We start from the raw sequence: 72089 nt of genomic DNA, 5'->3' as shown, positions 1-72089 counted from the left end.
CTCATCCTCCTTGATTGAACTAGCCTCGTTATCCCTAGCCTGATTCTTGCTTGCATATTTATACCTGCCTCTGGAAATTTCCACTACATGCATCTGACGAAGTGGGTATTCACCCACGAAAGCTTATGCTCCAATACGTCTGTTAGTCTATAAGGTGCCACAGGACTCTTTGCCACTTTTACAGATCCAGACTAACATGGCTACCCCTCTGATACATAAAAGTTCATGTGCAGCTGCACTTACCTTCACTCCATAGGTCCCCTACCTTCATTTAAAATCAAGCCCCCACTTAAGAATTAAAAAAGTAGGAAATTGATCTACAAAAACTTGGTTGTAAAGACGTTAGGCCTGCTAAACATATCATATACCTAACTCAAACCCACAATTTACAAGGAAATAAAAAATTAAGGCAACTAACAGTATCTACCCTCGTCTACTTCACCCACAGCACACACTTTACCATTTCCACAGCTATCCTACACCCTATACTACACACAACTAACCTTTGTGTGCCTCAGCTTCCCTGGCTGTAAAATGGAGATAACACTGATTCTGTGTATGATGGTGATAACAATTATTATTATTAAGCCTGTTTTATTTTAGTAACAATTAAAATCTATGACTATTTCTCTTGGTAGGATGGAGAAAGTTTAAGGAAATATAAATCAATTGTAATGGTCTTGAGACAAGAGTTTCTGATGTAGAGAAATCAGTATGTTTTCTTCAAGGAAAAAATAGTGAAATATAAGATTGCATCTCCACAGGTTCAGTCATTTAATATCATTCATGTTGATGGTGCATTTTCTACATGTGTAGAAAACTGAGGGGGATTTAAGATATTTAAAATTTCATTATCTACATCTCTCAATATTCCTTTGGGGCAAATTAAATCATACATTATTTCTTGAAATGTTAAAGCCAAATTCTGAAACTGTTACTTGCACTTAGTAGCATCTTACTTCACAAGAAGTTCTACTGAAGTCAATGGGACTGTCCACCAAGTAAGATGTTATTTAATTTGAGAAATGGTATCAGAATATAGCCCTTAGTACACATCTAAAAGAAATTTCAGAAATAGAAAAAAAATCTCCACATTTTGCAATATACATATATAACATAATTATTCTCTGCCTGTATTAGTTTCTCTCACAAGAGGTAACTGTGCTTCTGTTTCTGTTCACAATTCAGATCTTCCTGTTCAAAAACACAATTTGTTGATTACAGTCAGTTTTGTTCTACTTCCCCATTGGACATTCAAGCTATCTAATTTGTCTTATCAACATTCAGATTCTCTTTTAAAGGGAGGTAAAATGCATGTTTTTCTAGATATCACATAGACCAGTGATTCTCAACCAGGGGTATGAGGCCCCCTGGGGGGCCACAAGCAGGTTTCAGGGGGTCTGCCAAAATAAACCAGAAAGCAGGGTTGGCGTTTGAGGCACTGGAGCCCAGGGAAGAAAGCCGAAGCCTAAGCCCCTCTGCCTAGGGCCAAAGCTGAAGCCTGAACCCTGCTCATGGGGATGAAGCCATCTTAGCTTTGTGGAGCCCCCTGTGGCATGGGGCCTTGGACAATTGTCCTGCTTGCTATCCCCTAACGCGAGCCCTGGCTTTTAATGTACTGGATATGCAGAAAAACATTTTTTGTGGCTCAGGTGGACCACGGAGTTTTTATAGCATGCTGGGTGGGGCCTCAGAAAGAAAAAGGTTGAGAACCCCTGACATAGACTACATTTAATTGCAATACACTTATTCAATGCTAGTTACAATCTCTCCTACCCATGCTGATGCTTAGTTTCATATAATAATAATTCGTATATTTTATGACTTTGATCAGTTGATATACTTTATTGAAGGTTGCAAAGAAAAAATAGTGAAATTGGTGATGTTACTTCTAATATTTGAAAATGGACTGATTAATCTCTCAGTTGTGTTGATTAGTTTTGTCTGGACCGGCAGTTCATGTGTTATGTTTCTGTTCCTAGACTTGATGATCAGGTTTCTAGCATGAACACTCATATTTACAAATTAAAAATATGCTTGCTACAAGTATTTTCCAAAGGCTCAAATTTTGAACATCAAATATTTGCAGCAAACTTCTCACAGAAAATCTAAAGACTAAGATACACTTGCAAAAAATGTTAAGGAACAAATACAAAGTACTACAGTGATGGATGTATAAATATCTAGGGTATCTGGTTTTCTACTGGAACATCCACTCGAAAGGGGACCTGGCAGTGTCCAGTCAGCACATCCAACTGGACGCTAAATGTCTGGTTGGCCACACTAACTGGCCTTCACCACTGGGGGAGAAAAGAGCAGCAACTGGAGCCACAGGGAGGAGCTGCGCTCTGCTCAGCTGTTTATGCCTGACAGAGCAGTGGCTGGCTTTTGGACCAGGCTCCAAGACGTAGGTGCTGCTGCCTGCGGGGTGAGGAATCCTGTCCGCCCCCCTTTTTGCCACGCCTTGCCCCGACGGCCCCCTTGCCATGGGGACTGACTCCTGCTGTGCCCCAACTGAGCAGGCAGGCTCTGTGTCAGCTCCTCCCAGCCTATCTCTGCAGACCGTAGGTGAGTCCCAGGGGAGGGGGAAGTGAGTGTAGGGGGGGGTGCGGAGAGTGAGCGATGGAGGGAGGGAGGAGAGGAGTGAGCAGGGGTGGGACCTCACGGGAAGAGGCTGAGCAAGAGTGTTCTGTTTTCAGCAATTAAAAAGTTGGCAACCCTGTATCTAGAGAGCCAATAATTTCAAATAACAGATAAACTACAGAAAACGGTGATCTTTTTGTAGACAAATTTCAAACAGAAAAAGGCATAATTAATCTCCCTTCCATAACTCTAGTTTCCATAATGCCACTATTTTCAGAGTCAGAATTATAAAAATGTGTCCAGAAGTAGTGTCCACACTTCAAAAACATTTGGCCAAATTAATCATCAGTTTAACTTCATTCACTTCAATGTCTAGCCCCAATGGATGAAATGGCACTGGGACAAAAGTGCTACTATAGACCAGTTTCTGATTTATGAGTAAAGTACACATCTGTATTTCTTAAACGTAAACACTACATCAGCTTGAGCAAGAGATATCATCAGGTAAAGATGAAGGAATAGCCCTGCCAAGATAAGAGGGAAAATGCCCATATCAAGACAAGAGTAATAGCCCTATCAAGAAATGTGGTGAGAAGAGGATAGATGGGGACGTGTAGGGAATATCCATACTGAGTACACAGCTCAGTCCTTACTCAAATGTCAAGCAAAAGCACGTCTCATGTGGGAGAAACACCTAAGGGCCCAGTCCTGCAAACACTTTTCAGTGGAACTACTCACAGGAATAAAGTTACATGCTTGACTGTGTGACACACCCAGGGTACAAATCTAGACTAATGAAGGGCTGTGTCATCCCTGCCCTCTTACGCGGGGTGCCCTTTGCCTACTGCTTTGCTGCTGTAACCTGCAGTCTGGATGGCTCACAAGCAGCCTCTAGCATGTAAATCAATCCCAGCTATGTCTGTATGTGAGCTGCAGCTTGCCACTAGCCTGAATTACACTGCAGGGTGACTCCAGCACACTCCCAGTCCCAGACTTGGTCCCCAGAAATGTGTGTCTTGTACTGCCCAGTCCTGTTCTACAGTACAATACAAGCTCATAGAAAGTCTGTCATTTTATTAATAGAAAACGATATGCACAAATCCTGTTATCCAAATGGAGTTTCCCAAACACTTCAACCCAAGCACGCTGGTTTAGATAAAGCAATGAAACAAGTTTATTAACGCCAAAGAGAGGGATTTGAAGTGAACACAAGTAATGAGGCGTAAAAGTCAGAGGTGGTTACAAGAGAAATAAAGATAAAACTCAGATAATGCATAATTTAACAAAGTGTGTTAAATTCAAAGCAAAGTTTCTCTCACCACATGCTCTCAATAGTCTTACTGGCCAAACTTCTAGGCCAAGACGCCTTCTTCTGGGTAACGGCTGCTTCCTTTGTTCCATCTGGTGCAATCAATCAGGGCTGGCTCCAGGCACCAGCGTTCCCAGCAGGTGCTTGGGGCGGCAGTTAGAAAGGGGCGGCAGTTCCTCCAGCCGCAGCAGCACTTCAGCGGCAGCTTCTCCCCTTTGCCGCCGCGGTGGCAGTTTTTTTCATCGCTTGGGGTGGCAAAAACTGTAGAGCCAGCCCTGCAATCAATAGATGGATAGAGAGAGAGAGGATGAGGAAGGTTCCCATGGGGTGTTTGTCTCTGATTTTTATAGTGTCAGTCCCTCTCTTGGAAAACATTTCCAGCTGAATTCAGGAGATAAAAAGTTTACACAGGAGGATATCTTCTGCTCGTTTTCCCACATGTTGGAACTCCCTGTGTGCTTAATAACTCTGCTTACTGCTTCAATGCAAATTAAGCAGAGCACACATTCTTTTGTTTGAGACAGAGCTGTTTGCCAAATTCTGTTTGGGCAGGGCTGTGGTTTGGAACATGTGTTAATAACACTATGTAGTGGGATCTTATAACTTCACATACAATCTTGCCACACTCATTTTATCAGGACAATATTGACCAGTATATTATGATTTTTCACAAGGCATACTTTGCACAAAAATTATTACAATAGTATGCAAGAGGTGAACACAAGGTATACAGACCATCACCGAGTGTTTGCAGGATCAGGCTGTACATGAGGAACATTTCAAAATCAATAACTCGAATCACTCCCAGTACAAATCAGTACCTGGATATACAGTACACACACAAGGTTCCACAGCATTTGTTAAAGTGCAGGGGAGAAGTTGTCTTCACATTCTTGAAACTCATTTATTTAGTTAGTTTTAATAAAACCATGGTGGAAGCTAAAACTTACTGTTTTTCCTGCACAGAATTTGACTTCCTCCTTGAGTGTTGTCTTAAGTGGCATCTACCCCCTTGCAGCAACAGCCACCTATGAGCTCAACATTGTGCCTGAGGTCAGTCAATGATCCTGCTTCTACTGAACCAATTTCTAGTTGTGGAACTTAATCCCCTCAGACACCTGCTTCAGCTCATCCCTCCCCACATTAAAAAAAAAAAGCTAAAAATACTATTTCTACAGGGTTATTTCCTGTTGTAATGTTTGATCCCTGTAAATAACCCTACACATATTTTAACTGTACTATCATATGTGGCTAATGGTAGCCACCTATTTTTATATGTTTTTAATTGTATTTTATTTTAAATGGTTGTGAAGCAACCTCAGCATCTTGGCAGGAAAGCACTTTTTAAATAAAAATAACCATCCTTAATAATTCTATTGTTTAATTCGTATGTACGGAGTGATATTTGCCAGCAGCTGTGAGTGTGGAATCCTGCACTTTGGGCAGTGATCCAGTAAAGGCTAAACATCTCAAGACCACATCTTCTTTTCTGTTCTCTGATTCTGACAGGGCAAAAGTCTAAGAAAAGTGAACATATGAAAGTCATTCCACATAGGACCTGATCCAATGCCCATTGAAATCAAGGGGAGGCGTTCCATTAATTTCAATAGGAGTTTGATCAAGCCCACAGGGAAGTTCTTCTTGGACTATGTGAAGGGTAAGATGTCTCTGACCTATAGAGTGGGATGGAGGAGGGTTGAGCACTGGCTCACGTTTAGGAGATATGGGGATATGGAGTGTGGGTGGGAAGAGAGGGATATGTGATTCATGTTCAAAACATAGAGGGTGGCAAAAAGTAAATGTTCTCTACCCAGTAAGCCGGGATGTGGAGAAAAATTACAGTTAGCTGGCTCTTACCTTGCTTTTTAGTATTTAGAATGTTTAAATATATAAAATTGTATTAAACAATGTATTGTCCAGAATTTTCTTTTGTGAAACAAAAGTTTCTTCACATGTATTATTTTACACAGTTCAGAATCCATGGTCTCCTGTTGGAACCACTAGAGACACCTTTTTGACTCTGCTCTGTCCAATGGTTTGAGAAGAGTGGAAGCTGAGAAAGTGAGTTGACAACTTGGCCATCACATCTCGCTTACTGAGGCCTTGTGAAATGCTCTCCTAGGAAATGCTTTATAGTTCTGTATTTAAATAAACTAAAATAGTTTAATGTGATTTATTTTAACTGTATTTTAAATCTAAGTATAGTTGACCTTTCCAAATGATAAAAGATATGGGAAGCTTGGCCAAAGTGACAAACTGTCTGGTATCCCTTACAGAAAGATGGCACCTAGCTATCTCTGCTGGGCTCTAGATAATGTACTTTCATCTCTCCACATTCAATTGTATGCTTAGTAGGTTTCAGAGTAGCAGCCGTGTTAGTCTGTATTCGCAAAAAGAAAAGGAGTACTTGTGGCACCTTAGAGACTAACAAATTTATTAGAGCATAAGCTTTCGTGAGCTACAGCTCACTTCATCGGATGCATTTGGTGGAAAAAACAGAGGAGAGATTTATATACACACACACAGAGAACATGAAACAATGGGTTTATCATACACACTGTAAGGAGAGTGATCACTTAAGATAAGCCATCACCAACAGCAGGGGGGGGAAAGAGGAAAACCTTTCATGGTGACAAGCAGGTAGGCTAATTCCAGCAGTTAACAAGAATATCAGAGGAACAGTGGGGGGTGGGGTGGGAGGGAGAAATACCATGGGGAAATAGTTTTACTTTGTGTAATGACTCATCCATTCCCAGTCTCTATTCAAGCCTAAGTTAATTGTATCCAGTTTGCAAATTAATTCCAATTCAGCAGTCTCTCGTTGGAGTCTGTTTTTGAAGCTTTTTTGTTGAAGTATAGCCACTCTTAGGTCTGTGATCGAGTGACCAGAGAGATTGAAGTGTTCTCCAACTGGTTTTTGAATGTTATAATTCTTGACGTCTGATTTGTGTCCATTCATTCTTTTACGTAGAGACTGTCCAGTTTGGCCAATGTACATGGCAGAGGGGCATTGCTGGCACATGATGGCATATATCACATTGGTAGATGCGTAGGTGAACGAGCCTCTGATAGTGTGGCTGATGTGATTAGGCCCTATGATGGTATCCCCTGAATAGATATGTGGACAGAGTTGGCAACGGGCTTTGTTGCAAGGATAGGTTCCTGGGTTAGTGGTTCTGTTGTGTGGTGTGTGGTTGCTGGTGAGTATTTGCTTCAGATTGGGGGGCTGTCTGTAAGCAAGGACTGGTCTGTCTCCCAAGATCTGAGAGAGCGATGGCTCGTCCTTCAGGATAGGTTGTAGATCCTTGATGATGCGTTGGAGAGGTTTTAGTTGGGGGCTGAAGGTGATGGCTAGTGGCGTTCTGTTGTTTTCTTTGTTGGGCCTGTCCTGTAGTAGGTGACTTCTGGGTACTCTTCTGGCTCTGTCAATCTGTTTCTTCACTTCAGCAGGTGGGTATTGTAGTTGTAGGAATGCATGATAGAGATCTTGTAGGTGTTTGTCTCTGTCTGAGGGGTTGGAGCAAATGCGGTTATATCGTAGCGCTTGGCTGTAGACAATGGATCGAGTGGTATGATCTGGATGAAAGCTAGAGGCATGTAGGTAGGAATAGCGGTCAGTAGGTTTCCGATATAGGGTGGTGTTTATGTGACCATCGCTTATTAGCACCGTAGTGTCCAGGAAGTGGATCTCTTGTGTGGACTGGTCCAGGCTGAGGTTGATGGTGGGATGGAAATTGTTGAAATCATGGTGGAATTCCTCAAGAGCTTCTTTTCCATGGGTCCAGATGATGAAGATGTCATCAATGTAGCGCAAGTAGAGTAGGGGCATTAGGGGACGAGAGCTGAGGAAGCGTTGTTCTAAGTCAGCCATAAAAATGTTGGCATACTGTGGGGCCATGCGGGTACCCATCGCAGTGCCGCTGATTTGAAGGTATACATTGTCACCAAATGTGAAATAGTTATGGGTCAGGACAAAGTCACAAAGTTCTGCCACCAGGTTAGCCGTGACAGTATCGGGGATACTGTTCCTGACGGCTTGTAGTCCATCTTTGTGTGGAATGTTGGTGTAGAGGGCTTCTACATCCATAGTGGCTAGGATGGTGTTTTTAGGAAGATCACCAATGGACTGTAGTTTCCTCAGGAAATCGGTGGTGTCTCGAAGATAGCTGGGAGTGCTGGTAACGAAGGGCCTGAGGAGGGAGTCTACATAGCCAGACAATACTGCTGTCAGGGTGCCAATGCCTGAGATGATGGGGCGTCCAGGATTTCCAGGTTTATGGATCTTGGGTAGCAGATAGAATACCCCAGGTCGGGGCTCCAGGGGTGTGTCTGTGCGGATTTGTTCTTGTGCTTTTTCAGGGAGTTTCTTGAGCAAATGCTGTAGTTTCTTTTGGTAACTCTCAGTGGGATCAGAGGGTAATGGCTTGTAGAAAGTGGTGTTGGAGAGCTGCCTAGTAGCCTCTTGTTCATACTCCGACCTATTCATGATGACGACAGCACCTCCTTTGTCAGCCTTTTTGATTATGATGTCAGAGTTGTTTCTGAGGCTGTGGATGGCACTGTGTTCTGCATGGCTGAGGTTATGGGGTAAGCGATGCTGCTTTTCCACAATTTCAGCTCGTGCACGTCGGCGGAAGCAGTCTATGTAGAAATCCAGGCTGCTGTTTCGACCTTCGGGAGGAGTCCACCCAGAATCCTTCTTTTTGTAGTGTTGGCAGGAAGGTCTCTGTGGGTTAATATGTTGGTCAGAGGTGTGTTGGAAATATTCCTTGAGTCTGAGACGTCGAAAATAGGATTCTAGGTCACCACAGAACTGTATCATGTTCGTGGGGGTGGAGGGGCAAAAGGAGAGGCCCCGAGATAGGACAGATTCTTCCGCTGGGCTAAGAGTATAGTTGGATAGATTAACAATATTGCTGGGTGGGTTACGGGAACCATTGTTGTGGCCCCTTGTGGCATATAGTAGTTTAGATAGCTTAGTGTCCTTTTTCTTTTGTAGAGAATCAAAGTGTGTTTTGTAAATGGCTTGTCTAGTTTTTGTAAAGTCCAGCCACGAGGAAGTTTGTGTGGAAGGTTGGTTCTTTATGAGAGTATCCAGTTTTGAGAGCTCATTCTTAATCTTTCCCTGTTTGCTGTAGAGGATGTTGATCAGGTGCTTAGTAGTACATTACAAATCACTCAAGCCTTGTGTCATCAGGTCAGTCAGTTTGTCAGTGCTTGCAGAAATTACAAATTCTTTCATTTTTTTTCTTTTTCCCCAAACTCTGTTTTGTTTTTTTAATTTTTCTTTTGTGTGTGTGTTATTTTTTTACCCCACCAAGTTTGAAAAATTTCTATCACAATGGAGATGCAGATGCCTGCTACTACTGTGTGTGTGCGTGCACGCTTGGTGTGCATGTTCTGGTTGTCATGCATCACCAGCTTCCCACCTCTAGAGGGAGTGATGTTTCAGACAATTTCTATTGAGACATCTAATTTACACGGTTTATGTCAGGTGTTAGAATCAAATTCAGTCTTTTACCCTCTGAACTGCTCTGGCTGGTGGTCAGAGGAATAAAATCTGTAGAAGCCATAAAGAGGTTTTCAGACTTTTTCTGCATGTGGGGTCTGAGGAGAATGCACTCAACAGCAGACCTAAATGTTGCTGGAGAAAAGTGCTGTATACTGTCCACAAGGACCAGCTCCTGGAGGCAGGTAAGGTGGGGACCTGGCCACACACTCCACCTGTGCCTTCCCAGGGATGTTAGTTGCCACCAGGTACATTAGACAACTCCTAGCTAATGTGGAGCAAATCAGCATTTTACCTAGTGCCTGCACAGATGCATCAATGAAGAGGAAAGAGAGTTCCTGTGCTTACTTCATCCCTTTGCACATTTTCATAGAACAAACCACAATTTAGCCCTTAGTTTTAAGTAGTAGAGCCATGGGAAAGGATCACTTCCATGTGTCATGTGGATCATTTCTTCAGATGTTGGCACTGGCACCTGTCGGGTAGATTGCAAGTAGTGCTGTGTTGATATAATATTGTAGAAGGCAAATAGCATCATCTCCTATCAGACCAGCTGGGGAAAAAAATCTGTCTTCATGTTAAGTATAGTTGTTGCTGGATGCTTTAAAGCTTTTACTTTCAAAGATTCAGTAGCTAAAACATAATAAGGAAGCAGATATAACAAAATAATTGTCTCCCTTATTTAACAGTGATATCAAAAAGGAAAATTAATACTCCCAAAATATTTTACCCAGATTCAATAAAATCACACTATCTGGCTGTATTGCATAGACTTCTGCAGTGGAAAATTGGACAGATTTTTTTTTAATTTTGAGTTTAGTTCTTAATGGCAAAGTATTTGTTGCTGCCTTACTCACAAGCCTTTTTGATACATATCCCATGTTAATATTTGTTGTTCACCTTCACTTGCCGTATCCCTGGAAGATGTGTTACACTTTAATAGTTTTATAAAAAATGTTACTTTGGAATTGCTGAGAGCTCAAGCAGTGCTGCTGCTGTTGTTTTATACTCCCAAATCTTTCAAGTCACACCTTCTTCTGCCTTATTGTTTTAGGAACTAATCCAAAGCCTATTAAAATCAAAGAGAAGACTCTTCTTGATTTCAGTGAACCTTGATCTGTGTCCCTATTTTGTCATAATTCTAATTTCAAGAACAAAAAGGGCCTAACTCTCCTTGCACAATTATTTAAACCTGGGCAGAGTGAAACAAAAAAGGATGTAAAATGTTACAATTCTCCACTCACATTCACAAGACATAGCATTTTTCACCCATTTTACACAGACTATTATTATTGATATTTGTAAACTACTTCTTACAGAATTATAAATTACTTTTCACAATGTGCAAGCCAGTGGGTAATTAGGGCCAAGTACTCATTTCCTTTACTAACAGTCCTCATGAAAATACAACTGCCAGCAAAACAGTCAACATACCTCATGACTGGTATGTCTGTTGATCATATTTTAGCTTCACAATTAATTACAGATATCTAAGGAGAAATCTACATAGCTGATGTTTACATTCACTGGGGAAAAAACTGCTTGAGTTGATTAGTGGCAGATTACAGCAGAGTGAGTCCTAAAAGGATGTAAAATGTTACGAAGCAAAAATCCCCCACTTGCTGAATAAATATGTGAATTTCTGAGTCCCAGTAGCATTCCATTTCCTCTGAGCTGTCATTGTCCAGCAGCACCACTCCTTCCTCTTCCATCACTCCTGGATTTTTTTTCCCCCATGTGCATCAGCAACATGATTTCTAGAGAATGGTCTTCGGGGCCCATGCATTTTATCAATGTAGGCCATGCATAGCCTTAATCTATACTGAAGGGAATATAAAAAGTATTCAAAATTATGAATGGGTTTGCTATGCAGAGGGCAGGGCACACTCTGAACTGTCTTTTATGGTTAAGTGAATTCGTTGTTTACAGTGCTTACAATGACTATTCCATAGCGATAAACAATTATCTGGAAGTGAACACAGTATGTGAAAAAGTACTGTTTCCTTCCTTTTTACACTGAATGTATGCATGTCTCCAATACTTTTAAATCAATAAGGAAAAGTTTATAAATCTGAATAGATTCAATAAAGGAATAGCGATAAACTGCTCTCTGTGTGATAAAGAGATAAACCTTCTACTGGTCTGAGTATCAAAGTGAGAGGTTATTTTTCCCCCAGTAAGGTCTGAGGCCTTTTTGCAGTAAAAACAGCAGCCATGAGCTAAGTTGCAGAGAGTCACATCCTCGCTTCCATCTAAATTGCACCGAAATAGTGTAATATCGGGCTATTAAGAAGACACTCCTGTCCTAATAGTACCCACCATCACCAGATAAAGAAACAGATCTCAAGATGTTTGAAGAAAACTTTGTATAACATTCTGAAACCACCTATCAACAGTTGTGATTGTGAAATCTATACTTCTGTGTTGTTTTGCCTTTATGGTTCTTCTTCTCTATTGTTTATCTGTATGACTTCTGTCTGATTCTTTAATTGTTTCTGTCTGTTGCATAACTAATTTTGCAAGATTTGAATCAATTATGGTGGTGGGGCATGATTGGTTAAAGAATGATTGCATAATGTTCTAGGATTGGTTAAAGAATTGTTTCGTCATGTGCTAAGATTGGTTAAAAATACTGTTTCATAATACCTTAGTTTAAAATGATTGTTTAAGGTATAGCTAAATGGGACCCAAGTTTTAACTATATAAACTGGGGTCCAAAAGGCAGATCTTTGAAACCTAACTCCAGGACACAGCCCAAGATCAAAGCTGCCAGACCTCAATACCCTGCCAACCATAATGTCCAGAAGCCAGAGTCCCCAGATGACCTAATCTTGATGGGCCATCAAGAGAAGTTTATCTGCTTTATTGGGAGTGTTGAGCATTGTATGCTTAGCATGTGCATTCTGTTGATTAATTGTTCATAAATATAGGTTAAGGATATTATTTGTAAGGCTCTTTCATTGGGAAAGGGTCCCGCAGACCCATAGAACCCTGAGTCCACCAGGAAGGGGTATTAACCCTGAGCCCATGGAGGGGGTCATGTTGGATCCCTCACTTCCTGAGTACCAAAAAGGGAGAGTAGGGCAGTGAGAGCCGTAAATTGTGCAGGTAACATCAGAAGTTATAGAACCAAATCTAAATGAGAAAAACCAACAACAAGAAGGAAATGGGAAATTCAATGACCTTAATAATGCTCTTGATTTATTTGGTATCTTTCCTCCTAGGATCTCCAAGCACTCTAAAATCATTAATTAATTTTATATGTCCTAAATAGTAGGTAAGTATTATTCCTTCCTTTTTACAGTGATGGTAACTGAAGCATAGATAGATTAACTGACATGCTCAATGATACAAAGCAAGCTAGTTCCAGAGCCAAGAGCAGAATTTGGAGCTGCTAAGTCTTGCTTAAATCTGCTCTCACCACTAAGCAGTGCTTTCTCTCTGACTTGGTTAACTAGGGAGGTTTGCATGATAGAATCAGTGCACATTAGGACTTAGCTGGAATTGGGACAGAGCAGCGATGCAGCCAAGTCTGACACAGCATTTCCCAAATGGCAATATTTCTAAATCCAAAACTTAAAATATCAGAAGACAAAACAAAATGCCCCCATGCTTCAGCAGCACCTTTTTAAAATATGTAAATGATATTGTATTCAAACTTATTGTACAATTTAAACAAATGAATGTTTTACCCCAATGCTTTGAAGTGGACAAGTCAAAATTTCATAGAAATTAAAATCAGAATACCAAAACACTTCATTTAAAATATAATTTATGTGTGTACTCAAAGGAAACCTTCACTATGTCAGATGCACTTTGCTAGCAAAAAGGGATTCCATGTTTTAATTAAGAGCTGATGAAGGAAAGTGAATAGCAAGCAAATGGAACAGGTTTTAAAATAAGAGAGAATCAAATACTTGTTGAGAGCTGTGTGTGCATGCACATGTCTAACTACTCCTGTCATCTGGGGCTTTCGCTGTCTTCTTGATCAAGTTACTCCCCACTTTCTTTCTTACAGCCTTCTAGCTGCTGGTGGTCCAGATTCATGGTTGCCCCACACGTTGTGCCATCAACTTAAAATTAAATTAAACTGGGAGGAGTGGTAGATACGCTGGAGGGGAGGGATAGGATACAGAAGGACCTAGACAAATTGGAGGATTGGGCCAAAAGAAATCTAATGAGGTTCAATAAGGATAAATGCAGGGTCCTGCACTTAGGATGGAAGAATCCAATGCACCGCTACAGACTAGGGACCGAATGGCTCGGCAGCAGTTCTGCGGAAAAGGACCTAGGGGTGACAGTGGACGAGAAGCTGGATATGAGTCAGCAGTGTGCCCTTGTTGCCAAGAAGGCCAATGGCATTTTGGGTTGTATAAGTAGGGGCATAGCGAGCAGATCGAGGGACGTGATCGTTCCCCTCTATTCGACACTGGTGAGGCCTCATCTGGAGTACTGTGTCCAGTTTTGGGCCCCACACTACAGGAAGGATGTGGATAAATTGGAAAGAGTACAACGAAGGGCAACGAAAATGATTAGGGGTCTAGAGCACATGACTTATGAGGAGAGGCTGAGGGAGCTGGGATTGTTTAGTCTGCAGAAGAGAAGAATGAGGGGGGATTTGATAGCTGCTTTCAACTACCTGAAAGGGGGTTTCAAAGAGGATGGCTCTAGACTGTTCTCAATGGTAGCAGATGACAGAACGAGGAGTAATGGTCTCAAGTTGCAATGGGGGAGGTTTAGATTGGATATTAGGAAAAACTTTTTCACTAAGAGAGTGGTGAAACACTGGAATGCGTTACCTAGGGAGGTGGTAGAATCTCCTTCCTTAGAGGTTTTTAAGGTCAGGCTTGACAAAGCCCTAGCTGGGATGATTTAACTGGGACTTGGTCCTGCTTTGAGCAGGGGGTTGGACTAGATGACCTTCTGGGGTCCCTTCCAACCCTGATATTCTATGATTCTATGATTCTATGATCATTTACACCAGTGCAAGTGGATGTAAAAGATTGCCATTCTGATTTGGTGTTCTTACCAACAGGTCATCTAGACCTGTTCCAAGTAAGGTTACTGAACAGGATTTTAATTATTGTCTTATCTAATCCGTTTCAGAACAGGTCTAGTAATAATACCAGCCATCATTCATACCTTAGGCTTGTCTCAGTGGGGATTTTTGCACTTGTGTGACTATACTAATGGACCTCCTCCAGTGCCACACAGTAGGAAACCCCTACCATACATGCACTCCACTGGGTTAAAAACGGGGTAAGTCACATTGGTGCAAATCCCTTTTACACCACTGCAGCATATCTACATGAGGAGTTGGCACCGGTGCTGCTATGACAGTCTAGCTACACCCTTGCGAAACTCTGGTGCAAACCTTTTGTCTGTGCTAGAGCTCCAACTGTTGCTACCACTGGTAGATCTGCACTAGTGATAGCAATAGTCATAAAAGTACCGTGGGAGAAGTTTAGGGCAGACAACTGAAGAAGAGCCAAATTCCATAATCCCAAAGTGCTCACTTTCTAAAATAAGGCCCAGATACTGCATTTGGATCTGTGTGAAGCACAGCAAATGACTTCAAATAACAGCAAATTTTCCCTGTATATCTGCAAATTCTCATTTTATGGACTTCATGGGTTCAGACAGGACTACCCATGTGCACAAAGATGTGCAGTCCTGGGGACCTAGTCCTGAAAAAATAATTACTATCCCAGGCGATATACAGAATTAAAAAATATTGAAAAATATAGACAGGGGAAAAGATATTTTGAAAAAAATGAGATTGAGATTATGGGCCTGATCCGAAGATTTGCATTGATTTCAATGGGCTTTGGGTCACAAACTTGATGAAGAGGAAAAGCTGTGTGAGGGAACACACAAAAGGAGCACTCTTTCTAGTAAGATGTTTCTACAGATCTCTTGGCCTGTTTGATTCGCCTATATAGTTTATGTGCTCATATCAAAACACCTTCACCATAAAATAAAACGATGCGATCAGTCTGCCTTTGGTGTTTTCATTTAAATTTGTTTTATTTTTGTATTTGATAAGTACTGTTGGAGTAATGATTCTTGAAATCTCTCTCACAACAGACTTGATTGACAACCCCCCAAGTGCTGAGCCTTTTATAGCAGACATAACTGACAACCCTACTATGTGCAGCCTGCAAATAGTATTGTATGGTACACATTTGAAGACAGTGAGACCCAATGGAGGAAGACAGTTGTTCTTATTATTTGTTACAAAGCAGATTAATATTCTGTATGTTGTATGAGCATTGTTGGGACGATATAACTTGTGGGCTATAATAAATACATTCCTTTTAATAATCATAAGAAAATAATCAGTACAGAACAGTTTGTATGCCAAAAGGTACACATATGTTGTAAAATGTTTAGAAAATGCCTCAGTGGAACAGAGTTTGTTACTGCTAAATTCCCTACATTCCTCTCCATTTAACATGTATTCTTTTTCTTACATGCACACCTACCAACTTCTGAAAATACAAAAGTTTCTATCATGCCCTAAAGAAATGTTCTGTGTTGAGGTGGCATGGAGATGCACTTCCTAGTGGGCACAGTGCTTTACAGAGTTTCAGGGAGCATAGGAGTAATGAGCCCTTGAAGAAGTTGTAGGGTCTATTCCTTTCTATGCCCAGCCAGCTCTGCTGGCAAGGGCAGGAGGTAAGTCAGTGGGGCTATGACCTCCACCCCTTAGCTTTCCCTTTGGAGAATCAGCACTGGACAAGCACAGGTGCTAGCCAAATGTAGTCCTTGCACTGTGAATGCAAGGGCTACCACAATGCCCCGTCCTTGGTCAGGTGTGCAATAAGAGGAGCCATTGGGGCTCTTTCCCCCCTTTCCTCACTGCAATAAATGCGTAGAACCTATAAATTTGGTTAATCTATTCATATCTCCATATCAAGAAAACAATACTGAATGTGCAACTTTTTCATACATCACCAGTCTGTCAGCTCTTACCATAATAATAAATGTGTCTTTCCAGAGGGCTTTCACTAACCCCTTCCCCTGCTTGGCTGCCTGCTTTCCCTAGTCCCTCACCAGTTCTTTCTTCCATCTTCTCAGCTGCTTGTATGTCCTGTGAAGGGGACCACATATGCAGCTACAACTGGGTAGGAGGAGACTGTAGCCAGCTACAATCTGATGGGCAGCAAATGGGTGCATGAGAGGAAGGCTGAAGAGCACCGGACTGACAGTTTTGATTCTTGTTGTCTTGGTCAACTGTAAATGTCAGAACAAGATCAGAAATTTGGATATTTGAAGCTGAATCCATCAACTGCCTCCATCAGCACTGCTTCAGTTTTGGTGCCTTTCTTGGTACAGGCATATTATTAGGTTGGAAGACCAGCAAACTCTGAAGTGTCTTTACCAAGGAATGCTGGTATATGACCTGTGGTCACCTGGTCACCAAAAGCTTTGGTGGAGTGATAAGATTGCTAGTACAATAATGGAAATAAACTGAATATCCAGCCAGACCACCTTAAGGACCTTGCTAGAAATTGATCTGGGTGGTGCTCAATCTGCAAGGAGGCTACCTTAGGGTGGCCACTTGTCTGGTTTTAAACCAGACAGTCCTCTTTTTGGGTGGCTTGTCCCCCACTCGGTACTGAGACAAAACTGGATGTCATTTTGTCCAGTATGGGATGGGGAATGCCATTTTGAAAAGTACACTGCTCCAACGCCACTGGCATGATCTCACATATAGTTTGTGCAAGGTCACGCCGCTGGGACCAGGGCACCACACCCTTGTAACTGGCACCTCCTTGTGGCAAGGTCATCTCAGCATGGGTGGGCCCACGCTGTTCCCAGAAGTACAAGAATGTCTGGTATCCCGGGAACATGTGAGTGGCCATCCTAGGCTACGTTCCTTTTGGATTTGTCATGATGATGATGGAAACATGATGGGGAGTGGAGGTGCACTTTCAATAATATATCTCAAGCAGAGAGTGCTCCTAAAAATGAGGTCTTGAGAGGTCTGTTTAAGAGCTGGTTGGAAAATGATAAAAGTTTTTGAAAAATGCTGAAAATGTTCATTTCCCCCTCTTTTGTTTTGGCAAAATGTTATTGTCAAAATTCTCTGACCACCTCTAGCTTTATATATATGTGTATGTATGTGATGAGCTCCTCTTAGCTCTGAAGACTTGCCACCTATATACAGAGGTGGTGACAATATTAATCATGAAACCCTGTTCAGCAGACTATAACAACTCTAAATACAGTAGACCTTCTGCATGCCAAAAATGTTCAAGTTTAAACTTTTGGTGCAAAACTGTATATTCTTGTGGTTGCTCCATCTCAAAAAAAGATATATTGGAATTGGAAAAGGTTCAGAAAAGGACAACAAAAATTATTAGGATTATGGAAGAGCTTCCATAAGATTAATAAGAGAAACATTAATAAGACTGGGACTTTTCAGCTTGGAAAAGAGACGACTAAGGGGGGATATGATAGAACTCTATAAAATCATGACTAGTTTGGAGAAAGTAAATAAGGAAGTGTTATTTGTCCTTGTCCTTCTCATAACACAAGAACTAGGGGTCACCAAATGAAATTAATAGGCAGCTGGTTTAAAACAAACAAAAGGAAGTATTTTTTCACACAACGTAGTCAACCTGTGGAACTCCTTTCCAGAGGGTGTTGTGAAGGCCAAGACTATAACAAAGGTTCAAAAAAGAACTAGATAAGTTCATGGAGGATAGGTCCATCAATGGCTATTAGCCACGAATGGTTTCCCTCTGGCCTCTGTTTGCCAGAAAGATAGATCATTTGTTGATTACCTGTTCTGTTCATTCCCTCTGAAGCGCCTGGCATTGGCCACTGCCGGAGACAGGATACTGAGCTAGATGGACCTTTAGTCTAACCCACTATGGCCATTCTTAGTCATGACAACAGCTTATAATTGTTTGTGAAGCACTTACAGCATGCTCCAAGATGAAGAGAATCCTTGCCATAGGGCCTTTGCAATGTGAGGCCACAATCCTGAGCAGATTTATGCACAGGAGTAACTTTATGCCCAAACCCCCTTGCGTCAGAGCAGTTATATGCTACCTGTTTGCAGGACTGGGGGCCTAATAACTGGAACTGGGAAAGCCTAGGGGAATGAGTAAGTAAGGTGACCGTTACTGTGTACAACTCATGGGACTCTCCACATGATGACTGTTGAGGTAGGACATCAGGCATCAGCTATAGGGCTGGAGATAAAATAAGGGGCAGGCAACAATGCACCAGGTGGTACCCTCTCTCCCACTCCGGCACCCCAGCCAGGCCCGTTAGTTCAAGGAGAGCGAGGTGAACGGTGCGGCAGAGGCTCTGCAGGGAGCATTAACCTTGCCCCTGCCCTTTTACAGCCCAGCCCAGCCCAGCCCAGCCCACTCCACACGCGCGCACACATTCAATTTGGAACGAACAAGGCGGCTCGAGAGCGACACGGCGCCTGATAAAGGGAAACTCGCGCGCCCGCCCGCGCGCCGCCAGGATCGCGTGAGACTAACAAATCCCGCCTTTTTACCCACAATCCTCAGCGCGAGGGCGGCCGTTTCTTGGCCACGCTCCTCCCCTTACAAGTCTCAAGTGGCCCAGTGCGCTTGCGCCAATCCCAGCTGCTTGGTTGGGGTTTTTTTTTGGTTTTTTTCTCCGCTTCCCGCGGCTCCTCCCTACCCTCTGCCCGATCAGCGGCGCTGACAGTCTTGGGCCGCAAATATGGCGGCTGCCGTTAGGCGCGTGCTGCGTGCGAGCCGCGGCTGGAGCGCGGCGCTGAGAGCCCGGGAGGCGCCGCGCGCACAGGTGAGAGCGCGGGAGGGAGGAACCGAGCGGCCCCGCCCACCGGGCCGTTGAAACGCGAGCTCCGGGGTCCGTGTTTGACTCGCCTTCGCGGGGCCCAGCCTTGCAGGGCCAGCCGGGCCGCGCCGGCCTGTTCTGCGCGGGGGGCGGGTGCAGGAGCCGCGGGCGCCGCCCGGCCCCTCCTCCGTGCGCCATCGCTGCTCCCGGGTGCCGGGGGGGGGACGCTGGGGTCTGGCGGGAGGGCAGCCGGTCTGGCCGCTGTTTTGAGCCCGGGGGGGGGGGGGGAATCGCCGTGTGCCCGGTCCCAGCCTCAGGTTCGCTGGAGCGGGGGGCTCTCTGGCTTCAGGCCGGCCCGGCCCCGGGCTACACGGAGCAGTTGGATCCACCCGGCTGGGGGGCCGTGTGAACAGTTCACATCGCTGAGCGCCGTGGTTAGGTCACCCAAACCCCCGGTGTAGCCACGGCCCCTAGGGATTCCTCTGTCGACCTAGCAACTGCCGTGTGGACGGGTGGATTGAGTCTAGCCCTGGCAAAACCGCTTCTGTCGCTATCCGTCGTAGGGAACCGCACCGTGGAGTCGCTGTGCCGCTGTAGTGTCCATAGTGGCCTTGGCTTGGGTCTGGACATTTAAACCAGTTGCTTTAAACCAATAGGGGTGTGCAGAACAGTTGTGCTGGTTTGAGTAATTCAATATAAACTGGTCTGTCTGTGTCTGTATACCAGCCTTGCGCATCATTTTCATCCCCTTTATGATGTGCAGCTAAAGCTGTGTCTACCTTGCTCTTTGTGTCATTATAACTTTTGTTGCTCAGCAGTGTAAAAAAAAAAAAAACCACACAAAAAAACCCACCCTGAATGACAAAACTTTTAATGATGAAAAGCACGGTGTGAACAGGGCTCTGTGGGAGATGCTCTTCCGGCAATGAAGCTACCATGCCTTGGTGGGGGTGGTTTTATTTTGTTGTCAGAAGAGCTCATTCCTCACAACAAAGAGTGGCTACGCTGCTTACCTTACAACGGTGCGGCTGTAGCTTCACAGCTGCACCATGTAAGGTGCACAGTGTAGACATAGTGTAGACAAAGCCTTAGGCTACCACTTTTGTTGGTAAAAAAAAAACACACCCCACAACTGTGCTGGTTTGGACAGCACTATGTCAGCAGGAGAGTCTCTCCTGCCAACATGACTAATGCCTCTTGTGGGGGATGGTTTAATTATGCTGGCAGGAGAGCTCTTTTCTGCTGGCAAAGAGCGGCTACATGGAAGACCTTATAGAGGTACAGCCGCTGTAAGGTCCCTAAGGTAGACATAGCGTAAGACTGTTCATTTTAAGTCTGGAAAGACTAGTGTGATGATCGGTTTGGCCTCCTGCAAAGTGTGGGCCAAAGCGCTTCACCCAGGGTTTCATGCAGTGGAGAAGGAGTTATTCTTCTCTATTGTGTAAGCGACTGCTGACCAGGCCAAGAAGTTGGGGTAACTAGAACATCTCTTTAAAGACGCCAGAATCTTTGATTGAAAGACTTCAGCGATGAGTTGAGAATCTTTTCATTGTTAAAAAGTTGATTTATTTCTAATTTGCATTTCCAGTTTGAAAAGCAAGTGTAAATCAACCTTGAGATCTGTTTTAGGAGTGATGTTGAATACTGTATTATAAATATATTAAAACATATAATATGTTCACTAATGATCTAGAAAGAGGGTGGCAGTGACAATTTTTAAATGACAAAATAATTTAGGATGGTGAAAACTGAGGAACTCCTGAGTGACCTAACAAAGCCAAGCAATTAGCGACAGATGGCGGATGATTCAGAGTAGGCAAATCCAAGATAACGTACATTGGAAAAGAGCAGTTGGATCTATTTACACACACTGCTGGTTTCTAAATTAACTGTATCCATTCAGGAAAAAGACTTGGTGTCCTTGTGGACACTTCAGTGTGCAACAGTAGTTAGAAACATAAACAAAATATTAAGGTGCACAGTACCGAGAATGGAATAAAAATAATACTCAGAATATTGTAACACTATTATAATGATTGTAGGCTCAGTTTGAAAATAGCGTCTGGTGCTGGTCAGTCCATCTCAAAAATGTAGAGGGGCCAAGTGACAAGTACTGAGAATAATCAGAGGACTGGATAGACTTGTGTATGAAGAGAGATTGAAAAGGTTAGGACTGTTCAGTTACAGTGGGGCTCGAAGAGGGTACCTGATATCAGCACAGAAATAATGGGTCAGAACCTTATGTAAGTTGACATAACACAACTCATTTTGGTGGAGCTAAGCAAGCTAAGCTGGTGCAGCCCAGTCAGTAATATCAAAAAAGTAAGTGGTGCTCCTATTTACTCTTTCTCTTAATACGAGAATGAGAAGACCACGTGTGAAAATGAGAAGCAGTGCATTTAAATTGATTAACACCATCACACACAGTACATAATTATTTTAAAGTAACCTGCTACAAGATGGTGAGTCCAAAAGCTTATCAGGATCAAAAAAAGACTGATATTTATGTGATCCCAATCTTCCATTACATTTGATAAGTTAAAAAGGTATAAGGAAGCCTTATTGCTGAAGCCAACCGTTAACTAATTGCCCATTACAGACATACATACATGTACATGGACTAACTGTATATAGGACACGGGGAGTAGGATTCACAACCACTGGTTCCAAAACCCAGGTGTCAATTGTTGTTGTCTAAGTAGCTCTATAACTGGAACTTAGTTAACGGTTCTGTTTGGAGAAAAAAAACCAATTCACTTCAGTGGTGTGTTGTTTCCAAAGGGCTGACAGTAATGAAAAGTAATATCATTTTTTTTCTTTTCTCACTGACTTAAGCAGATGTGACAAAATACACACAAGAAGCAGATAGACTGGGTGAGACTGGGTACCATTTTTAGTCACCTTTCAGAGAAGCACTTCACTTAAGTAAATACTGCTTCCTGTGAAGTGGCTTGGAAGAGCCAATGTGAAAATTAATATAAAATTATTTGTTTATTTGTCGTTGATTCATTGTGAAGGATCCTCAAGTGCTTTACAAAATACATGTCAGAAATAAAGCTTTGGTATTGATACCCCACAGACACTCTGTTAAAATGGGCAGAATTGACTTTTGAAGTATGGTGGAGTAAGTCAACCCTGACCATGTTCCAGGGAGTTCAGAGGGACGGATTCTGTACTCAGTATTAATCACTAGTTTTATGCACATTTATCTGCACTGACTTGAGTAGAGTTTGATAGGTGAAAATTGATGTAACAGTAAATAAACAGGCCATAGGTATTTCAAACCTGATACTTAGACCTCTTTGCTATTACTTTCAAAAGGAAAATAATCTAAAAGCAATTAGTTTCTGAGTGCCAAGGAATTGTGGTAGGCTGGAGGAAAGGCTGTTTCTTTTCTGATGGAATATTCTGTGGTTTCAAGAGTTTCTTAAGAGTTTTGTTTTTAAAAATGGTAAGAATACTATCTGAAGAACACTTTATGAAGTATATAATAAATACAAGCCTCTAATTTCCTTTATATTTTAGAGTAGTATTTTCTAGTTTGGCTTAAATACAAGAAGCATTCAACTTCACTTTAGTTCTTACCCATATGACCCATGAAATTGTACTCTTATCCCAGAAGAGGTACCCTATACAATAGATATTAATTTGCATAAGAGGCTGTTTTCTAATTATGAACAGTTTTGTGTCCAGGGACTTTTGATTAGTGATGAACTTAAACAAGAAGAATATGAATAGCTTAAGGGAAAAAGAAAAAAAATGGGAAAATTACAATAAAAAATGACAGGCGTAATACAAAAGTATCCTGTTTAACGTATGGCAGAGAGAAAGCAATCTTGGGCCTAGTAATGAGGATTTTTCATTAAAAAGAATTACAAATGACTCATTGTATGCATGGAAAGTAAGGCTGAGTGAATAGCATTTTCTCCTGAAGTAAGTGTCTAGAGATACTTCAGTGTTTCTCTCCAGACATTCACTAGAGCTTGAAACATACAGCCGAAACTGGGAATAAGCAGGATTTCCAGTACTAAAATTCAAGGCTTGTCTCGAACTCCTGTTTTATCATCTTATTGTTGGCAGAGATTTTATAAGAAACCATGTTCACGTACCTCAGTTTAAAAAACAACCAAATACTTACATTCATATCATCCTTTTCATCTCATGCAGTATATACAAAGATTAATTCACCTACTTCAGGAGTTCTCCAGCTTCATTGCACCACGACCCCCTTCTGACAACAAAAATTACTACATGATCCAGGAGGTGGGACTAAAACCTGAGCCCGCAGGATCCCTGCCACCCCAGGTGGGGGGGGCCAAAGCCAAAGAGCTTCAGCCCCACTGCCCAAGGCTGAAGCCCTCAAGCTTCGGGCCCCAAACAGTGGGGCTTGGGCTTTGACTTTGGCCTCTGGCCCTAGCAAGTCTAAGCCAGCCCTGGCAACCCTATTAAAACAGCGTCGCAACCCACAGTTTGAGAACCACTGACCTATTTTATTGGACTTGGGCTGAGTTGCGGTAGCTATTTTGAATCACACAGTAATTATGATTACGCAAAGGTTTAGCACAGGAAATAAAGAATACTATATCCAGTTAAAATTGCAGGTAGATTTTGGGTAGGCAGACTGTAATTACCCTAGTTAGAATTTAGCTTGGGTTAACAGTGCTGCAAAAAATGTAATAGAAGGACAGATTCTTCTATCTGGTGCAGCATTTTGTACCACACTGCTAGCACCGTATGATCCTGTGAGCACTACTGCAATGCAAAGTGGTATTGAGCTGGTATAGATGCTCCTATTCCAATCCCACTTCCTTCTGTCAGCGTGGCAGGGGAAAGTGGTATGGCCAGCAGAAAAGAAACATGACTAGTAGATCCCTACTCCATGCCAATAACCATTTGTAGTTTCAGCCTGTTGCTGCCATTAGCAGCCAGTGAAAGCTAGAATAGGCTTTAGGTTCCAGTTTTGCAAATAAATGTATGTATGTAGTCTCATTACTTCAGTGGGACTACGCACATGTGTTTGTGTTGGGTATATGGTTTGTAGTTGCCAGTTATATCTGAAATATTTAAGCTATATCCAGTCATATATTTTCTAGTTCATATATGTTTTTAATTCAAAATGCTGAATTTAAATATAGATTTTTTTTTATTTTTTTTTTTTTATTTTTTTAAACCCTGACCTGGAGAGAACACTCCTAGAAGCGAGAGGACAAGTCCGTTTAGTCTTTGGTTTCTCTTCTACAGCTGGCAATAAGGCTGCTCATTAGCTACCTTTACATTTTTGTTAGTTTGCTTATTATTTTTTTAATGTGGTCACATAGATACCAGAACGTACAGTGAGACCACAAGTTCACACAGTAGGCAATTGACCAGCTATCAGATAACTGCTTCAGGTCACTGTTGAGCATGGCCTGTTGAATAGAACTCTGATATTTTCTCCATTCCAAAATGTTCCTTTCTCTGCTCTCTTATTCTTGTGACTTCTTTCTTCCACCATAGACAACTCCAGTCATCAATTCTCAGTTCGGTTTATGGAATAATTTGACTGCAGCAAGGCTTTGTTAATACTGACATAGGACACGTAAAGTAGTACATAAAAACTGGCATTAAGCCAAAATTGGGACATTACTGCTCTGTAAATGATGCTTCTGTTTCTCTGGCAGAGTGCTTGATTGAAATTACAGTTGTCTTACCCACTGATTATCTTGGTGAAAGAAAAACAAATCAGTCTAGCCATATCTTATAGTCTTCCACAAAAGCCAAAGACAAGTGTTCCTTGGATTATGAGTTCTGAGCTGGAACCATGTTCGCTAGTATATGTTAATAGGAATTCCCCTAGACGGTTGTCAGAGGCAAAGGGATGAATTGTTCAGTCAAAATATGGTCAGTGTTCAAACCTAAATATCCAAAAAATCCTAATAAGATTTCTTAGGAAGTGCAGATAATATCTTGCAATGGGAGGCAATGTCCTCTACAGCTGTGCTTCTCAAGCTATCTGATGTGGGGACCGGCATTTTTTTTTTTTCCCCAATGTGCACGCAGACCGGCAGCCGGTCCACGGACCATCACTTTGAGTAGCACTGCTCTACAGACTTTGAATATTCATTTTTATTTTACTTTAATCAAAACAGCAATCTTGTGTAAATTAATGAATTTAGTAGCTTTTTGCCTCTAGAATGATGGCTGACTATACCTAAAAATTCATTTTAGTGTTCTTAGCATAATTCTTGTCCTGCATGGTGCATTAGGATGTACGTTGTGTGCCTGAGTACTGATTCAGCTCCATGGATGTACTCTTTTGTGATAGCATTCTGTAGATGGTGAACTGTTAAACTGATCTACTGTTAAACTCCATCTAGGTCTATGGACACTAGTTTAAGGATAAGGATTGCAGTAGAAATCACCTCATGCCATGTTTTTATGTGTTCAGGAGGGAGATATGGGATGGGTGTAATGAAGAGACTGAATGGTTCCAAAGTAACCGGTTTATATGGAGTGATACCTTACCAATTGCAGTAGCTATTTTGCATCACACAGCAACACTGCACAAAGGTTTAGCACAGAAGATAACAGGATATCCAGTTGAAACTGCAGCTAGAGTTTTGGTAGGCAGACTGCAATTACTGTAAAGGTTTTCTCTTCTAGATGTTATAAAGATTTTTGTCTGGAAGTGAGGGGAGAAACTGAAGACTTTAGTAACTTTTTAGTCTCCAGTATAAAGCCCATTGCATCAAACAGTTTTAATATGTGCTTGAAATATTGCTTCATCTGCCTTCATATCTGCATATCCCTGTTGTTGGGAAGGGACAAGACCAAGTATGTTTGACATTTATAATATTAATATCAACATTTAACATTTGTATTACAGTAGCGCACAGAAGCTCCAGTTTGGGTTGGGACCCAGTTGTGCTGGGTGTTGTAGAGAAGCACAATAAAGATGTGATCTTGAAGAGTTCATAGTCTGTACAATTCTGTTATCAACCCTAGGACAAGAAAGAGTTCTGTAGGACACAGACTTTAACTCCAGTCCAACATTGAAAAACACATGAGTGCACCCCTAAGCCTATGTGTATAAAATTAAAATAACTGGTAGGCTCCGTGGTGCCCCTGCATGGTTCTCAGTGCAAGAAAGGGTCCTAGGCTATTTCACTGTCCCAAAAATGCATTGTGCCTAATTTCCTTTTCTTTGTTTCTTTGACAGGGCAACATGGAAACTTAATACCTTAGTAATTTCATTACGCTGTTGTATTGCACTTGGGATAGCAGAATTAAGTTTGCAGTTCTTTTCATGCTTCGTTTAGAAGTTCTCTCTTTGTGAACATATATATAAATATATATAAACCCTTTGAGATTATTTGTGTGCAGAGAGGTAAAAGAATACAGTCACTGTTTACTTACAATGCCTAAGCGGTTTATTTGCCTAAAATTTGTTGTTTTGTTTTCATCAGAGACTTCTTCACATGTAATATTACATTTCATTCTATTAATAAAATCTGAGTGTGTGTCACAGAAAACAAACTGTTTGAAATTGATTTAACATTTTTAAACATAGGTACATACATTTGATAAAAAGACAATCCATTGTTCACAATTTATTTTCTCATGTAAAAAGGTTAAACTGTTTGAACACATCTGTAAAAGGGTCTTTGGCAACTAGAAGAAATCAGCTTTCTGAATAAGAGTGCCTTTTCTTAGTTTCTATACTACTGTGCACAAAGCACATTTCCCTTTTTATTCCAATAATTTTGCTTAGAGTTTGCTGTACCAATTCTTTAATATTCTCTTTTTTTGTTTGTTTGTTTTTCGTTAGACATTAAGACTAATCTATACTACTACAGCAGTGCAGAAGAGAAACGTTGCAGCCTCAGGACCTGAAAAGTATACAGAGGCTTTTATTAAAAACCAGATTGAAGAGTTCAACCTGGGAAAAAGACATTTAGCCAACATGATGGGGGAAGATCCAGAAACTTTTACCCAAGAGGATATTGATGTAAGTACAGTTGCTCCGTTGGAGAAGTCATTTACTATACAGTTTCAGATATTGAAAGCACTTTACTATAGCATGAACCCCTCAGCTCTCCGTGAATTTTAATCAAACTGTCAGAATAAGAAAGAATACTACTATACATTGCAACTGTGGCTGTGAATAGAGAGTCTACTCCTGCTATGTGTGCAAGGTCAGACATGGCAGTATAGAACTGTATACCCATATCTTGCTAAAGCACAGTAGGTTCTCTTTAAAGCTACTAATGGATAATCCCCTTGATCTGAGGCCATAAGAACCACTATAAAGGTTTATATAGCACTTGAAAACATTTACTCATCATTTGACCTGCTGTGTATATTTAGGTCAGGTTTTTCTGCATGATACCACAGCAGTTGATGATGCAAATTTAACTTTTACAGAATATTTCACAACCAACACTTGGTTCAATTTTACTTAGTAATTTTAACACACACACACACATACCCATTCTCCCATGAAGTCTCATGACTGAGCAGCATGTCATGGAACCAAAGAAGAGAGAATTGAGCTCACTACATTATGCCACTGTGGGAACAGGGAAATAAGATTTTTGAGGAAATGCCTACTGCTTTACCTGTAACGACTTGCATTTGGGAATCAGATAGACTTAAGGTAAAGCATCTTTTTCTGTCCTTCAGGTTGAGATGGTTAAAATATTTGGTTGGATATTTTCTTACCTCTTCTCTGCTAATATAAACTGTTGAGGCTGCTATGGGTGCTAAGTGTATTGTAAAAGATTGGGAACTGTTTTTGACTTCATAATCATAAAAAAAAAAAATAAAAAAATTCTGTGTAAACAAATGTCTAGATTTACAAGTAGTTGCAACCAACGAAGAATAGTCAAACCTTTTAATCTTCCAGCAAGTTAAAATCCAATGCTAGGCAAATTTTATGTTCAAGAAGATATTAATTAGAACATCTTGCCAAATAAATTCTAGTCCCATTTATTTTAAACTTGATTTTGCTAACTCATTGCATGCCTGGTAAAATAAGCTGCTGTTATGCAATATGTGATTTTCACACAAGACATACAATAGCTTTCACTTATTTTAATTTATATTTATCAAAAACATGCACCCAATGCTTGATTCTCTGTATGAATTTTCCTCAGTAAAAATAATTAATATAAAAATGAACAGCATGCTACCAACAGTTGGTTCTCTTAACAAATGACAATCCTTTGCTTTCCGACTTCTATTATAAAGATCACAAACTTAAAAAGCAATGTTCCCAGCTAATCTCTTGGACAGCACACTCTTCGCATCCAGCTCACCTCAGGCAAAGGCCTGAGCAAACAAAGGGGACTTACTCCTTGCCAGTAAGGTTAAAAGTCTTGAGCTCTGAGCAGTCACATGCTTACAGCAGAGATGAGCCCTTTTTATTTTTTTAAGGACAGTAGAACTCTGAATCCATATTGAGGCTTAGATTTGAGACAGTGAGAATTTAACATTGTATTTATTTTTATAGTTTACATTTTATTTGCATTTGAAGCAGTGGTAGGCATGTTTCGATACTGATTTCCTGATAGTACTCGTGGAGATAGAAACACCATTGCAGACCCTTACACCTGTCACCTGTATGTAGTCTCATTGACTTTGGTAGGATTCTGTCGAGGTAAAGGTATGCACTGTTGAATCAATTTGCAGGACTGAGGCCTTAATGATTAAAAAATAACTTACTTTACTTTGCTTTTTCTGGCTTTTATTAAATGATAAAATTTCCTTTTCCTAAATATTTTAACTCAATTTGGCAAATGTTCTCTTCACCTGTAACAGAGCTTGTATTTGTTTATTTGCATGATGTGCTTATACAAACTAGTAAAAAAAACTGTTGGTACAGCTCACACAGTGTGGAGGTTGTATTAACTTCTGTGTTGATTTCTTGCAAGGGTTGGTAGTAGGAGGCTGTGTGTTCACCCACAATTCAGCTCCCTCCCTCCAGTCCAGCTTTTCTTTCCACACATGGGCCTGTTTCTCAAGGACAGGCCTCTATAGGAGCTCAGGAAGTGGGCAGCAGGACTGTTTTGAGTGAGGCGTGGGTTCTCTTCCCATGCATTCATATATGCCATAAATACACATGTCGAAGATGGAAGATAGCTCTGCCCACAGATCCCAAAGGGATACTCTGGCCATTTGTACAAAATGACTGAGCTCCCCACCAGAAAGAAAAGTGGTCTCATTCTGGAAATGAGCTTTTGTAACCCACACACCTTCTGGGTGTGGTGTTCTGTCCCATCTAGTTGCACTGCGACCACTTAGAGGGAGAGTTAAAATGAGTTTGCTCTACAGCCTTAGCTAAGAGCCAGTTGGCTTTTAGCTCATGCAGTAGAGGCTCGTGCACTAAGCTCCAGAGGTCCCCGGTTCAATGCTGCTCGCTGACAACCAGGGTCTGTCGGCGTTACGCTTTTCCTTACTGAAGTGCACGTGACAAGTATGGGACCAGTTCACAAATTTTATTTCTGAACAGGTGAAAAAACAAAAGCGCAGCATTTTATTTAGTATTACAGAGTATCTACCGTTCATGTTTAACTTGCTCACATACCATCAGGTGTTGAAAATACTTTGAATGCGTAATGTCTGCTATGCATAATTAAATTTCTGTTATAAAAGCCGCTTAGCACTGGCAGCAGAATTATACGGCTTTACACTTCCAATAGTAATAATTCCTTCTGATGAGTGCTTACGTACCTCCATGTCTTCTACTGTTAATCAGTCTGTACAGTGCATTTCAAAAGTAGACATGAGATTGTCTTTCTTTGGCATTTTATGTGTATTTTATTAAAAGTTAAACCTTGTGAATTTTAAAACAGGTGCTACAGTGAAATAAGTTTACCATGTTTTAATCCTCTTGCTGGATTTTTGGATGCAGAATTGCCTCTTACTGATGCTTTTATTTAGGAATGAAAAGTTAAGCTGTATATTACAATTAAATTACTGGGGGGGGGGAAGTCCAGCAAATTGATATATAACTGCAGAAGTCTACCAATTGCTTTTTAATTGGTATTACAGACCTTGCTCTGGAACCAGGATATTTTATTCTCCTATGTGTGAATATGTGGTATGGAGTTTCTCTAATTGATTTGCTTTGCCCATTCCATTTGATGTATCATTTTTCACAATATTTCATAATTTGTGCTCATTTCTAATGAACAGAGTCGTTAGGACAGGCATGTCTAAGTACAACTGACAGCTAACATTAGGTGCCAGATGCAGTTTATAAAGCTATGTAGAACTGCAGAGAACAGTTTAAATAAATTAGCACCTGTACATTAGTCTCACTTGCTGGTAATTTATAAGCGAATCAGTAGAGATGACATTTAGGTAAGTCATTGATCAAGTTAACAGCTGCATACCCACTGCCCAGCTGGGATACCTAATTAATAGAGATTGCAGTCCTGACCCAGTGCTTTTTCCCTGGTTGAGTCTGTAATCCTTTTATTTTGTGATTTACCTTTAACTTACAGACATAGTAAACAGTCTGCCTTTATTTCAAACTTTCAGATCACTAATATTCTAGTTTAAAGCCAAAAATCTAAGCAAGATTAACACAAGAAAAGCACCTTAAACCCTGTGATCTATTTATATCCTTATAAATATAAATAGTATTTATTTATTCTTATTTTTCCTTTTATGGATTTACTAAATGCTGTTCCAAGATATCTGAGCACAATATAAAGCTGCTGTCTTTCAGTAGAGTTAGTTTAAAAAAAAAAAAATGTAGAGCAGGTCTTGTATTTGATCTATAGATAAATGTTAAGCATCTTTTGGTGAGTAGGGCATAGGTCTTAAATGATAATTGACATACAGACTGCCTTATGTTTAAATGTAAAACAAATGTTTTAAGGAAACTAGTTTCACTTGCAAATGTCTTTGTACAAGGGTATTAGGAGAGTTGTTCCCCACAAAGAATTTTGTGGCCTAAAGCATATTGATTAAATGAGAAACCCCTGGCTCACAATAATATGCTATTTGTGTGACACATAAGTTCTCCTCTGGGTAAGCAGTAAGACATTTTTAGTCCTATAATAGTGAAAAATGTATGTTGGAGTTGGATAGGTTTTTAAAAACAACCCAGCACATTTCACTTTTAAAGGATATTCAGATTTTACCTAAAGAAACTCTTAAAAACTGTGAGTGCTATTCTGTGTAAAATGCTAGTCCCAAGGGAGTCAAATCTTCCTTACTTAAGCAGAATCCCCACTTGGATAGAGAAGTCCACTTGGATTTGACCAAACGTCTGGGATATTGTTGTTTTTTGAAGGGATTGGTAACTTTTTAAAATGGCTTTTATTTAACACTTCAAACTTTCACGTCACGTAAATCTCCACTAAAAAAAACTTGTGTGGAAGTTCTTTTTTTAAAAGATATTGGAAAGAACCAGCATTATTAACATTCTTAGTCATTGCTGACTCAGTGAGAGCAACAATTCCATTAAACATTTTAACCCAAAGAATGTAGTATTGAAAACTGTCTGAGCTGGATTTGGTATTGGAGTCTAGTTCAAGAACTAGAGATTTCTCAGCATAACAGAGTTGGAAAGGGAAGTTGGAATCAGGCTGAGGAAGCTGGACAGCAGAGAGAGCTGATTCAGTAACATCATCTAGGAAGCCAGGGGTCCTACTGAAATGTTTCAAATGTTATGCCCTGAAAACCAGAGCTGAACTGGTTTAGTACTCAGTGCTTAAAGCTTTATGTATGTAAAAGTAGAGTATAAGCATCATTGTGTCCGATTCTTCAATGTGCTAGGGACCTTTTGTGCCAACAGTGCTGTAGCAAAGAAGCCATAGGGAAGATTTAAGACTCCCCTAGAAAATACCCCCATTGCTGGAGGCTTCTCTGCTAGCCCTGTGCCACCTCCATAAATGGTTTAAGCACAGGAAGCCTTCCAGTGTAGGCCATGGGTGTAATGGAGGCGAGGTGTGGGTGAATTGAAGCAGGAGGAAGCATGGCCAGGGTGTACTTGCACCTTAACAAATCTCCATAGGACCATTGAAGCAGGAGGACAGCGTAAGGGCTCCCTGGCCTGTGCTGGGGAGCTCCACTGGCTTTATAAAAGATCCTGAAGACAGCAGACATAAAATGCCTCCCCTCTCTCTCCCTTTGCTGACTTATGAGTCTGACCTAATATTTTTTGCCAATCCAGTTTGAATTAAGGTAATGGATTTCTAAATGCCTGAAGATACAATTAAATGTGCATCAGATGGCAATAAACTGGGCCATCTGAGGTTGAAATTGAGGCCAGATTTTCTCTGGCCTTTGGAAAAATGAAGGGACAAGAATCTTTGGGTTGCAAATGGAGGGAAAATGTGGTTTAAACCCAAACAACAGAAGAAAGATAATATTGTAAATGAGGGTGCAGCATAGCTGCTAAGTTTTGTGCAGCTCCATGTCTGAGTTATTCTGCATTTTTGCAGGTAATTGGTTTGAGGGACCACCAAACATCTACTGGATATGATGAGAAAAAGTTTCAATCCCTTTTGAGCTAGGGTGGATTCAAACTGACAACCTACTTTTGAAAAGCCCACTAGCAATGTTCAAATGTATCCAGTACCTCCCCAAGTGATAACTTTAAAAGTGGGTCCCATATATAAGTATGCTGAAGGAACAATAGGGTTACCAACTCAAGCACTCTTTTTAAGAAATGCTAGAATTAAATGCAACTCTTGAGTATATGCATTATGATTTATTCTTTAATTATATGATCACATTATATTTTTTCCCACATGGGCCATCAGCACTTTGAACCCAGGATATTCAGATCCACAAGAGAGACCTCTCTGCAACTTGAGCTAAAGGAGTAACTCATACCAAAAGAAGGCTGTTATACTCAATATGGAGTTCTCTCTAGAGTCTCTTTGGCAGTGGGTTACAGAATTATTTGTGAGACAGAAGTGGGATGTTGTGTTTCAGGATTCTTGGGGTGCAGTTATTTTGAAAAGTAATATAGTTGAGGGGGATGAAACTTCATCTGTCATATTAGAGAGCTGTATTCTATTCCCAGGGATAATTATAAGGCCTGTTCCTAATAGGGTTGTGAAATGTTTACCTGTTCTCTATAGAAGTTTGGTGGTGGAGGTATATCAGATATCTCAACATATTTGTTACTAGACTCTGATGTTATCCTCAAGACACTGTTCTCAGCCTTATTCATACGGGGCTTCACTTCCCACTGGATTTCCCTTCCCATCCAGTCAGTCATCCCCTCTGATTTAGCATTAGGGGAAGGACAGAGTGATCATGACTCCCAAATACCTGTTCACGACCTTCAACTTGAGAATCCCAATCCTAAAGAAAACTTCGCAATTCAGTCTGGAAAAGTCTGTATGGATCCTCTCATGTGTCAGTGCTCTCTCTACCACAACTATTTCGGGTTTGGTAATGGAATATTTTAGATGTCATTGGTTTGCTTTTATATTTTTAGGGATATACAGAATATAATTGTCTTCTAGATCTTGGTCTGATTCCTGAAGGGATTCTTGCACTGAAATCCAATTTTGGAAGTTTGAAGGAAATCCATATTAAGTTAATGAAGCCTTCTCTTGAACTATACTAAAATGCTCTAGTTTCAGTTTTCAGAGAGATTTGTTACTCATGGTAGTCTAGAGGCTGGTCCACCTTCTGTTTCTGTTACTAATAAAATATGAAATTTGAGAGCAAGAGCTGATCAGAACACTTTCCCCAAAATATGCTGTTTCATCAAAACTGAAACATTTTGTGAAGATGTATTTGTTTCTTTGAAACTTACAGAGAGGGTGAAGAGAGATTCTGTAGCTGGATGGTTAGGATGCTGGCATGGGATGTGGGAGACTCAGGTTTGGGTCTCTGTCTAATTTGGAGTGAACTGTGATGAAAAATTCTGCTCTCAATCAAGCATTGTCCCAGGCCAATACCCTAACTACTGCTAGGGGATAGAGATAGACACACATCTTTCCCCTGACGTAGTTCCATTTTTCATGAAAACATGCAACATGGATTGGTTTTATTCACATTAGAAGGAAAACAAATTTCAAAACCTCTGAAGTTGCAGCAAAATAGAATGTCACGTTTACATTGAGTTTTCAGTGTCACACTAATAGATACTGGTTGAATCAAATCTTTGAGAGCTAAGATACAGGATACTTTTTAAGTACACACACTTTCAGTCTCAGTAGCCCATAATCTATTCCTTTAATATGTTATAGTATAAGGTGTTTGTTTAATCACAGCTGGCTCACAGCAGATTTCTCTATTGTCATTGTAATTAATCCCCATTTGTTCATAAATAGGTGTTCATCTACTCTCTGTGTGCACAAAATGCCCATCGACTAACAAATGGGAATTCAGCAGTCACTAAGAGAAACAAAATTACCATTTCATAAAATCAAGTTAATCCTTTTGTTTGCTTCAGAATTCTCAAAATTTCTGTTTGGAATACCAGTAGAGGATTAATGAAAATAATAGGTTAGGTCTTTTTACACTCCATGCATTTTAAGTAGGTTGAAGCACTGATAATTTTTTCCATGGACAAACCAAACCAAAAAAGAAGCATAGTTCTTCAGAGACTATTTTAACTAAAATTCTTGTAATTTCATTTTTCTTCACTGTCCACTAAAAATGCAAGCAAGTCTACTGCAGTATTTTGTTCTATTATTAGTGCTGTTGTACAAATATATTGTATCTCTTTCTAAAATCACTAGGCTCATGCTTTTGTTAATTTTGTGTCATGACTGAAATTGGCCATATTTAGAGCCACATTTACCAAAACGTATATTTTTTTTTAATTTGGAAAAATTGGGTTTCTGATGTAATACATTATTTTTGCTTCATTAATCAACATTTTTTTCAACCATTTTGGAAAAAAGTGCCATAATAATAAATTGCTGAATAGGAATTACATCCAGTTGGATTTAATATTACTGCAAGCTACTGTGTCTTACAGTAATTCCAGAAATGGTTTATAGTCTTTAATCTGCTTGCTAGAGTAAATGATGTTACTTATTAACAGGGAACACACACCACATTAAAATATTGGTTGAGTGGATGAAGAATAAGTATCTTGTACTGCATATAGCAATAATCTTGATGATAAACCATCATTTGAAAAAATGCACATTCTAATGGTTTCCGAACACGTAAGTGTCTTATTGACAGACCTTTAAAGGGAGACTTCATTGTTTAAGGTTTAGTAATTGGAATAGAGTTTTTCACCTACAGGTTGCTGGTTCAAATTGAGCTTAGGTTGTAGAGACCACCAGTTGTTCCCATGTGATAGTTGTTCAGAGGCCTGCGTATATAAATTTCCATGACAACAATCATCATTCTTGACAATCCTGAAAAAGTGCTGGATCTAGGTGGAATGGAGATTCTTAGTGGTCTGCAAACCCATAGTTATCTCCTGTGCAGATTGACACTCTGTGGCAAAACAGTGTGGGAAAGCTTGTGCTGCCTCTGTCCATTTTGTCTATATTCTATTCGTGGGGGAATTCTGCGCCACTGTGTGCACACATAATTAATGTGCCACACACAATTTTTTTTCACAGAAAATAACTTCTGCCAGAAAGTTGCTGCAGTTCTGCCTTTTGCCCACGAGGGGTTGCTGTAGCACTAGAACAGAGCAACCACTCTCGGGTGGGAGAAGCCCCTGCTGCCAATAGGAAAAAGAGGAAGAGGTTGTCTGTCTGGCAGTACTGTACCTGTGGGGCCTGGTCAGGAGACAGGGGATATGTGGGGACGGACAGCATGGGGCTGGCGGGTCACAGACTGGGGTTCCTAATGGCTATTAGGGAAGAACAGACTGGGGCAGCAGCTGAATGGGAGTGGCGGCGCTGGGCCACATGGCGATGGGGGGAGGAGGGTGGCTGAGGGGACACAGACACACATGGGGACTGAGGAAGTGGGTGCAGGGCCACATGGGGGGATCGGGCTGGCTGAGTGGGGACACAGAGACACATGGGAATGGGGGTGCAGGGACACATGGGGATGGGGGGAGTGGGTGTCTGAGGGTGCAGGGATACATGGGGACAGGGACAGGTGTGCCTGACTAAATGGGAGAGGCTAGGGGTCAGTCAGGGTCTGCATGGCGGAGGCTCCCTAACAATCCCTCTCTGGCTCCCTCAAAAATCCTATTCCATATTTTTCCCACCCATATCCAACAACCCTCCGACTTCACTCCCAGGATCCTCCCTTTCCCTCAGCTCCTCCTTTACCCTGACTCCCCCAAGCCTTTGCCCTGCACTGAGGGGTGCAGGAAATATATTTCTGTATAGTAGTTTAAATGAATTACTCAAAGTTCTGTAATTACATGCCTAGTAAGGAATCTATTGGATAAAAAAATTCAGGAAATGTTTCTCATTGTTTGTCTGTATTGTTAGACATACTTGCTGACAGGTATTTTGAAATGCATTACCAAAATAGTTGAAACTGGTGTGATTGTATTGTATAATTTTGACAAATAAAATATACAGAATTTTTAATTTTTTGGTGCAGAATTCCTCCAGGAGTAATATTCTTTGAAAAATAGAGAGCTTATTCTCAAGAGCTATCAAGCTGGCACCTTTCACAGACACTAATATTTGCAGGAAGAAAATTTAAAAAATGATAAATGAAATGTGAAATCCATTCTAAGTTACAGCATTAGGAATTCTTGAGGAGATAAGTGAGAATTACTCTTTAAAAATCAGTGTTTAGATTAAATAAAATGGAGGTTGTATATTACTTGAACCTGGCAACTGAGTATTTCTTGTAATAAATTGTCTGTTTGAATTTAAAGTTAATCTTTAAAGTAAAGAAAACAGTTCACTCATTCTAAACCCACTAGTTTAGACTTCAGAATTAGATTCTTCTTCTCTCATTCTCTCTAAAGAGTCCTGAGATATTTACAGTTGCTTTTATTCTCAGAACAGCATATAGGCACATGCCATTTTTTGTTGATTTATCTGTGTCTCTGTGCTGTCTAGGTTTTATAGCATACTCATAGTAAAAATATCTGTAAGGAATTTGATTATTTTGTTGTTGTTACAGAACAAATATGTATCTGATCTTCGTGTGTTTGTTTGCAGAAAGCTATTGCCTACCTCTTTCCCTCTGGCTTATTTGAGAAAAGGGCCAGGCCTATAATGAAGGTAAGAACAATGTTCATTCATAGATTCATAGATACTAAGGTCAGAAGGGACCATTCTGATCATCTAGTCCGACCTCCTGCACAACGCAGGCCACAGAATCTCACCCACCCACTCCTATGAAAAACCTCACCCATGTCTGAGCTATTGAAGTCCTTAAATCATGGTTCAAAGACTTCAAGGAGCAGAGAAGCCTCCCTCAAGTCAACCATGCCCCATGCTACAGAGGAAGGCGAAAAACCTCCAGGGCCTCTCCAATCTGCCCTGGAGGAAAATTCCTTCCCGACCCCAAATATGGCAATCAGCTAAACCCTGAGCATATGGGCAAGATTCACCAGCCAGATACCCAGGAAAGAATTTTCTATAGTAACTCAGATCCCATCCATCTAATATCCCATCTCAGGGGATTTGGCCTATTTACCCTGAATATTTAAAGATCAGTTACTTACCAAAATCCCATTATCCCATCATACCATCTCCTCCATAAACTTATCGAGTAGAATCTTAAAGCCAGATAGATCTTTTGCCCCCACTGCTTCCCTTGGAAGGCTATTCCAAAACTTCACTCCTCTGATGGTTAAAAACCTTCGTCTGATTTCAAGTCTAAACTTCTTGGTGGCCAGTTTATACCCATTTGTTCTTGTGTCCACATTGGTGCTGAGCTTAAATAATTCCTCTCCCTCTCCTGTATTTATCCCTCTGATATATTTATAGAGAGCAATCAGATCTCCTCTCAACCTTCTTTTAGTTAGGCTAAACAAGCCAAGCTCCTTAAGTCTCCTTTCATAAGACAAGTTTTCCATTCCTCGGATCATCCTAGTAGCCCTTCTCTGTACCTGCTCCAGTTTGAATTCATCCTTTTTAAACATGGGAGACCAGAACTGCACACAGTATTCTAGGTGAGGTCTCACCAGTGCCTTGTATAACGGTACTAAAACCTCCTTATCCCTACTGGAAATGCCTCTCCTGATGCATCCCAAAACCGCATTAGCTTTTTTCACAGCCATATCACATTGGCAGCTCATAGTCATCCTATGATCAACCAATACTCCAAGGTCCTTCTCCTCTTCCGTTACTTCTAATTGATGCGTCCCCAACTTATAGCTAAAATTCTTGTTATTAATCCCTAAATGCATAACCTTACACTTCTCACTATTAAATTTCATCCTATTACTATTACGCCAGTTTACAAGGTAATCCAGATCCTCCTGTATAATATCCCGATCCTTCTCCGAATTGGCAATACCTCCCAGCTTTGTATCATCTGCAAACTTTATTAGCACACTCCCACTTTTTGTGCCAAGGTCAGTAATAAAAAGATTAAATAAGATTGGTCCCAAAACCGATCCCTGAGGAACTCCACTGGTAACCTCCCTCCAACTGACAGTTCGCCTTTCAGTAGGACCCGTTGCAGTCTCCCCTTTAACCAATTCCTTATCCACCTTTTGATGTTCATATTGATCCCCATCTTCTCCAATTTAACTAATAATTCCCCATGTGGCACGGTATCAAACGCCTTACTGAAATCTAGGTAAATTAGATCCACTGCATTTCCTTTATCTAAAAAATCTGTTACTTTTTCAAAAAAGGAGATTAGGTTGGTTTGGCACGATCTACCTTTTGTAAAACCATGTTGTATTTTGTCCCATTTACCATTGACTTCAATGTCCTTAACTAATTTCTCCTTCAAAATTTTTTCCAGGACCTTGCATACTACAGATGTCAAACTAGCTGGCCTGTAGTTACCCGGATCACTTTTTTTTCCTTTCTTAAAAATAGGAACTATATTAGCAATTCTCCAATCATTCGGTACTATTCCTGAGTTTACAGATTCATTAAAAATTCTTGCTAATGGGCTTGCAATTTCAGGTGCCAATTCCTTTAATATTCTTGGATGAAGATTATCTGGGCCCCCTGATTTAGTCCCATTAAGCTTCTACCTCTGATATGGTAATATCTACCTCTATATCCTCCTTCCCATTTATCATGCTACCATTATCCCCAAGATCCTCTTTAGCCTTATTAAAGACTGAGGCAAAGTATTTGTTTAGATATTGGGCCATGCCTAGATTATCTTTAACCTCCACTCCATCCTCAGTGTTAAGCGGCCCCCACTTCTTCCTTTTTAGTTTTCTTCTTATTTATATGGCTATAGAACCTTTTACTATTGGTTTTAATTCCCTTTGCAAGGTCCAACTCTACTCAACTTTTAGCCTGTCTCACTTGATCCCTACATGTTCTGACCTCAATTAGGTAGCTTTCCTTGCTGATCCCTCCCATCTTCCACTCCCTGTATGCTTTCTGCTTCTTCTTAATCACCTCTCTAAGATGCTTGCTCATCCAGCTTGGTCTACAACTCCTTCCTATGAATTTTTTACCCTTTCTTGGGATACAGGCTTCCGATAGCTTCTGCAGTTTTGATTTAAAGTAATCCCAGGCCTCCTCTACCTTTAGATCCATAAGTTCTTCAGTCCAATCCACTTCCCTAACTAATTTCCTTAATTTTTGAAAGTCAGCCCTTTTGAAATCAAAAACCCTAGTTGCAGATTTATTTTTGTTAATCCTTCCATTTAGTTTGAACTGAATTAGCTCATGATCACTTGAGCCAAGATTGTCCCCTACAACCATTTCTTCTATGAGGTCCTCGCTACTCACCAAAATTAAATCTAAAATGGCATCCCCTCTAGTCGGTTCAGCAACTACTTGATGAAGGAATCCATCAGCTATCGCATCTAGGAAAATCTGAGCCCTATTATTATTACTAGCACTGGTCCTCCAGTCTATATCTGGGAAGTTAGTCTCCCATGATCATGCAGTTTCCATTAGTATTTACTTTATTAAAGACATTAAAAAGGGCTGTATCCATATCCAAATTAGATCCCGGAGGTCTATAGCACACCCCAAGCACTATCGTAGGAGAGGCTTTACTAGTTTTCTTCCCCAATGTAATTTTTGCCCAGACGGACTCTGTCTTATCCATTGCATCGCTTCTTATTTCTTTACATTCTACCTCATCATTGATATACAATGCTACTCCACCCCCTTTACCTTTGTTTCTGTCTTTCCTAAAGAGCACATACCCTTCAATACCTGTAGTCCAGTCATGACTACTATTCCACCATGTTTCTGTTATCCCTATAATATCTGGTTTCACTTCCTGCACCAGTAGCTCTAGTTCCTCCATTTTGTTACCTAGACTCCTCGCATTGGTGTACAAACATCTTAATTTTTGCTGTTTGGCCTCGCTCACATTTTGTACCCTATTAGGCACAGTCATTCTACAGCCAGTATAACCTATTAGACTAGTATCCACACCGCCCTCACTCTTTATATACATTCTCTTACCCACGGCTGTATCCATTCTTACTTCATCTTCTTCCCTCTCAATGCTAAAATCTGTCGTGGAGATTTTCTGGACATCTCCCATCCATCTCCCCCCAATTCCTAGTTTAAAGCTCTCTTTATCAGTTGTGCCAGCCTCGATCCTAGAAGTCTATTTCCTTCCCTACTGAGATGAAGTCCATCCCGAGAATTTTCTGACTACTTTTAGCATGGCATACTAACTTTTTTTTTTTTTTTTTTTTTTTTTTTTTGTTCTTGGTTTTCTATAGCATCCCACTGAAATTTTTCCAAAACAAAGAGGTAAGTATGCATAGCTATTTTTTTTCCAGGATATATCAAAGTTTTTATTATGAGCCTCTATGTTGTTTTTCTTTCCCGCAACTCATTTACATTTCCTTTATTAATATTTTTATAGCTTTTAATGAGGCACCTGAGTAATAAAAACACAAACCTTTCAAATGTAATATGAAATTTTGCTGATCTGAGGTCCTGCACCAGTGACAAAAAGTACAGCTAGAGTGAGGGTATGTCTACATTGCAATTGGAAACCGACGGTTGGCCTGTTCCAGCTGACTTGGGCTCAGGCTGCAGCACTGTTGAATTGCAATGTAGACATTCCAACTTGGGCTACAGCCTGAGCTCTGGAACCCTCCAGAGTCTGGGCTCCAGCTCAGGCCTGGATGTTTACACTGCAGTTAGCCCCATAGCACGAGCCCGTCTGTGGCCAAGGATTTTTAATTGCTGTGTAGACATACCCCAAGGGACCAGTGATCTTTTTAAAGAAAAGATTTTCTGCCATTGGGAAACATTTCTGCTAACATAGAGTCTGATCAAGAGCCACTGAAGTTCATGGGAGTCCTTCAGTTGGCTTTGGATTGACCTATAAAGCATTACTTTTTTTATTAGTATTTGGTATAAAATATAATTAAAAAAAAAAAACTTTCAGGTAAACTCAGTGCTTACGAAAAGTAGCAGATTGACAGCCTTGGAAACTGAAGTGATCTCTTTATCCAAAGAATGGGCACAGAACGTGCAGACTGTGCATGCTTTCTACCATTATCTGCCCTTGATCTTGCAGGATCAACTCTGCACTTTCTTTGCCTGTGCAATCTTTGGTCTCATTCCTAGTAGCAGTTTTTGTTCATTGGACATCTGTTCAGTGGAAACAATTTTGACTTCCAAAATCATTTTATATGGAACACTAAACAAACATTGCAACAACTTTTGGTTGCTACTATCCTGACCTTGAATTGAACTACAGTGGAGACGCATCATACGCACATTTAACTTACGCAAATTCAACTATATGCGCTCAGTAAAAAAAAAAAAAAAGAAAAATAACAATTTAAAACTGTAGTGTGGGCGATTCCGCCCACCATTCTACTCAATGAGCATATGTCCCAGAGTGAGTGTGAGATGAGAAACGTGAATCTGCTGTTTCCTCAGTTGGTCTCAGTTACCATGTGCTTCATGGTGTGAGCATCTCGCCAAGCTGAATGTGATTCTAGTGTTTAAAGATGCATATTGTATTTTTCGTACAACATGGCCCCGAACGCAAGCCAACTACTTCATCTGGTGCTCAACCAAAGAAACAGCGATCTGTTCCAATGCTGGAGGAAAAACTGGCTGTGTTGGACTTATTGAGAGAGGTATGTCGGTCTACAACGTGGCGTGTAAATATGGCTGCAACGAATCTAGCATCCGTGTCATCAAGATTCGAGAGAGAGAAATTCGTCAAGCCGTGGCATCAAGTGCTCCAATAACTTCTAAGGTGACAAGATAGGTGCGTGATAATACTTTAGTGAAGACTGAAAAGGCATTAAACTTATGTCTGGAGGACATGAACCATAAACGTGTGCCTATTGATGGCAACCCTTGCAAGAAAAGGTTCTTAGCCTCTATGCGCTGTTCAAACCTCCTGCCGAAGTGGGACAGCCTTCTGATGAGAAGGCATTCAAAGCCAGCCAAGGTTGGCTTAACAGTTTTAGGAACCGCTTCTACCTCAAACATGTGTAGACTACTGGTGAAGCTGCATCTGCCAATGAAGAGGCAGCAAAAGCCTACCCCAAACAATTAAAATCATAGAAGAAAAGGGCTATCTTTTGGAACAAGTTTTAATGCTGACGAGACTGGGCTCTTCTGGAGAGGAAAAAAAAAATGCCCAACTGCACTTACACTTCAAAATCAGAAAGACAAGCCCATGGCTTCAAAGCAGTTAAAGACGGTATGACTATGTTGTTTTGTGGCAATGCAGCTGGGCATTTAATAAAGCCGGGTTTGCTCTACAGGGATGCAAATCCCTTCGCCCTAAAAGGCAAGAACAAAAATCTCCTGCCTGTGTTCTGGCAATCAAATAAAAAGGCTTGGATGATGGCAGCATTATTTCTGGATTGGTTCCACAAGGGTTTCATTCCGGAGGTCAAGCAGTACCTCAAAGAAAAAGGACTTGAATTTAAAGTGTTGCTAATAGTAGACAATGCTCCTGGCCACCCTGAGGCACTCCTGTTTGCGCATAATGACGTTGAAATAGTCTTTCTCCCCCCCAATACCACCGCCAACCTCTCGACCAAGGCGTGATTCGCTGTTTCAAGGCCACATACACGAGGCTTATGTTCTCATGGATACGTAGCGCTATGGATGCTGATCCCAATCTTAATGTGATGGAGTGTTGGAAGTCCTTCAACATTGCCGATTGCATCACTTATATTTAAACTTGCAGTGGATGCAATCAAGCCTTAAACAGTCAGTGCATGTTGGTGAAACCTATGGAAAGAATGTTTGATTTTAAGGGTATCTAGATCATTGACAAAGAAGTGAAATGCATTGTTCAGGTGGCCAGGCGAGTGGGTGGTGGCGGCTTTGTCGACATCCTTGATGAAGAAATTGAAGAATTAATTGAGGGTCATAGAGAAACATTGACTAACGAAGAGTTAGAGGAACTGCTAAAATTGTCTACAGAAGACGAAGATGACGATGACTAACAGGAAGAGCCAGCAAGTTGGAATCTTCAAAAATTTGCTGAAGTGTTCCAAGCAGCAAAACGCTTGAATGATTTAATTTCTGAATATGATCCCTCTATGGAACGAAGCCTCAAAATCACACATAGTATTATGGACTATTTGAGACCGTATCAAGAAATGTTTGAGCAGCTCAACAGACAACACGACAGTTGCCAATCACCATCTTTTTCAAGAAAGAACAACCAGCAGCAGATGAGCCTACACAATCGACTTCTTGAGCTGAATCAGAGCCAACCACTTCACCATTATCATTGTCGTCGTAGACTAGCAAAGATATCCAGGATGAATGATGAGTGGTTTGGTTTATTGTTTTCCTTTTTTATTCTTTCGTTCTTGCTCGCTCTCTTTTTTATGTAATTAAAAATACTGTAAAATTATATTTTACATATGTACTCTTATATTGTACATTACTGTAAACACACATTTATACATATGACTGTACAGGGTTGTAAAGTATACACAAAACCATGTACAGTATACTGTACTTTATGGGTGATTTAAGGGATTTTCAAGGGTAATTTTGACTATGCACGATTTTCGCCTTACGCGCTGACTTTAGAACCTAACACCCGCGTAAGATGCGACTCCACTGTAGTGTGGAAAGGTTCTGCATCCCCAGAGCACTGAGCCCCCCAAAGAACACAATTCTGATCCTCAGTAATATCTTACTTTCTCCCTTATATGAATGCTCAGATATTAGCAGCTGCTGTCCTGAAAACCTTTAAAGTTAAAAACCAACTTTTATATCATCTGAAATTTTGGAACATCAGCTTTCAAATGGTATAAAACGTTAATTTCTAACTGCAGTGCATTGTGAAATATAAGCTAAAATCAATCAATTGAAGAGGCGGCAAGATGGTAATAATAAATGTGATTCAAAAGTCTAATGGCCATTTCCTATTGTCAGCACTAGGCTACTAGTGTATATATGCTTTCAGGACTTATGAACTCTTTCAGACACTGGTCTTATCCTAGTGATTGTGGGGTGTATTTGTATTTATAGCCAAAAACAGCCTTGTCAGAAATCGTCACCATTTTTCAAGGAAGTCATTCAATTCTCTAAAAGTTACATCTTTAAGAACTTTGAAGTGCAAAAATACAAATTTGTATTTCAAAATGGTCCTTGAGCAGTCATCACTGAGCAGCTATATTATTACCAGCTAATATAGTGTCAGGCAGCAACATGAACATATACTTCTCACCCTATTTTTTTTTTCCAGTTTCATAGTTTTACAGACTGAAATACACAAACACTATCATCAATGTGGTCAATAACTGCATCTTTTAATAAAAGTTGAGTCTAACTCACTTTGACTGTGTTTTAAAAAATTGGCCATGGTGAAAACAGAAGCCACTTGATTGATTTAGTTGCAGTTGCTTATGTGATGTCTGAATTTGGCAGTTTTTACCAGTGTTCCTTCTGTCTTTGCCAGCTTAGTCTTTTCCTACCACTAGTGCCTCTGCCATTTTCCTCCCTCAACTCTTCTTTGTAATGCATATTATGCTTATCAGGTCTGTCAGAACTTGTTTTCATCTGCCTCTGATCTTCTACAGACTGTTTCTTCTTCACTGGTGATGAGATGGTTGGGATTTATTAACTTTTTCAGTTCATAAAAAAGCAATGTCAGTTTCCTATTCCAGCTGCTTTTTCTATGTACATGGTGAGGGTAGAGAGGAAACAAAAACAAAAAAGCTGTTTCCATTTATAAGATAGGATTTATTAGTGCAAGCCAGCATTAAGTAAACTTCTACTTACCGCAGTTTTATCTGCAGCTTCCCATCTTAGCCTCTTTTGAGTATAGACTGGGCATGCCAAATTACTTGGAAGTTTTGTAATGTGTGCAAATGTCTACAAGAATCTGGCTTTGACTTTACTAAATTAATCTAACATGTTTCCTAAACCAGGTATAGCTTTGGTGTCCGGGTTTAATACCTCAAATAAATCAACTCACTAAGTAATGTACTCCTATTGAAGAATATTTGACAAAAAATGACTGATAAATATTGTCAGTGCTTGAAATTGATATCAGTGAAATCTTGGCTCTGTTAAAGTCAGTGAGTGTTTCCACTCTAGAAAGATTTCACCATATATATATATAATCTGTTAGATTTGAATTTCTACTATTAAAACCAGCAGAATTTAATACAAATAATTGGCTAAATGCATTTTACTAAATATTTTTTCTAAAACTGCTTATAGTTCTGAACCTGTTACTTGCGCATTTTAGTTCTCTTCTGTAAAGTTAGCATAGTGTTGTGCTACTTAAGAAGACGCTTGAATCAGGAGAAGATAGATTTTCCACAGCTGCACAAAATTATGGATTTTAAGCATTGTTTTTTAGTTTTTATCAACATTTTTTGCAGTTCTAGGTAATTATGGGTGGGTCGGACAATAAGTATTTAATGAAAGTAGACCTTGAGAGTCAAAAAGTTAAAGCTTTATAATAGTTAAAATACAAATTGTCAATATCACGTATCAAAATATACAAAGTAAATATCTTTAAATCAAACTCTGTTTCCTTACTTTGCCAATTTGAAGAAAATATTTTGTTCGTTTGTGAAATCAACATTTACCCATAAAAATCTAATCCTTCCAAGCCTAACTATAATATCTTCTGTACATCTTCTCTGCCCAGCAGTGGCACTGGTAATTGCTTCAGATTCAATTTGTAGATTCAGATGACGTGTCACTCTAGGAGGTAAAATGACAGAAAAGTTTAATTTTAAAATAAAGGAAATTTTTATTAGATGAAAGTATCCTTTACATTTATAAATGTGTTCATAATTTTTATATTGCTAAAGCAACACACATGTTTTGGCTCCTGTGATTAGACAGATGAAATTGGCTTAACTGTTTTGCCTAAAAATATCTGTGTTCTCCACACTGTTCCCTCTAGAATATAGTTGAGATATATTATCAGGGCAATGTCAGAAAGTTTATTCAGCGGCTACCCATATAGTACTGCTGTTTCTAGAAGACTTTATTTTTTGGAGCTGTCAATCTGGCACTTTTCATAATCATGATGTAGCTTATAATTATCTTTTAGTGTGCATTTATGTCTAGTCTAAATTTGGCAACTCTTGCTGTATTGCTATTACATAGATTCCTTGAGATTTTATTTAAGATATAAAGCAGGGCTTCCATTATGTAATGAGAGATTTGGAATGTTATATTAAAAATATCTGGTTGTATTAGCAGATTGAGGTGGGATATAACAAGGTATGTTAAAATATTAGCTTTCCATACTGATTGAATACCCATGAAATGTCTTTACTCTCTGGTATTTTAAAAGGTAATTAGTATTATAAAAGAGGTTTATAACTGCAATTTCAATACAGTTATTTAGTTGCTATATATTGCTTTTTTGTCTAATTTTGCTTTTTATTAGCAATCCAGTGGGGAGAAGATCACCGTCCATTTCACTTTCTCTTTTATACTGGCAAGCAGTCATTTTATTCATTAATGCATGTAAGTATGTTATAGTCTATGATAAATAATGTTAACTCTAAGCCAAGTAAAACATTACATCAGAACTACATTTCAGAAGCTTCTGAATTTACTTAGTGATTTCATAATGGACCATAATAACACTACTAGAGGTGAAACATAATGTGTTTTGTTAAGTCTTAATATTTATTCTTCCATTTAGAGAGAAGTTGTTGCCTAATTTAAAAGCGAATGGTTTGTTTGCCTTTTTTTTTGTTTGGTTTGGTTTTGATTATGAATTAGGTCTGAATATTCTGAACATTTTTCATTTTAATCTGTGGTTTAATTTAGTATCAGTAAGGCTTAGCGGTGGTGAATGTCCATCCAACAGAGATGACCAGATTTAGGATTATTCATTGTCATATTTAAAATACGTGTTTTTCATCTTAAAGAGAAGAATTGCAGAGATGTGCTGACATTTAATGTGAAGGAAATTTGTATTAAGTAGCTCAATAGATTTTTATATTTTAAAATGTTTAAAGATTAAGTTTACATGAAAAAACAATGTGCACTTAGGTTAGTATGGTTGTAAGACCATGAGATCTCTGTCCATTTACCTTTACGATAAAAGCTACATCTGATAGAACACTAGTAGTCCCAACTTCTTTATTGTGTGTTCTGAAGAGCCCCTTTATAAATATGCCCATTGGTAGCGCATAAATTCTTTGACTCCCTAGAAGAGCCTTGTAGAGAGATGTGTAGTATTTTAATGCATGGTTAGGTAAGACCAAAAAAGACCTACTTTTGTACTCAGATACTTTCAATTTGATGCTCCCGTCAGATTCTGTTTTCCTCATTATGCACTCTTGAAAAAGTTATAACAACATTATTGGACTTTTCCCAAAAATCAAATTCTGTACGTAGCTTTCTTTATTTTTGAGAATTATCTGGTGTTTATTTGTGCTCTACAAACCCAAAGTACAAAATCCCCACCTGTCAGGTACATTTATTTCTTGGAAAAAAACCTTTTTTTGTTTTTTGTTGACCTTGGGCAAATGAGCTTCTTGCCCTGGCAGAAATGAAATGAATGATAAATGTAGTATGTGTCTTTGCTGAGTAATGGAGCTGCAGCATAGGCTTTCCACAGAGGTTTTCTCCTGCACAGCCTGAGGCAGCCCAAGGCCCCCTGCTGTTCATTTAAATAGGTATGTCAAATCTGCCTCGAAACGCCGCTGGTTTGATCTGTGGTAATATTTGTGAAGGTTCCATATGGACTTGAGCCCCCTGCAGTGCTAAGAAATAATGTACAACGCTTCATGGTGCAGACGCAAATTTTCTCTGAAAAGGGATGCAATGCTGCGTTTTAGCTGTCGGAGAGGATGATGGAGCTGACGCGCTAGGCCTGTCAACTTGTTACACGGATGGGTTGCACGCAGCGAGGCTGTGGAAAATCTGTGCCTTTTAACTTTTCTACTTAATCACGGTTGTAGCATTGCCTTTAGACTGTATGCTACATTAATTCTCTTCCTGCCTTCTGCCTTTCATCCCAAGTTTCACGGGAAAAAAGTAAAGCATGCAGGTCTTGTAGAGAAGCCTTATCAAACAGCTGTCATCTGACAAGCCATTTGCATTTGTTTTGGCTGAAACAGAGCAACCCAAGGGCAAGATGTTTTGTTGCATTCCATCATAATGAAGAAATTACAAATTTTACAAGGAGCACAATTTTATTTTTAGCTCTTCCTAGCCTTTTAAAAAAAGTATGGAAGATTGCCTAAAAAATAGTCTTCCAAAGGATAGCGTGTATCCTGTTACAATACCACTTGATTAAATCTTCTTCAAATGAAATCTGCTTGACAAACAAATTTCATTACTGTAGGATATTTTAAAGTACTTGAGTGTTCTTGGGACATTTCTAAATCTGTCCATTAAATAGAATTATATAAAGCAGAATTAATTAAACAGGATTGAACATCCCTTTTAGTTAAGTAACTGCAAAAAAAGGTGAAATCTGTATACAATGCTTAACATTGTTTTAATCTCTCATCAGACTAAATGCGTTATATAAGAATTAAAGTTTTGGTAGTTTAAAAGAAATCAAACTGTAATTCCTACAGCTGGGAGAAAGAAAAGATTGTATGTTAATGCAGTTTTTGCATGAATGACAATACTTTGTATGGATGTTTTAAAAAAATAATTGCTACATAAAGAGTGATAAATAGGATAAAGAAATGATTATTTGGCCTAAATGTTTCAGTCACAACTGCATTTACTGACAGGGATCTCAGATTTTATTAATTGCAATTGAGACAACCAGTCACAGCAGTGCCATTTGTTTAGATAATGCTAATAAAAAATGTTAGACATCTCTTAAAAGTAGTGAATACATACATTCACCCTACATCTTATAAGATCCAGCTTATATGTGAATGTATGACTTGAATATTAAGTAAGACTTCTATAAAACTTGAATATCCTTTGTATTCACATTGCTCTCTTTGTTCTGCTTGCTGAATATAGTTTAGTCTTGGGGACGGGGCAGTTTATTCACCTCTTGATGTGCAAGGGATTTGTTGCATGTAACTCTAACGTACATTGAGAGAATTTAACCCCTTCACATGTGTTGTGGCTATTAATCTCATTCAAAATGTTGCACTTTGAATACGACATGGAAAATTGTATTGTTAGCAAGTGATATAGTCAGGTTTTGTAATGTGATGTACAAGACAAAGTGGCCTATTTTATACTTTCTTTTGTTGGACAAATTTTGTAGCTTGTGTAGTAGTCCTGATTATTATTCCCTTCCAGAATTCTCAGTGAATGGAAACATTATGGCCTTATGCTACCTTTATCAAAATTGTATTCAAAGAAAATCATTTACATCCCAGGGCATTCTAAGTATATTGAGTGTTTTGATGAAAAAACTAAAAATAATAAACTAAAGCAAAAAAAATTCACTTTCAAGGTAGCCAAGTGACCTAAAGAATTTTAATGCATGATGTTCTGGGTCCTCCAGTCCTTTAAAACGTGCCTTCTTTCCCTTCCCCCCCCCCCCCCCAAAAAAAGCTAGATTTTTTTTTTTTTCATAAACTGCTCTGTACTTTGAGGATACTTTTCAAAGATCCAGTTCACTCATTCCTGTCCTCAATTTATTTAGTAATAAGAATAAATCCTTCTTTAAAAGAGGCATCCTAGTGCAGATTAAGGATTTGATCCTTCCATTAGATATGGGAGCATTTATGGCTGCCTAGTGTCTTGTAAAATCAGGTATTTTGTTTACATAATATCTGAGTTTACAAGACAACAGTGTACCTTCATGAGTTTGACTATTGCATCTTGAAGTGATTAATCTTCTGAAGAGAGAGAGTCTCTACAGTAGTTTCCTATAATTTTGGGGAAAATTAGGATTGTTAGATGTAATTGTTTGGCATTATATATGATTATTTTGCAAAATAGCATTTAACATCATAATTGCATCTTACCCTCTTAAGTCCTGAATCTTGCAAAGTCTTATGCATGAGCTTACCTTTACGCATGAGTAGTCCCTTGAAGTAGTAGAACTACTCCCTGTCCATAAAGTTTTGTCATCTAAATTTCATCCCATGAGAGAAATGAAAGTTGGAAGCAAAACCGAAAGGTATTGGCACCTGTATTTCAAGAGAAGACTTCTCCTACCGTAAGATGAACACTGATTGTAGAAATACTTTTTTTTTTTTTATGGCATTCCACTTTTTCCCTAGTCTAGATTTTTTTTCATGTAGACAGTAAGTAACTGAGAAAAGCATTCCAGAAAATAGGAACTCTTACATTGAGAGGAACTGGCATTTCCAAAAATTCTCAGGAAAACCCTACTTTTTTTATGCAGATTTGAAGTTTCCTTTAAAAAAAAAAAAAAAAAAGTTGTCTCCTAAAGATTTTTAGTTGTGACCATGAACTTCCAAGTCTACGAACAGGCAGAGTGAAACAAAAGAATTGTACCCATTCATCTCAGTAGAGCTTCTGAGCCTAATGACTATACAAGGTCTCCCCCTATACTTGTTGCATATTACCCAAAGCAATTTTCATTATAATTTTTAAAATCACTTCAGACTAAGGCCAGTTTACAGTAAACTTACAACTGTATTTCCTCCCTTTCTTTCCTTACAGCAGCTCTCATCCCAGTTGTCTTTGTAGTTAGCACAGGATTCTAGTACTAGCTGCTAACCTTCCCAATAAATTATGTGCACATTAGGGTGAAGTGAGTAAGACTTTCCAAATCCTGGTGGTGATCTAATAGTCTGATGTGCTCCAGAATCCACTTTGCTCTTGGCTCAATAGGGAGGTAGATAGGTGATCCAGCTGCCTCAGTGCATTTGCTTTCTCACCAGATAGGAAGATGGTACTGTATGCCTATACAGGAGAAGAGAAGAAGCTGTAGGGTCAGGAGTCAAGCGAACAGCCTTCCCACATATTTACAAGGGCTGTCAATCCAGCCCCTTTCCTAATTGCCAAGCTCTATCTAGGTCAAACCTTTCAATGGTCAAAAATCTCTTGTGCATTCCCAACTTTACTCATTCCACTTCCAGAAGTCTTAGGCCACTCATAGGAACCCATTTCTTCATGACCTCTATTCTGTTGGGACAAGGCTCATAAGGTATGTCTACACTGCAAAGAAAACCCCACAGCATTGAGTCTCACAACCCAGGTCAATTGACTTAGGCTCTTGGGTCTTAGACTGTGAGGCAATAGCAGTGTAGATGTTCCCACTTAGGCTGCAGCCTGGGCTCTGGAACCTAGCGGAGGGGAGAGGGTCTTGGAGTCTGGGCTCCAGCCCGAGCAGGAATGTCTACATTGCTATTTTTAACCCTGCAGCCTGAGCCCCGTAAGTCAATTAACCCAAGCTCTGAGACTTGGTTCCATGGGTTTTTTCTTTGCCGTGTAGATGTATCCTCAGTCACCTGCTGACCTGACCTGCTATCTAGAAAACATTTAGCCCCAGAGAAGAACCTAAGCTTTCTTGCTTCTACCTGACACTTCTACCGCATAGATGCAAAAATTTTCTTTCTATTCTCAGGTAAACCTCACACCATCCAACCCTACTCTGTGAATGTTTTTCTTGAAGTGACTGCCTTTTAACCCTAACTGAACTGCAAGAGTTGCTTCAGAGTGACGTGAGATGCTTGCTCTTTGAGTAGCACTTTCCATACCTCACTAGTCTACAAAGTGAGAGACCAGACCAGATAATCACACTGAGGTATCTCACAAGGTATTGGGATGTAGGAGCAGTTTATTTTAGTCTTACAGATATTTTGAATAATGTTTCTTGTGTCTTAGGATATCAGATGTTAAAATATAGAAGTGGACACACACACAAATGCCACGGATTATGAGAAAATTCTACACAGATTTGATCATACTTAGTTGATTTCTATTGTGCCTACCCAAAATTAAAAAGTTACTGGAAGGCTTACTGCTATAGTTCAGTCTGATCTGTGCTGTTTGTAAAGCAATTTGGGGTTTTTTGGTTTTTTGTTGTTTTTTTTTACTTCAGGGTTCTATACACTTGAGTTGCTGTTCCAAAAATATTTATTTTTCTTATTACATTATTATAAATCTCAGCACCAGCCTGCATCACAGATTCCTTTTAAGCTGATTCCACAACCATTTAAGTGCTGTGAGTGCAGCTACTTTAGAAAATCAAAAAGAAAAGGAGTACTTGTGGCACCTTAGAGACTAACAAATTTATTAGAGCATAAGCTTTCGTGAGCTACAGCTCACTTCATCGGATGTGAGCTGTAGCTCACGAAAGCTTATGCTCTAATAAATTTGTTAGTCTCTAAGGTGCCACAAGTACTCCTTTTCTTTTTGCGAATACAGACTAACACGGCTGCTACTCTGAAACCTTTAGAAAATCAATAAACCTATTAACTTATTCTGATACTTTTTAAATATCTGTATATTTTTATTGCAACCCTACTGGGAATGTATATTTATAGATAAAGAAACTTAAAATCATGATTGGTGGGTGCTTACTACTGTAAGGAAGTTCTGTAAGTGTTAAATGATATTTAAGTGTTGTATCAGTACCTTTGTTCACTTATTTCAAATTATGATGCTGCATATTTTAACAATTAGTACTTTATACAGTGGTTATTACTAAACTCGGAGGCTTTCCTATGTTTTATCTGTTTCACTGTTTTAAATTTTGTACTTTTTGTAAAGTAGTATATAAAATGTAAAAATTTAATCCTTGCCACTCCACAGTAATTGCAGCACTATAGTATCTCCTGTTCTAAATATGGGAAGATACTGTTGATGCTACAGATCTGGGGCTGTGAATGCTGAGGTTTTTATTAGCACCCATTGCATTTCATAAAATAATTGAAGCGAATACACAGCAATAAGCCTTTTGTTGTCAGCACTTGCTAATTTAAGTGGGTTCTTTGGAATTTGCAGTATTTAGTTGTAGTACCACCACTTTTATTTTTCTTATAAATATTACTTGTTGCCCAAAGTCTCACTTATTTTACTTAGGATTAAGTTGCTGCTGTAACTCAAGCATTTGATGTTTTTTTTTTAGCATGAACACTAAACTTGTGGGTAATTTAGCTTCATCAGAAAGCTAGATTCTAGAAGAAAACAATTAAGATTGAGAGTACATATCAATAACCTCAGGTTTTAAAAGAATTACAAGAATTTATAATAATCAAAAAACAAGCACTAGAAACTCAGGAAATTCAGATTTAAAGTTAACCCTAACATTTGAAAGTATGGAAATGCACAGTTATGGCAACCTTTATTCTGCTCCTATCAGTATGCACTGAGAGAAAGGAGAAGGGACTCTGACTCAAACTATCTATTGCTGCAGGTGAACAAGTGTTAACAGTCGTGGGAATTTTTTACAAAATTTTCCTAATGTAGACAGGGCTTATGTAGAAGTTTTACTAAATGGGTAAGAAATCAATTAAGGAAAGTTTAAAAACCTATCTAACTGTGTATCCTCAATCCCTCATTTTATCTGTGCAAGGAATCTCTAGATAAGCATAGAGTATTCCAACAAACAAAAGGGCTCAACTCTATGTAAATAGTAACTGAAACTGAACCGTGTTTTTGCATATATTGATACCTAACCTAAACTTCTAACAGATTCATTATTACACATAATATTTGAAAATACACCAGTGACAAAAATACACTTTGCTATACTGTATGTGTGGCTTGCTGAGTTTTTGACAGACTAGTATTTTTAAAAAGCAGACTTGTTTATGCACTTCCTCAAGAACAAGGAAGCCGTGATCTCAGGTGGGGCCTCTAAGTGCTACTGTAATACAAATATAATAAATATCATCACCAAGATTAACAGAGTTGCATGGCAGTAAACTTTTTTGGAATACGCTATATAAATACTTTTTTCTAAAAAGGCAGTTCAAAGTTCAAGGCAGTAATTGTGTTCTTTATATAGATATAAATATATTGCCCACATCCTTTTTAGTTTTGAGAACGACTTAAGCACTAATCCTTCAAACGGTTACACACATGTTTAACTTTACTGCCATGAGCAGTAGAGAGTGCAGGATCAGGGTCTTGTATACATTTTGAACCTGCAGTATACTTTTAACTGTTGTTAAATACTGTAGCAATTGTTACAGTCATCCCTATATCTTTTTGTACTCTTCAGGATGTTTGGATAATACACTACATAGATAAGTAATGGGTGAATATTTTGTTATTTAAAACCATGTAAACAATAAAATATCTGTACCCTTTAATGCATATTTCTATATATTTTAGGAAATATATGGGAAACTGCTAGACATTCAGAAATACCAAGACCACTTGAGAGCCCAAGGCTTACTTGCTGAGAACAGAAAACAAATGTAAGTTTCCGGCTTGCACTAATATTGGTATCCATTTTCTTAAATTGCTTTAATATATTATTTTAGCATTTCTTACAATCTTGGTTTTAAACATTTTTTATTTGATTTTTTGAGAGAGAATTTTGAAATAATTCCTGTGAAGTAACACAGTTTTGCCAACCTCAGGAGATCAAAAATCATTAGTCAGACGCCAAAAGAACATGAGATGATTTTTTTTTTTTAAAAAAAAGTGTTTTTAGGGGTGTTTTGTTTTTTTGTTTGTTTGTTTTTACTTTGTATCTGTATACCCATCTACTTCTCTGCCAATGTGTGTGTCATAATTTCTAGTTGGAACGTCAGCCTTAAGTCACAAAAAATGCACACCTCTCCCTGACTGCTCAGATGGAAACTCCACTTAGCTTCTCCTCATTCCTAAAATAGTGTCTCTTCTTCTTAGTTTTCCACGTTCCACACCATATTCCCTCCAGTACAAGGGCTATAAAATGGAGCTCAGAAAGCAGTGAACATCCAAGAAACACAATGCATTCTGATTGTAGATCAAGTGTTTCAATTATTGTTCAGTAAAGATTTATATGAGCTACAAAGACAGGAGATGCTGCTGAGATTGGGGGGCCAATCCAATTGTGAAGACAGAGCTCAATGGCAAGGCCAGGTTTGTGTCCTCAGCCCCACAAGCTCTTGCACTAGGTTCTGCATGTGAGTTTAGCCCTGGAGATATCAGGAATGGAGGAGCGTCTCATATCATGTCCTGCAGGTGCCAAAATCCCATGACTCATGATTAATTCATAAGAGCTGGCAATACAGTTAACATTTCAGTCATAAGACCAGTCATTTCTGATCATAATTCCTAATTATGGATAAGTGATTCAACACTCAAGGAATCTAATAGGTTCCTTATTGTGTTTATATTAACCATTCCATTTTTAACATCCTCCTCTTTTTCTTCCCATTGCCAACATACTTGGGTAGTTTTACTTTCCCTTACCCCTTTTCTTCTTTCTCTTCCAAAAGGGAAAAGAATAGAAACAATTTCCCTCTCCTCTCTTAGCTTCTTATCTTTGGTTAGCACATAACTGAGACTAGAAGCAGATGGAGAAGAATATTTAAATATTCTTGTTGGGTGAAGGTGTTCTGAGTTTTTTTCCACAGAAGGTTTTCACAGTAGATGGTTCTGTGTTCAATGCCATTGTCCTTGAGTATTTTATTGACTGGGTTATTGGTTACTCATTTCTATTGAAGGTCAACGGAAAATTCATGGAAGACCATAATGGTCATTTGTCTGTTAACAAGCCTTTTTAATGGCTCCAGTCAGGATGCTTGTCAGTCTTTGAAATTAATCAATATTATAAGACCTGGGTGCAGTTTGCTTCCTTTGAGGAATCCAGAAACTAGGATGCAGTAGCCCAGTTGTGTGTTAAGAATTTTTTGTAGTAATTCCTCTATAGACTGAGTGGGCAGTCAGGATTCAGAGAAGATTTGTAGGGTTGGAGAGGTTCCACTGAAACCAAGGAATCTGTGTCATATTCTCACGGACCACTCCTTTTTTTCTCCCAGTTAAATGGTTGCTTTTTCAGGGCTGCAGTTCTTTCATGATGCGCCTGCTATCTGTCTTCAAGCTAGCATTATGTAGTGTTCCAATTCTCCATAATGATGATCTGCAATTTTTTCTATTTTAGCTGTTAATTTTGTGTTGATTTTTTATGGGTAAATTGCAGTGAAGAGTGCATAGCTTTCTATATCTTTTTTCCTTCAGCACTGTGGTTTGGGATTATAACTACTTCAATGTACCTTGCTATGCTTTTCTATTTTGGCAGCTGGGACAGTTGTGTTAGCATGAGACTTTTGTCTTTAACAGTGGTACACCAGTTTTTTATCTTGGTTTCTTAGTTGACTGAAGTCCACCTCCCTTTATGATTAAAGTTCCCTATGATGTGTAGAGTTTAATCATCATACCTTTCTAGGAGAGGCCTTTAGGATATATCTGCACAGCCTTTTGGAGCCTGCAGGAGTGAGCCTTCCTGCCCAGGTGGACAGAATCAGGCTGGCATTCTAAAAATAGCTGTGTAGACAAAGCTTTGAAGTTGTGGCTTGGAATATGAAGCTGCAACTTCAAAGCGCTGTCCACATGGCTATTTTTAGACCACTAGTGTGAATCCCTGCTATCCCATGTGTGTCCACCCAGGCCAGAAGGCTCATTCCCGCTAGCTACAAAATGCTGCGTAGTTATACCTTTAAATTCTGAGCAGGCAAGGGGAGAATGGGGTTGGAGTTCATAGTGGATGCTGCTGAAAAATAATCTGATTTAATGTGATTCCTTCCAAAATTTAGTCAATTGATTTACTCATGTGAATAATGGTGGTCAAAATTTCTTTCTTGTTCTAAAAGCCAAGCGGTTGGAAGGATTTTTTTTTCAAGGTTTCCAAAAACAGATGCCTCTTCCACTGGCACAGGAATAGATAGTTTAACTCTAAAATGAAGAAATACTTTTCAGAGAATTGAGCATCTGAAAACAGGCTGTTATACAGACATTTTGCAATCTTAACTACAAGGTTAGGCCTTGATCCCTCAGAGACTTAAGCACACACATAACTTTACACATGTCAGTAATCCCATTGACTTCATTGAGGCTACTCATGTATAAAAATAAGCATGTATTGAAATCTTTGCTGGATCCTGACTTCAGCTGCCAGTAAAAACAGTAACATTGTCAGGTAGTGGGGGATGAGGTCATTTTAGGCCCTGACTCAGGAAAGCACTTAAACACGTGCTAAAGTTAAGTATATGCTTACGTATAGCCCTGAATAATGTTGCTTCCTGGAATTGGGACCTTTAATTGTGCCACCAAAAATATTAATTGACATTTATTGTTTCTAACAAATCTACAAAAGCAAAAAAAATAGGAGTTGAGGCCTCGTCCTTAGGTCACCATTACTATATGAAGTATGCTGTTTCCTCAGCCAATGTTTGGACACTTTTTATATAATACCTACATGAAAAGGGCATATTTGGGACATATTTGAATTTCCTTTCTTTTATTGGTGTAACTTAATTCAAACTTTAAGGATGTTTCGCTACACTGGACTGTTTTCTTTAAAATTTCCACCATTACTACCACTAGCACACTTCCTCCGTTGGTAGCGACAGTGGTAGTGCTGATACAGAGAGTCCAGCACTGTCATGTTGTCTAACCTAGCTCAGAGTAAGTCTAGATGACATGGTTAAAATGCCAGTAGCTATTAGTTCCCTTCCTATATGAGCATCCCCACCACTGCTGCCAGCAGCAGAGCTGCACCAGTAAGAGCAAGGATTAACAGGGGAAGATCTAGTATAGACAAGGCCTTGTTGTTTTCTTGAATCTAGTTTTATGTGCATTTTGTTTTGCTGAAACTGTGTGGGCCAGGGTTTTTAGAACTGAGTTATAAATCTGTGGAAAATTAGCTTATCATGGAACTGCTGATTGGCTTTTAACTTCAGTAGCAATAATGAGTGACACTTAAGTAAAATTCATAATTAACTCTCGATGATGCAGTGAATTTAATAAGTGTAGTTACCATTCCTTTCATAAGAAAGAGCTTTTATAACTAACTTAAACCTTATAAATCACATTCACGTAGTGAATATCATACTGTTTTGCACTAGAAAATACATTTCCAAACCAAGCCTGACTGTATGTGTGGTCCTTTGTGATATAACGCTAATTGCATGGTTAATTAAAAAGAGAATATATGTGATATTTTAAACAGAAACCTGATTGGCAGCAGATGGCTGATTAAGGAGGAATTGGAAGAAATGTTAGTGGAAAAACTGTCAGATCACGATGTGAGTAATTAATCTTTTTAATTTAAGGGACCTGTATCTTAAGAATACAGACTCCGGCTGCATTTAGTATCCCGAAAAAGTATGTTTTGGAGGCAGGTGCTTTTTTTTAAGTATCGTCCATTTTTCCCCCTCCAACTCCTCCTCCTCTCCTTCCCCCCCCAGTAAATATTTGCCATATTGGCGTGTTATCTCTGTCCTTATGCATGCTACAAAAAGTTCCCTCTGTTGTTAACATGATCCATTTCTATCAGTGGTAACATCTTGGGAGCCCTTGTGTAGATGTGCTATTGCTGTGTCATATAACCCTGCTCAGAGAAGGTCTCATTAACACCGTGCTTAAAACCCCATTGGCATTGAGTGGGCTCATCTATAGGGCTCCTAATGTTACTATTATTGATGAAGTTGAACTGATGGTAGTGATGTGATGCCTTCTATAGACAAGAAAGACCATTATCTGTAATATCCTTGCATCATATGAAATTGATTCTGAAGAACTCTGAATCTGGCACCTTACTGCTTGCATCTCTAAGAACAAGTCCGTTAATCCGCTATTGCATCTGGTTTCCATGGATGAGAAATAATGCTGATGTTTCAACTACACTGAGGTTTTCCAAATAAGAACAGAGGTCCAAAAATCCAGATCCAGTCTGCCTGTATGACCCTCTAAGTTGTGTCTTACCTAGGGAACATTAATTTCCCAGTGGAATTTGAAGTTTGAATTGGGCTGCACCAGACAGGGCTGACAACCTTTTGTCTAAGTATTCTAGATATTTTATCCTCTGCATCCTTCATTGCTATGTATTTCACCATCCCTTAGAGATTCAGACTACAGACCATCTCACTAGCAATGGAAGCAGTCTTCAGTTTCAGTATCTCTTGTAATACTATGATGGTTGGTATGGATTTTCCTGTTTGTTTTCCCAAAGCCCCAGGAATTGTTCTGCATTCACAAGTATACCCAGACATTTTAGTGTTCCTCACAGCTTGCCTTTCTACCGTACCTCACACTTCTATGAAATATCAGTGGGCTAGAAAATACCATACTAGGGATTGGCCTGTGAATAAATACAAAAAGCACAAAGGTTCAGCCTCTGGAAACAAATCGAAATGTTTGCATGTATTGAGTCCTTTAGATATTAGCTGTACTCTTTTGCCTGCTCCATTTATCTTTTCTTTTGTTGTTGCAGCAAAGCTTTCTGTGGTGCTTGCATTAAGGGTACTAAACAAAATGGAAGCAATTGATTTTTTTTTTCTGCATACTCCAAGAACTGTCAGAGGTTTTCCTCATTTGCAGCTTCCACAATTTGATTTTTTTCCCCACTTTTAAAGGCATTTGGCACATACGTGTTATGCTAATGTCATTTTTTTTCCAAAAACCTTTGCCACAGAAATCTGCATTAGAACATTGGACTTAAATAAAACATTGCATTTCTCTGAGTGATATCAAAACAAAATATCTACTGATACTGCTAATTTATTTGTAAGAAAGTAGCCCACTGCAGAAGATGCTGGGAATATAGCATAGGTAAAAAGAATTCTCAAAAATAATTTTAAAAATACCCTATAAGTAGGAAAAAAGTGTAAAAATTTTCTTATACACAATAAGAAAAGGAGTACTTGTGGCACCTTAGAGACTAACATTTATTAGAGCATAAGCTTTCGTGAGCTACAGCTCACGAAAGCTTATGCTCTAATAAATTTGTTAGTCTCTAAGGTGCCACAAGTACTCCTTTTCTTTTTGCGAATACAGACTAACACGGCTACTACTCTGAAACCTGTCCTTTATACACAATGGCATCCTTAATATTTCTTTGTTACTGATGGTCCAAAACTCCTTCAAGTAATGCCTTGTAGCTGATCCCAGCTTTCAGCACAAAGGGGTTAATGCTGAGGTGTTTACTTTCTAATCACATGTTCAAGAACTAGGAAAAAAGCACACACGAGCAAAGGATAATTTATTTCAAGAGGTTGCCCTTTAAGTCAAGTATCTCTTGAATTTTTAAATATCTTGATTGTTCAGTTTTAAAGGAAATCATAAACATTAAAGTAACTCAGCTTGAACAGCCGAAGAGAGATGTTTCCCATATGTATTATGAAATATAATCATTGAGGTGCAGTTTAGTAAAATACAATTACTTCCATTTCTCTTTCTCTCTAATATATACAGACGTATTGGAAATGAGTGTCAAAGCTTTTTCTCCTCTATTCTACTAAAAAAATCAGATCCAAGGCCCAGTAGAAGTTTTCTTTTAAAATTGAGATGAATTTCATTCTAATATAATAATCCTGTATTACAGAGAGGTTGGGTGTACTCTGAATTCAAGATTAATTGTTGCCTGAAGAAAGGATTAGATGTCTTTAGTCACAGAGAAAACGATGCATTTGCATGCTGTTTTTGAAGCAGCATGTGGATGCAAAAGTGTCATCTTGTCAAAAATCAACAATAAAAGCAAAGAAGGAAAGATCAAGTATATAAAAATAGAATGTTTTAGCAAATGCAATTTCACCTGCATCCCTTAATGAATTTTTATTGTCTACAGTATTCGATGTGTATTCAGCTGCTAGAAAGATTAGTGACATTACCATGTTGTGGCATCGAAGAAGAGTATGTGCTAAAGTTTCGCAAAGAACTAGCTATACAATTAAAAAAGGTGGTGATTGAGCCCCTGCAATATGATGAGCAAGGAGTGGCCTTCAGCACTGGGGAAGGTAATAATTTCACGTTTGTCTGTCTGGTTGAAGTGGTGAAGGTCTCCAGCTGAGACTCCAAAATTTCTTTTGTAACCCCAACACTCAGCAAAGTCTTATATTGGTTGGTTCATTTCTTTATTTCATACACTTGTATTGATATTTTACAATTCTTTCATGATGTCTTGGTATCAAAATGGAAGTGTATGGCACAAATGCCATTATCTAATGATTCATGATCTACAAAAGAGCCTTCAAAATAATAGTAAATCACTAGTTGTTGTAATTAGTAGATATGGGTACACGACACTGCTTAAGAAAAGGCATTATAGCCAGTTTTCATAAGTTCAGTAACTATCTTATTTTCCCTTTAAATACACAAAAGCACAGATCTATTTCACAGGCTAACAGGTTTCAAAAATCATTTATCAAACAACCTTTTTAACATTACCAGAGCTCAGAGTTGTAAACCAGACTATTTCTTCTTGGCTGAGATTTTGTATGTCATATTTTAGGTCAGAGCTAATGTTTTCACAGAGATATAAAACTCTGTAGATAGTTTACAATGAAATCTTACTAAAGGTGGACAAAAAATTGTAGCAGCACAGTTCATACCAGTATAATTAATTTGTATGTACAGATTCATATGAACATTCTTTATTAAACTGATTTTCTGTTGTACATTTTTTAACAAAGTGTCTTAATTTTTTTCACAAAATATGTTTATTATTAGCTCCTGCAATGATGCTTTATGTGAGATGGTAGATGCAGAACATGCACAAGTGTGACAAACTGCTTTAGTACCTCCATGTATCATTACCGCATTCAATCATCTTTCACAGTTACTTTTTAGTGTTCAGTATATTGCTTCTCATCTTCTAAAGTAAAACTGTTCAAAGTCGTACTGTGTGGGATATACTGATGGTTTCGTCCTTTCTCTTATTTCCATGAACATTAACAAAATAATTGAATCTATTTAGTGCAGTAGCCTGCTGAATGTTGCTTATATTTTACACACACACCCCTTTTTACCTCAAAAAAGAAAATCATTGCTGCTGTATGAAAATAAAAGATCTACTTAGCTTTTTTGCATTTGATACGCTGAATAATAACGAATCCACAATAACAAAAGGTTGCTTTGTATATTTTAAGGCAAAAGAAAGACTTCGCGAGCATCTGCAGTAGTTTATGACAATGGAAGCGGAAAAATTACAGTGAACGGAGTAGATTATTTATGTTATTTTCCAGTGATGCAAGACAGGTGAGAGCACCATGTATCTGTTTTAACATTAACAACGTAAACAGAAACCATCATGTTTTGGTAGAGCATTTCAAGTATTCAAAACATCAAAAAGAGCTAAGATTATTTTTGATACTAATTATTATTAATTATTTATTGTAACTTGATTAAAAAAAATGTTTCTGCATGGATCTTTAGTTCTATGAAGCTGACATTATCTCCTGTTCCTTTATAAGTATCTAGTTTAAGAAGACTTCACCTTGTTTCCATTTTTCCTCATGATCATGAGAACTCACGGTATATGGGCTGAGAGCTGTATGTCGTCTGCCTTTTTTCAAAGAGGGTTACAAAGAATAACATAGATCATTTTGGTACTTTAGTTATGGGATCTGCTCAGCTCAGAGAAACTCTTTGGTTTACTGGAGTACACTCTTGAAATACATCAGTTTCCTGAGAGTCCCAGGGGCAGTAGTCATGCAGTCGTATTCCAGCATATATCAGTAGAGTACAAACAAATAATGTAATTCAAGACACTTCACCTAAACTTTCAGACTGCACACACAATTTCAGTTCATCTTACACTGATAAGATTTCTGAGCATAAGTTATAAAAAGTTTCCTTAGAATAAGCCAATGTGGGTTTATTTTATTCCTTCTGTTGACTATACAATTCAAACACCTTGTATATTACAATAATCTAAATGCAGAATAGTCCTTTCACATCTGGGTTTAACGTATTGACAAAGCAGTACAGGGAAGCTCGCATTTCTTTAGATTACATATGTCAGGTCATCGTTTAACTCTCTCATAAACTAGCATCGTTTATATATAATCTACAATTTATAAAAATTAAATACTGTGTGTATCTTATCTTTTTCCAGAGAACAGTTAATGTTCCCATTCCAGTACCTTGATAGACTTGGAAAACATGATATGGTCTGCACCGTCTCTGGTGGAGGGAGGTCCTCACAGGCTGGAGCAATCCGTTTAGCCTCTGCGAGAGCCTTGTGTAGTTTCATCACTGAAAATGAAGTGGAATTTATGAGGCAAGGTATGAGCATAAGTAGGAAAGAGTGCATAATTCCAACAGTAATATGTGTTTACACACTTTTCCAGTAACTGACTAAGATTAATAAGATTGTTAAGGGCCTGACTCTCCGAAAACACAGAAGTGAGTAGTTCCATTGAAATCAGTGGGACCACTCATGTGCATAAATTGTTTTCAGGACCCAGACTTTAGTCATGAATAGTTTTAATAGTCAGTCTTCCTGACATCTTTCAAATGACCCAACTGTATTTGCTCTTTGAATAGCCTCTGCACTGGTTCATGAGCTTAGGGTCACAATCCCAGCCTGAGAATCCCTGCTTAGGCTGCATCCTCTCAGTGCAGAAACACAACATCTAGTAATATATCAAGTCAGAGAAAAACCTTGAGTTCAAAATTTGTGGGAGGAAAAGATTCCAAGATTTGCTAATCAGTTGAATAGCAACAAATCTCATATATTCTAAAGGTTCTTGTTCCTGCATTCAAGCACCAAAATGTAGGGGCTACCAGCAGATTAATTTCAACTTGATCTGAAGGGATGACAAGAAGCATAAGTATAAGTAGGTTACTTTTAAATAGGCCAGATTAGAGGTTCCTCCTCTTTCCCTTATTCAGAAGGCACCATTAAAACCACCACCACCCTAGGAAGCTGCAGTAATTGATATTTTCCTATATGTAGAAGCTACCACACTATTGCAACAATGCAGAATTAGAAACATTGAGTTTTTAAATAGACTGGAGGTAAATATGTTGAAAACTCCTACTGATAATGAAGACAGCGTAATTCTAAGCAAGCTTTTGTCTCTGCTTAACGTACTTTTGAATTACTTATTCATAGATTCCTAAACCCAGAAAGGACCATTTGGATTATCTAGTTTGACCTTCTGTATAACCCGGGCCACAAAACTTCCTCAAAATAATTCCTAGGATACATCTTTTAGAAAAACTTCCAATCTTGATTTTAAAAATGTCAGTGATGGAGAATCCACCACAACCGTGATAAATTGTTCCCAGGGTTAATTATCCCCATCATTAAAAATTTATGCTTTATTTCCAGTCTGAATGTGTCTAGCTTCAGCTTCCAGCCATTGGATTGTGCTACACTTTTCTTTGCCAGATTGAAGAGCCCAGTGTTAAATATTTGTTCCCCATGTAGGTACTTCCAGACTGTAATCAAGTCACCCCTTAATCTTCTCTTTGTTAAGCTAAATAGATTGTGCTATTTGAGTCTACCATGAGAAGGCATGTCTTCTAATCCTTAAATCTTTCTCACGGCTCTTCTATGAACCCTCTCTAATTAATCAACATCCTTCTTGAATTGTGGGTATCAGAACTGGACACTATTCCAGCAGTGGTTTCACAAGTGCCAAATACAGAGGTAAAATAAATAACCTCTCTACTCCTACTCAAAAAACCTCTGTTTATATATCCAAGGATTGCCTTAGCTCTTTTGGCCAGAACATTACATCGGAAGGTCATGTTCAGCTGATTATCCCCCACAACCCCCAAATATTTTTGAGTCACCCACTAGTACTGACTTTTCAATGTGCCGGTGGGGGGGTGCTTGACCCCCCAGCTCTTACCAGGCCCCAACCTGCCCCGCCTCTTCCTGCCCCACTCCACCCCCACCCTGCCTCTTCCCATCCCATTCTGCCCCCTTCCTCGAGCATACCACATCCTCACTCCTGCCCCTTCCCCCCCCCCCAAACCTCCCATGTGCTGCGAAACAGCTGATTGCAGCAGGTGGGAGGCGCAGGGAGGGAGGGGTTGGTGCTGATCAGCAGGGCCCGCTAGCGGGCAGGAGGCGCTGGTGGGAGGTTCTGATAGGGCAACTGCTGGGCCACCATTTTTTCCCCATGGTTGCTCCAGCCCCGGAGCACCAACTGAATCGGCGCGTATGAGAGTCACTGCTTCTTAGATTAGTCCCCCATTCTATAAGTACAGCCTCCATTCTTTGTTCCTTGACACATGCACGTACGTTTAGCCATATTGCTTGCTTACACCCAGGTTTCCAAGCAATCCCAATCTCTCTGTATCAATGAATTGTCCTCTTCACTATTTACCACTCCACAATTTTTGTCATGTGCAAACTTTATCAGAGATGATTTTGTTTTCTTCCAGGTTATTGATAAAAACATTAAAATGTGTAGGGCCAAGAACCAATCTCTACAGGACCCAACTGGAAATGTACTGACATGACCGTTCCCCACTTACAGTTACATTTTGAGACCTATTAGTTAGTCAGTTCTTTTAATGTGTGCCATGTTAATTTTACATTGTTCTAGTTTTTTAATCAGAATGTCATGTGATACCAAGTCAAACGCCTAACAGAAGTCTAAGTATTTTACATCAACACTATTGCCTTTATCAACCAAACTTGTAATCTCATCAAAAAAAGATGTCAAGTTAGTTTGACAGGAACTGTTTTCATAAACCAATGTTGATTTGCATTAAATCAGTGAGCTCTTCATCCAGCTCTTTTAAAACTCTTGGATGCGTGTTATCTGGACCTGCTAATTTAAAAATGTCTGACTTTAGTAGCTTCTGTTTAACATCCTCCAGAGATGCTAGTGGAATGGAAGGAGTATTATCATCATATGATGAGACTACATCATTTGTTTTTCTCCAAATACAGAACAGAAATATTTATTGAACACTTTTTTGCCTTTTCTATATTATTATTGATAATTCTCCTAATACCATCTAGTAGTGGACCAATACCATTGTCAGGATTCTTTTTGTTCCTAAAATATTTAAAAGCTCATTCTTATTGTCCTTAACTCTGCTAGCCATAGATTTCTCCTTGTGTCCCTTTCCCGTTTTTTACAGTTCCTAACTTCTGATTTATATTCATTACTATCAACTTTCTTCTTTCTTCCATTTGTTATATATTATTTTTATAGCTGTCTAAAAGTGAATTCAAATATTTGAACAAATAGCATGTCCTTTACATCACTGGGGTGATTTTCATAAGATCTGTAATGTATTGTAATGTACAAAATTCAAATACTGTAACAGTGTTAAAATTCCGTGGGGTTTGACTAAATTCCCTTTTGTTGGTTTCAAGCTGTACCTTTGTCCTCCCTTTGGGCCTAGATGTTGCAGTTCATGTGGTATGCAAAGTCATCAATTGTTCTGAAGCCCACTTCTCTCTCTCTCTCTCTCTCTCTCTCTCTCTCTCTCTCTCTCTCTAAAACACTCACACAAAATATATTAGTGAATGCTATACTTCATAAAATGACTCTCTTCATATTGTCCTGTAGCTGGACTACTGACAACTGATCCACGTATCAGGGAAAGAAAGAAGCCTGGTCAGGAAGGAGCCCGCAGGAAGTTCACTTGGAAAAAACGCTAAGTCTAACTGGAGCAGATGTTATAAGTTTATGCATTACAACAGTTTCAAAACATCACCAACTGTATGATTTCTTTACAATCACTGTTGTGTAAATATATCTGGTAATTTTTTTGTTTCTAATTATTGTGGTTCTCCTCTTTTAAAAAATTAATTTCTTTTAAGTTGTAGTCACTTGTTAAAAAATTTTAAAAATTGCAAACTGTGAAGTTTTTTTTATCTGAACTATGAGTCTAAAATGAAGCTTTAAGGCCAAAATAATTACACCTCCCAGCTGCTGTGTAGACATACCCTTAATGATGGACATACCAGATGCTTACTTTGCCTGGGTGAGGAGCACATAACAGAGAGGACAGGAGTACTTGTGGCACCTTAGAGACTAACAAATTTATTTGAGCATAAGCTTTCGTGGGCTACAGCTTTAGCCCATGAAAGCTTATGTTCAAATAAATTTGTTAGTCTCTAAGGTGCCACAAGTACTCCTGTTCTTTTTGCAGATATAGACTAACTTGGCTGCTACTCTGAAACATAGCAGAGAGATGCCATATGTAGATTCTTTTCTAAGAGAATCCAGAGAGCTACTGAGTCTTCTCTGAAAATGTTCCTGATGGAGAGATCAATGCATCCCTCTTTACACCCCAGAATGCTTGGGGCAGAAACTTCTAAGCTCTAATCAAAAAGCATGCCTGCTAGCTCTTCTACTAGGGAAGTAAAAAGAGTTGCTCCTAAAAACCTATCTTCCTTGTCCAATAAAATCTCAGGGGATGGGAAGGAAAGAGCACTGAGCACACAAAAAGAAGAAATCTAAGCTTCTTTCACCAGGTCCTTCCTCTAGGAGCCACAAATCCTCTCGATCCTCATCTGAAAAGGGTAGTACAAAAGGGTCCTATTAGCATACAGACAGGTAGCAGTCACGATGCCTCTAAACCAACTTCTTGGTACTGCAAATGTTGCCCAGCACTAAGATCTCCAGTACTGTCAACTCTGGTACCAATGCTATCCTCCTGTCTGACTTCAGCACCAACTGATTCAGTACCGAAATCCTATATAGAGACCAAAGATCTTCTGATATCTACCAGATTTCTCACTATTTGCAGTAATAAAGGTACATCCTTCAGTACCGATGGCTGGTCCTACACTGATACTGAGCACCTCAGCGGTACTGACCAGAGGCAGCATATGCGCAGGCTGAGGCAGCATTAATCATTCTAGTCCTCCGGTTCAGAGGGCAGTAGTAAGGTTTCTCTAGTTTGTTCCCTGGGGTCTAAGTATTCAGGCCAGTAGACACTTGAGATGGAGTTGAGGGCTGAGTTTCACTACCCTGGACGTGAAAGCTCAAAGAGGGAGTGTACTCCCTATCTTCCCCCGTGGCCAACCTGTCCCATATACTTATGAACACCTGAATCTTTACTGGGCTGCATCAAGTTACAAGACCAATGTCTACATTCCAGTCTAGTGCTAGATCCCCTTCACCACCACCTCACAGGGGAGCTTTACAGCCAGCCCAATCCGCTCTTTCTGTCGGCTGAATAGACTGGTAACGGCTCTTATGAGGAATCACAGATAGAGGACCATATCATTCTGGCTCCCATATCATCTACTGATTGGGCTGTGACACTAGAGATTCCAGTGGAGGTGGTCCAGGAAAAATACAAAAGCTCCTAGACATCCTGCACATCTTTGTTCCTGGAGCTCTTGCAATGCCCATCACCAAAGGACATTTAGAGCCAGCTAAATTGCTCTGGCAGATGCATGCTGCTTTGGCACCAACATCAAAAGGGGCAGATCATCACTATCAAGTGCCTTCCTCGGGCAACTTTATACGCACCTCACTAGTTGTCACTAATTGGGAAGTCTTAGCAAAGTCAACAAAAATCAACACAGACAAGGAGCCCAAGAAATTAAATATAAGAAACGAATTATCTCTGAAACTTTACACCTTCCAGCGGTGAGAAACACAACTGCAGCTTTCTTCAGCAGGGATTTTACATATCAACATGTGTGGTCAATCAGGAAGGATACACTCCTCCAGATCTTCCACCAGTGGGGATACACAGTTATAGATTTATTTGCAACCAGCCTGAACAACAGAAATTTTATTCCAGGTTGGTCTGCAGCCTGGGTTCCATTACAGATGTCGTCTTTCTCCCCAGTCCACTCTACCTCCAATATGCATTCCCACCAGCTAAGCTCATCCCAAGACTCCTGAAAAGGGATAAGGCGGACAATTCCAATGGCACCAGGTTGGCTAAGATAGTACTGGTTCACAGACCTACATCAGCTGTCCATATGGTCACTAATTCTTTGCCGCTAGTCAAGGTTCTGCTCAGAACCAGGGTAAGTCTGTATCCCAACCTCCAATCTTTCCACCTCGCTGAACAGATGATCTCTGTTGAATACTCACGAAAGGTCATGCTTCCAAAATGTGTAAGCCATCTTAGTGAGCAGCAGAAAACAATACACTAGAGCTGCATGTGTAGCAAAGTGGAAGAGAGTCTTCAATCTGGGCATCATCTCAAACACTTAACACAAGATATACAGTGATACAATTAAACAAAGGGAGGCAGCTTTTATGTCCTCAACTCAGCACACAAAAAAAGTAGGGACACATGCTACTTATTGGTATTGCTGGCAAAAGTCCACCTTGAGTGCATTGAGTGCCCACACACCTGCAGTGCACCACACATGTTGAATAATTGTTACTGTACAAGTAAGTAACTTTTTTGTGTTTATTTTCCCCCCCTATTTCTATGGTGTTTGGAGCACCACCACTACAAACTTCTGGGCCCTGGAAATCGTAGGGATGGAATATTACCTCCAATTCCAAACCTTCCCCAACCATCACCCACCTTCCCTGTCTCTTTTCAGAGATCCCTCTCAAAAGAACATGCAACATCAGGAAGAGCAGCCACTTCTAAATCTCAGCTCAGTAGAAGAAGTACCTCAAGAGCATAGGGGAAAGGAATTTTACTCTCATTACTTAATTCCCAAAAAGTAAGGGGGATGGCACTGCCCTATTCAGGACCTTAAACAGTTGAACGCCTTCATTCACAAGCTCATTTATATGATGGTGACTTCAGCCTTGATAACGTCAACCCTAGATCCACATGACTGGTACATAGTTCATGATATTGGTTCCATCAGACGTCAAGAATTATAACATTCAAAAACCAGTTGGAGAACACTTCAATCTCTCTGGTCACTCGATTACAGACCTAAGAGTGGCTATCCTTCAACAAAAAAGCTTCAAAAACAGACTCCAACGAGAGACTGCTGAATTGGAATTAATTTGCAAACTGGATACAATTAACTTGGGCTTGAATAGAGACTGGGAATGGATGAGTCATTACACAAAGTAAAACTATTTCCCCATGTTATTTCTTCCCCCCCACCACACCCCCCACCGTTCCTCAGATATTCTTGTTAACTGCTGGAAATAGCCTACCTTGCTTGTCACCATGAAAGGTTTTCCTCCCCCCCCCCCCCCCCCCCGGTGATGGCTTATCTTACGAGATCACTCTCCTACAGTGTGTATGATAAACCCATTGTTTCATGTTCTCTGTGTGTGTATATCAATCTCCCCTCTGTATTTTCCACCAAATGCATCCGATGAAGTGAGCTGTAGCTCACGAAAGCTTATGCTCTAATAAATTTGTTAGTCTCTAAGGTGCCACAAGTACTCCTTTTCTTTTTGGTTCCATATAGTAATTCACTTTTCCCACAGAAGGTATCTGAGATTTCAGGTGGGCAGTTATGGCTAACATGCGGCCTATTGACAGCACCAATGGTATTCACAAAATACCTAGCAGTAGAGGTGACTTACATCAGGAAATTAGTCCAGGCTTATCTTTACTTAAACAACTGTCATATTTGCAAGAAGTCACATCAATAGGTAACTAACTCCATACACTATAGACTTTTGCAACCTTTCACATTTCTAGGTATAAGAGTAAACAAAGAAGTCAATATTAATTGCAACTCAAAGGGTTGAGTACATAGGGGTGGATTTGGAGCACCAATGGCCCAGCTGTCACAAGAGAGATTCCTAAACATACTAGACTTGTCCTCCCACCTACAAGTTCATCTCAAGACATGGGCAAGGACTTGTCTCAGACTTTAGGACAAATGGCCTCTTGTACATATATAACTCAGCATGCAAGACTTCACCTTTGTTGCATGCAAGAGTAGTCTGTATATCTATTAGGGACCAGACCAGTTAGGAACAGCTGCTGGCCTGCTCCCTGACTAACTGTTCTGCTAGGCAACCAATGAGCCCAGCTGCACTGCCTTAGAACTCTTGAGTGGCTGCTGGTTTAGCAATCCAGCTGATAAGCCTGGCTGAGAGGTTCAGCAGCTGTCACTGTTTGACATATACCATGCCTGCAGCTGCACTTGCCCTTGTTCCAGTCCCTGCTCCCCTGTGACTTCTGGCTTTGACCCCCGGGTCTCCCTCTGGCTTATAACTCTAGTTGATCCTCTGATTCTGGCATTTAGCTTCTGTTTCTCTGGTATTGATCCTTATCAGCAGGATTGCTAAACCAGCAGCCACTCAGAGTGCTAAGGTAGTGCAGCTGGGCTCATTGGTTGCCTCTGGCTTACAACTCTGATTTATGCTCCCTCCCCCGGGTCTGGCATTTAGCTTCTGTCTCTCCGGAACTGACCCTCAGCTTATTTCCTGGACTCTGCGCACAGAGGATGCACCACTAGACCTGACCACCCACGGCCTGGTCAGCAACAATATCAGCCAAGCAGGAATCACCTGGCTCCGATGATGCACATTTCCCCTGTGCAAGTCCAGTCATCATAAGTAAGCTGTGGAAAGGTCCCCTTAAAGTTGGTGAGGGACTATGCTGCTCACTACCATTGCCATGAAGGGCATTGATAACAGGTGCCTCCACGCTGGGTTGGACAACCTTCAGACTCAGGGCTCAGGAACTCCTTAGGAGGCCTACCTTCATGTAAATGACTTGGAGCTGACGACCATTCATCTGA

General features: G+C 39.6%; 1 protein-coding gene across 2 annotated transcripts; it reads left to right on the top strand.

Moving 5' to 3' along the window:
* Positions 1-18803: 18803 nt before the first annotated feature.
* MRPS9 (mitochondrial ribosomal protein S9) lies at positions 18804-67294 on the top strand. Of its 2 annotated transcripts, none has more exons than XM_038373163.2 (11): positions 18804-19199; positions 27001-27180; positions 37253-37315; positions 40924-40954; positions 47064-47143; positions 54869-54954; positions 58698-58773; positions 61314-61482; positions 62614-62722; positions 63582-63751; positions 67009-67294. In XM_038373163.2, exons 1-11 carry the CDS (start codon positions 19116-19118, stop codon positions 67098-67100), a joined length of 1140 nt encoding a protein of 379 aa, XP_038229091.1. In that variant the 5' UTR covers positions 18804-19115; the 3' UTR covers positions 67101-67294. The 2 variants fall into 2 exon arrangements, with proteins under 2 accessions (XP_038229091.1, XP_043368433.1); XM_043512498.1 differs by having other exon boundaries at positions 19014-19199; positions 66963-67294.
* The last annotated feature ends 4795 nt before the right edge of the window (positions 67295-72089 follow it).

This window comes from Dermochelys coriacea, chromosome 1 (assembly GCF_009764565.3).
Source record: "Dermochelys coriacea isolate rDerCor1 chromosome 1, rDerCor1.pri.v4, whole genome shotgun sequence".
In the NCBI taxonomy this organism is placed as follows: Eukaryota; Metazoa; Chordata; order Testudines; family Dermochelyidae; genus Dermochelys; species Dermochelys coriacea.
Note: the sequence above shows the minus strand (reverse complement) of the source record. Positions and strands in the feature narration are given on the sequence as shown.

Excerpts from the sequence above, each read along its gene's own strand:
- MRPS9 (XM_038373163.2), top strand. The coding sequence starts at position 19,116 with ATGGCGGCTGCCGTTAGGCGCGTGCTGCGTGCGAGCCGCGGCTGGAGC. Across the intron at positions 40,955-47,063 it reads AATTTTTCCAAAACAAAGAG|CAATCCAGTGGGGAGAAGAT; the intron begins GTAAGTATGCAT and ends GCTTTTTATTAG. Across the intron at positions 63,752-67,008 it reads AGTGGAATTTATGAGGCAAG|CTGGACTACTGACAACTGAT; the intron begins GTATGAGCATAA and ends ATTGTCCTGTAG.